Source organism: Sciurus vulgaris (genome assembly GCF_902686455.1).
Source record: "Sciurus vulgaris genome assembly, chromosome: 2".
Taxonomy (NCBI): Eukaryota; Metazoa; Chordata; class Mammalia; order Rodentia; family Sciuridae; genus Sciurus; species Sciurus vulgaris.
Genome location: NC_136462.1, coordinates 183853035 through 183923705, shown reverse-complemented (window position 1 = coordinate 183923705; position 70671 = coordinate 183853035). Strand labels below are relative to the sequence as shown.

The 70671-nt window shown below is 50.7% G+C and overlaps 1 protein-coding gene across 6 annotated transcripts; it reads left to right on the top strand.

Moving 5' to 3' along the window:
• Nucleotides 1–15966: 15966 nt before the first annotated feature.
• Nucleotides 15967–57284, top strand: KIAA1755. Of its 6 annotated transcripts, XR_013762207.1 has the most exons (15): nucleotides 15967–16060; nucleotides 17433–17583; nucleotides 30521–30718; nucleotides 34191–35487; nucleotides 35942–36139; nucleotides 40398–40521; nucleotides 43378–43471; nucleotides 44268–44354; nucleotides 45126–45242; nucleotides 47020–47118; nucleotides 47990–48138; nucleotides 50578–50716; nucleotides 51829–51951; nucleotides 52589–54450; nucleotides 55619–55758. XR_013762207.1 is itself a non-coding variant. In XM_079129420.1 (14 exons), exons 2-14 carry the CDS (start codon nucleotides 17563–17565, stop codon nucleotides 53108–53110), a joined length of 3168 nt encoding a protein of 1055 aa, XP_078985546.1. In that variant the 5' UTR covers nucleotides 15967–16060; nucleotides 17433–17562; the 3' UTR covers nucleotides 53111–55762. The 6 variants fall into 6 exon arrangements, 5 of the variants coding, with proteins under 5 accessions (XP_078985546.1, XP_078985542.1, XP_078985544.1 ...); XM_079129420.1 differs by having other exon boundaries at nucleotides 52589–55762; XM_079129416.1 differs by lacking the exon at nucleotides 15967–16060 and having other exon boundaries at nucleotides 17360–17583; nucleotides 52589–52828; nucleotides 55619–57282.
• The last annotated feature ends 13387 nt before the right edge of the window (nucleotides 57285–70671 follow it).

Sequence of the window (70671 nt, the reverse complement as noted above, 5' to 3'; positions counted from 1 at the left end):
ATAATTATTTAAAATATATTTATTAGAGTAGGGGAAAAATGTAAAAGATGCATTAGTCAGCTTTTTGTTGCTGTGACCAGCATACCTGACAAGAACAATTAAGAGGAGGAAAAGTTTATTTTGGCTCACAGTTTCACAGGTTCTGTTCATGGTTGGCAAACTCCATTGCTCTGGTCCTGAGATGAGGCAAAACATCATGGTGGAAGGGTGTGGTGGAAGAAAGATGTCAGATTCCTGGCTCATGGCAGCCAGGAAGCAGAGAGAGAGTGTGTAGGAGCCAGGAACAAAATATAATCCCTAAGGGCACACCCCCAATTACCTACTTCATCCAGTCATGCCTGACCTGTCCATAATTCCCTCCCAGTAATCCATTCAAGTTATGCATCCATCAAATGGATCAATCTGCCCATCAGGTTATAACTGCCATAATCTAATCATTTCACATCTGAACATTTCTTCATCAACACATGAACTTTTAGGGGGACTCCTCATATCCAAACTGTAAGAGACACAAAAATGTAAACAGTGAAAAGCATTACCTTTCAGATTTGTCCTAGGAAAATCCAAGCAAATAGCTATCAGATGTTACATAGATGGGTGGTCTTTTAAAAATGTCCACAAATCGTTCCTTGTCGAGCATACTTTTATACTTTCTTTGTGGAAACTAGCATGCAAGATGATCTCCCACCATCTCTGCCTCCCACAGTGAATAGGGCTGATCATAATAGGATATTGAAGAAGTAGCGTGTGGCTTCCAAGGTCAGGGCTTAAGACATTACCGTGGATCCCTTGCTGTCTCTGGGATCACTCTCTCTGGAGGGAAGTCAGCTGCCATGTAGTGTAGACATTCAGGCAGCTCCTTGCAGAGGTCTAGACCATGAGGAACCAATGGCCTCTGCCAACAGCCAGCACCAGTTCATCAGCCATGTAAGCGAGCCATCTTGGAAGCAGATCTGTTATCCCACCAAGCTTTCAGATGACTGTAGCCCCGGCCAACATCTTAATTGTAACCTCATGAGAGACTCTGAGCCAGAACCACCCAGCCAAGCCATTCCTGAGTTTCTGACCCACAGAAACTGTGAGAAGCCATGAAAGTTCATTGCTGTTTTAAGCTTCTGAGTTGTGGGGTCATTGGGCGTCCAGGAATAGGTAACTAATACAACCTCGAAGATTGTTCCACATCAGTCCTGTTTATTGTAGGACAAAATTTCATGTGTCTGTTTTAGTCCTCAACTTACGAGGTCTCTGAGCAGCCTTACCACGGCCTGTCTCTCTCCCATCAAAGTATCCTTGGCTCCACTTGAAAGACTCTTCCTCACTTTCCTTGGGGCAAGACGACTCTTTCTCTGGCTTCCTTGTGGGCTTCAAGTCCCTCCTTAATTCCTGGGGCTTCCTGGATTCTGGGGTTCTGTCCTGTGCCCTTTTCTCTCTCAACTCAGCAGTCATGAGCCATCTCCCATGCCTAGGGGGCCAAGCCCTCTCCTCAGGCCCCCCATGCTGCCAACACCTCACTGCTCGCTCCAGCTCAGATTTCTCTCAAGTCCAGATCAGCATCTCCCTGGTCAGGGAGATCTCACAAGCTTGGGAATCCCAAACTAAATCTATCTTGTCCCCAGTTCTGCTCATCCTTGGGCACCTCCACCTAAGAAGTGGCCCTACCACCTAACAGTTGCCTGGCCTCTCCCTGACGCCTCCTTCCCTCCCTGGCGACAGCAGCTTGTCTAGCTCTGTGAGTTTTGCCCCTTGGATAGTGAGTATAGCATTTCTGTTCTCCTCCTCGTCTCCAGATGTCCCCTGCCCACAGGGTACCCCCTGTCTCCTCCTGCATGGCCACCATAGCAACCTCCTCACTGGACATTCTACTGCTGCTCCGTCCATTTCCACATGGAGGTCAGAGTAACTTCAAAATCTAAACCTGACCATGCTCTGCCCTTGCTTAAACCTTTTACTGGTTTCTTACACCTTTTGAGAAGAAGATAAAAGAAAATTCTCAGCAAGTCATATAAGATCCTCCTGAATCAGACCATCAACCTCCCTCCAACCTCCTGTCACTTCTGCTGCAGGACCTCTGCATGTCCTGCTCAGTCTTCCTAGAACACCCTCTACTTGATTTTTTAAAAAAATATTTTTAGTTGTCAATGGACCTTCATTTTACTTTATTTATATGTGGTGCTGAGAATTGAGCCCAGTGCCTCACACGTGCTAGGCAAGCGCTCTACCACTGAGCTATGACTCCAGCCCCCTTTACTTGATTTTATTTCACACTCTGCTTTGCTTCCTTCAGGTCTTTACAAATGACCATTTCTTAAAGAGGCCTCCCTGGCTGCCTTCCAAGGAATGGGAAACCTCAGGCCTTCACTCTGCTCTAATTCCATCCCTGGCACCCATTTCATTATAGTCTTATGCAGTCGTTGGCTTATCAGTGTGATTTTTTTCTCTTTCCCACTAAAAAGTAAGAATCTGGAGGGCAGAGATTTGGTCTACTTTGTTCATGGTGCCCAGCACCTGAATAGGCTTCATTATGTCAATAGACATAATGAATGAGTGGACTTTTCTCCTCTTCCTGCCTCCCATGTTGGACTCCAGAGACAAGGAACTGCTTTTGGCTGCCCTCGCAGCATGCTCTTCCTGCCTTCGAGCCTTAGCTCTTGCTGATTCATCTGCCTGGGCCCTTCCTCCTTTGCAGATGCCTATGGCTCCCTTCAGTTCTGCTGGAGTCACCACCTCCTCTGGGCAGCTTTTCTGACCATGCCTCTTTTTTTTTTTTTTTTTTTTTTTTTTTTTTAATCTATTTTTATTGTAAACAAATGGGATACATGTTCTTTCTGTTTGTACATGGAGTAACGGCATACCATTTGTGTAATCATACATTTACATAGGGTAATGATGTTTGATTCATTCTGTTATTTGTTCCTTCCCCCCCACCCCTTGCACCCCTCTTTTTCCTCTATACAGTCCCTCCTTCCTCCATTCTTGCCCCCCTACTACCCCCCATTATGTGTCATCATCTGCTTATCAGTGAGATCATTCGTCTTTTGGATTTTTGAGATTGGCTTATCTCACTTAGCATGATATTCTCCAATTTCATCCATTTGCCTGCAAATGCCATAATTTTATTACTCTTTATGGCTGAGTAATATTCCATTGTATATATATACCACAGTTTCTTTATCCATTCATCCATTGAAGGACATCAAGGTTAGTTCCACAGTCTGGCTATTGTGAATTGAGCAGCTATGAACATTGATGTGGCTGTATCTCTGTAGTATGCTGATTTTAAGTCCTTTGGGTATAGGCCAAGGAGTGGGATAGCTGGGTCAAATGGTGGGTCCATTCCAAGTTTTCTAAGGAATCTCCATACTGCTTTCCAGAGTGGCTGTACTAATTTGCAACCCCACCAGCAATGTATGAGTGTACCTTTTTCCCCACATCCTCTCCAACACCTATTGTTGCTTATATTCTTGATAATTGCATTCTAATTGGGGTGAGATGGAATCCTAGTGTAGTTTTGATTTGCATTTCTCTTATTACTAGAGATGGTGAACATTTTTTCATATGTTTGTTGATTGCTTGTAGCTCTTCTTCTGTGAAGTGTCTGTTCATCTCCTTACCCCATTTGTTGATTGGGTTATTTGTATTCTTCCTGTAGAGTTTTTAGAGTTCTTTATATATTCTGGAAATTAGTGCTCTATATGAAGTATGAGTGGCAAAGATATTCTCCCACTCTATAGGCTCTCTCTTCACATTGCTGATAGTTTCCTTTGCTGAGAGAAAGCTATTTAGTTTGAATATATCCCAGTTATTGATTCTTGCTTTTATATCTTGTGCTATGGGAGTCCTGATAAGGAAGTCTGATCCTAAGCCAACAAGTTGAAGATTTGGACCTACTTTTTCTTCTATAAGATGCAGGGTCTCAGGTCTGATTTCAAGGTCCTTGATCCATTATGAGTTGATTTTTGTGCAGGCTGAGAGATAGGGGTTTAGTTTCATTCATTTAGTTGCATATGGATTTCCAGTTTTCCCAGCACCATTTGTTGAACAGGCTGTCTTTTCTCCATTGCATATTTTTGGCACCTTTGTCTAGTATGAGAAAATTGTATTTATTTGGGTTTGTGTCCGTGTCCTCTATTCTGTATTATTGATCTACCTGTCTATTTTGGTGCCAATACCATGCCGTTTTTGTTACTATTGCTTTGTAGTATAGTTGAAGTTCTGGTATTGCGATACCCCCTGTTTCATTCTTCCTGCTAAGGATTGCTTTAGCTATTCTGGGTTTCGGATTCTTCCAGATGAATTTCACAATTGCTTGCTCTATTTCTGTAAGGTACATCATTGGGATTTTAATTGGAATTGCATTGAATCTGTATAGCACTTTTGGTAGTATGGCCATTTTGACAATATTAATTCTGCCTATCCAAGAACGTGAGAGATCTTTCCATCTTCTAAGGTCTTCCTCAATTTCTTTCTTCAATGTTTCGTAGTTTTCATTGTAGAGATCTTTTACCTCTTTGGTTAGATTGATTCCCAAGTATTTTATTTTTTTTGTGGCTGTTGCAAATGGAGTTGTTTTTCTCATTTCCCTTTCAGCTGTTTCGTCGCTTGCGTATAAAAATGCTTTAGATTTATGCGTGTTGATTTTATAGCCTGCTATTTTGCTGAATTCATTGATGAGGTCTAGAAGTTTTCTGGAGGAGTTTTTTTGGATCCTCTAAATATAGAATCATGCCATCACTATTTGCTAATAGTGACAGCTTACGTTCCTCTTTTCCTATTCGTATCCCTTTAATTTCTTTGGTTTGCCTAATTGCTCTGGCTAGAGTTTCGAGGACAATGTTGAATAGAAGTGGTGAAAGAAGACATCCCTGTCTTGTTCCTCTTTTTAAAGGGAATGGTTTCAGTTTTTCTCCATTAAGAATGATGTTGGCCATGGGCTTAGCATAAATAGCCTTTACAATGTTCAGGTATGTTCCTACTATCCCTATTTTTTCTAGTGTTTTCAGCATGAAGGGGTATTGTATTTTGTCGAACGCTTTTTCTGCGTCAATTGAAATAACCATATGATTCTTATCCTTAAGTCTACTGACATGATGGATTACGTTTATTGATTTACAGATGTTAAAACATCCTTGCATTCCAGGGATGAACCCCACTTGATCGTGGTGCACAATTTTCTTAATATGTTTTTGGATACAGTTTGCCAATATTTTGTTAAAGATCTTTGCATCTATATTCATCAAGGATATTGGTCTAAAATTTTCTTTCCTTGATGTGTCTTTGCCTGGTTTGGGTATGAGGGTGATATTAGCTTCATAGAATGAGTTCGGTAGGGTACCCTCCTTTTCTATTTCCTGGAATACTTTGAGAAGTATTGGAATGAGTTCTTCTTTGAAGATCTTGTAGAACTCGGCTGAGAATCCGTCTGGTCCTGGGTTTTTCTTGGATGGTAGATTTTTAATGGCTTCTTGTATTTCATTGCTTGATATTGATCTGTTTAAATCGTGTATGTCCTCCTGGTTCAGTCTGGGAGGAGCATATGTGTCTAGAAATTTGTCAATGTCTTCGGTAGTTTCTATTTTGTTGGAATACAGATTTTCAAAGTAGCTTCTCATTATGTTCTGTATCTCAGTGGTGTCTGTCATGATATTTCCTTTTTCATCATGAATTTTAGTAATTTGAGTCTTCTCTGTCCTCTTTGTTAGTGTGGCTAAGGGTTTGTCTATTTTGTTTACTTTCTCAAAGAACTAACTTTTTGTTTTGTCAATTTTTTGAATTGTTTCTTTTGTTTCAATTTCATTGATTTCAGCTCTGATTTTAATTATTTCCTGTCTTCTACTACTTTTGCTGTTATTCTGTTCTTCTTTTTCTAGGGCTTTGAGCTGTAATGTTAGGTCATTTAGTTGTTGACTTTTCATTCTTTTCTGGAATGCACTCCATGCAATGAATTTTCTTCTTAGTACCGCTTTCATAGTGTCCCGGAGATTTTGATATGTTGTATCGTCATTCTCATTGACCTCTAAGGATTTTTTTTATCTCCTCCCTGATGTATTTTGTTATCCATGTTTCATTCAATAGCATATTATTTAGTCTCCAGGTATTGGAGTAATTTCTGTTTTTTATTTTGTCATTGATTTCTACTCTCAGTCCATTATGATCTGATAGAACACAAGGCAGTATCTCTATTTTTTTGCATTTCCTAAGTGCTGCTTTGTGGCATAACATATGGTCTATTTTTGAGAAGGTTCCATGTGCTGCTGAGAAGAAAGTGTATCCACTCTTGATGGATGGAATATTCTATATATGTCTATTAAGTCTAGGTTATTGATTGTGTTATTGAGTTCTGTGGTTTCTTTGGTTGGTTTTTGTTTGGAAGATCTATCTAGTGGTGACAGCGGTGTGTTAAAGTCACCCAGAATTATTGTGTTGTGGTCTGTGTGATTCCTGAAATTGAGAAGGATTCGTTTGATGTACAGGAATGCACCATTGTTTGGGGCATAAATATTTACTATCATTATGTCTTCCTGATTTATGGTTCCCTTAAGCAGTATGAAATGTCCTTCTTTATCCCTTCTGACTAACTTTGGCTTGAAGTCCACTTTATCTGATATAAGGATGGAAACCCCTGCTTTTTTACTGAGTCCGTGTGCATGGTAGGTTTTTTCCCCATCCTTTCACCTTTAGTCTATGGATGTCTTTTTCTATGAGAATGAGTCTCTTGCAGGCAGCATATTGTTGGGTCTTTCTTTTTAATCCATTCTGCCAGTCTATGTCTTTTGATTGATGAGTTTAGGCCATTAATGTTCATGGTTATTAATGAGATATGATTTGTAGCCCCAGTCATTTGGCTTGTTTTTGGTTTTTAGGTTGGCTTGGTTTCTCCTTTGAGTGGTTTTTCTCTAAGGTAGTTCCTCCCTTTGCTGACCTCCATTGTTGTTTTTCATTTCCTCCTCATGGAATATTTTGTTGAGAACATTCTGTAGTGCAGGGTTTCTATTTGTAAATTCTTTTAACTGTTGTTTATCATGGAAGGGTTTTATTTCATCTTCAAATCTGAAGGTTAGTTCTGCTGGGTATAGGATTCTTGGTTGGCAACCATGTTCTTTCAGAGCTTGAAATATGTTGTTCCAGGCCCTTCTAGCTTTTAGAGTCTGTGTTGAGAAGTCGGCTGCTATCCATATTGTTCTCCCTCTATATGTAATCTGATGCTTTTCTCTCGTGGCCTTCAAAATCCTATCTTTATTTTGAATGTTAGGCATTTTTATGATAATGTGCCTTGGTGTGGATCTGTTGTGATTTTGTGCATTTGGTGTTCTGTAAGCCTCTTGTATTTGATTTTCCATTTCAATCTTCAGGTTTGGGAAATTTTCTGATATTATTTCATTGAATAGGTTGTTCATTCCTTTGGTTTGTATCTCTGTGCCTTCCTCAGTCCCAATAATTCTTAAATTTGGTCTTTTCATGATGTCCCACAGTTCTTGGAGATTCTGTTCATGATTTCTTACCATCTTTCTGGGCAACTTTATTTTCAAGATTCAATATTTTGTCTTCATTGTCTGAGGTTTTGTCTTCCAAGTGGTCTAATCTTTTGGTGATGCTTTCCATTGAGTTTTTTATTTGGTTTATTGTCTCCTTCATTTCAAGGATTTCCATTTGGTTTTTTTTTTTGAGAATCTCTATCTCTTTGTTGAAATGATCTTTTGCTTCCTGCAGGTGCTCTTTCAGCTTATTGGTATTATTCATTGCCTGCATTTGCTGTCTTATCTCATTCTTTGCTTCACGAATCATCTTAATCATGTATAATCTGAAGTCCTTTTCTGACATTTCTTCTAACATACTGTCATTGGATTCTATTAATATAGAATCTAGATTTGTTTGGATCATTTTCTTCCCTTGTTTTCTCATGTTGTTCATGTATCTTCCCCTCTAGCAGTGCAGATCTGGGGTATTACAGATTTCCCCCTATAGGCTTATAGTGGCCCTATAGGTTCCCAAAACCCTTTCTTTAAGGGAAGATCAATATTAGCAGTGCCCAATTCAGACACTATACAATCCTAGACCAAATAGCCCCTATGAGGACAATAACAAAATTGTCATAATAAACAGAATGAGTTAAAATATTATCTTCAGTAAAACAAACAAATTTGCAATAAAGTCTTCAGTTTCAAATGGAGGACAAAGAGGATGCAGAGGGATGTAGAATGCGGCAGTTAATGGGATAAGAAAATAATATATAGAAGTTCTAGATAATAGGAAGGGTGAGAGTGTAATCAAAAGAAATTGGATGTTAGCAGGCAAGAAAGGGAGAAAGAGACTCTGAGGGAACAAGTGAACGAAAGGAAAAGAGAGCAAGAAAAGTAAAGAAATAAAAAACTTTTTCAATAAGGAGAAAAAAGAAAATCTACAGTATAACAGTCATATACTAATGAAACCTCCCAGAGTTCAGTAGCCTGATGCATGAGAGGTACCTGACAATGAGCTTCAAGCCTCCAGCAGGCGTCTCAGGATGGGATTTGCCCCACCTAAAGATCGGAGCTACGGCTTCCAAGATTATCCAAGATGGCTGCTCTGGCTTCCAAATGTGTTGGCAAATGGGGAGCTGCAGCTCAGGGTGTGGCTGTGGTCAGCAGGAGGTCCTGGAGGCGGGTTGCAGTTGGTCAGGCCAGGGTCCTAGAGGTCAGGTGTGTTTGATGTGGTTGTGGGATCCTGGAGGCCGGGTGCAATCAGTTGGTCTGGGGTCCCGGTGATAGGGCGCAGTCAATTCATCTGGGGGTCCTGGTGGCAGGGAGCAGTCAGTCGATGTGAGGGCCCCAGAGGCAGGGAGTGATTGGTTGGGCTGAGGGATCCTGGAGACGGGGCTCAGTCAGTCTGGCCAGGGGTCCTATGGGGCCTGGCTGTTGTCTGAAAATGGCGGCAGCCACGTGTAATCAAACCTGCAGGTACTGTGACAATGAACTTCCAGGGAACAGCAGGCAGCAGGTGCTCCACTGGCGATCAGCAATCAGATTGCTGACTGTTGTCGGTCGATCGGGAGGTGAACCTCATGCATTGGGTGATGGACAGGCGAGAGACAGGCAAATGGTGGATGATAGGCACCTGACAGTGAGCAATATGCACTCAAAAAACACGTGGATATGCTGGCAGACTGTCCCGGCCCCCTCCCGCGCCACCACCACTGTCCCACAGGCTCCGCAGAATCCTCCTGCTCCTGCCAAAACTTTTCCCATTAATCTGACCATGCCTCTTTGCCTGCTGGGTTCTCACTTCCTCCATATGCCCATTCCTGGGCCCCAGAAATGTCTCAGACATTTCAAATGCATTTCTTATCACTGTGCTTTGGAAGAATGGGCTTGTTTGTTTGCTTTCTCGTGAGCTTATTGTGAGCATATTGTGAGCAAACCCCCTCTCTGGGAAATCCTTAGTAAAGGGCCTGGTACGCTAGTAGTGGCTGTCTTGATGAATGAATGAATGAATCCATTGGTTAGACTGGATCCAGCCATACATCTTGCTCTAAGATCCTAAGCAGGTCCCTGTCCCTCTCTATGTCCTATTGTTTTTCAATCTTTATAAACAAGGGTCTAGAACCAGCTATATTTATTAAAACTGCAATTTCCAGTCCTAGCCCTTTGGGTTCTGAGCTTTCCGGGGAAGAGGTTATGTCTGTGTGTAATAAACCCCTACAAGTCATTCTTCTGTGACAACAGATGGAACTATGCCTTTGGAGGCCCCTTCCCACTCTGCAGACCTGAGAGTCTGCTTTGTAAGAAACCAGAAAGCAGAAGCAGCACTTGAGGGCCTTAGAGGAGAGTCCTGGAGGACTCCCAGGGTGGGGACAGGAAGAAAAGTGACCGCCTCCCCTCCCCCCTCTCCCCAGGGCCACAGACTGAGTCTGGGAAGGAAAACAAGCACAGCTGCCCAGGACAATTCAGCTCTTTCATCAGCAGCTGCGTTCTGGGCTGGCTGGAGGGTGAGACCAGCATGACCCCGGCCCCCTCCTTGTCGCTGGAGTACCCGCCCAGTGTTTTCACACTGAGGGAAGAGGCCTGGAGTGTCATGGGTGTCCCTGGATCCCCAGAATGGGGGAAAGGAGGGAGAGGAAGCCAAGGATTGGGGGAGGGAGACGTCAGTGCCCAGGGCCCCAGGGGAATGGGAAAGCCTGGCTACATGGAGGCCATTGTGGGGATGCGGCTGGGGGACAGTTTTTTTCAGTTCCGCCCTGCAAGGTCATGTGGGCAGATTCTACATTCCCCCCCAGCCCCCAATATACCCCAGCTTCCCTGTGAAATGAGTGCCCCGCAGATCTGGTGATGCTGGAAAGAGGCCTTCCGGGTGCCTGCCATTCCCAGCATTCCATGTTGGGGGTTAGATCGATCCCTGGGCTAGGGGTCAGGATGGTGGATTCAAATCCTGACTCTACCATGGACATCTTGCAAGGCAGGAGGGGGTAAAATGGAGGGTCTCTGTACCCCGTCGTTGCTGGGCATGTCTGAGTACATATTATCCACACGACATCCCTGTGGACACTGACCTCGATCACCTGGCTGAGGTAGTATTTGTCAGTAAAGTCACTCTCCCCGCTCCCCACACTATACTCTTTGGAAGGAAGTCACTAAGTGCGGTTCACACTTTGGAGGGGGAAGGATGCTCCCTCTCCTTAGGGCGCGGTACCCACATGAATCATTTGGTATTCTTCCGCATGGGAGATCTGTCCGTTCGCTCCCATTTATTTATTCATTCACTTACTTCTGTCAGCAGAACGCTTTATTTCCTCACTCAGATCTTTCCAGCATGGGTCACTGGAAGGTCTTTCAAGAGTCCTGTGTCCCTTTGTCGTGCCTCCCCCACTGTGGGGCTTTTCCGTTTGCTTAAGCATCTGCTTACCTTTTGATGTGCCATGATGCTCCAGGGTCATCGCGGGTATTTCCTATTCCAGACCTAGAACCAGCTGTTTCTCCAGCTGTTTTCCCTGGTTGCTCTCACTGGAGAAAGGGATTAGACACCCACCTCTGCATACTTGGTGTGCTCGTTGCTACTGGGATGTCAGGGGCTTCTGAGCTCTCGGTCAGCTGATGGAGCAAGAGAATACAGATGTCTATAACTTCTGTAAAATATTTTGTATCTATCTATCTATCTACCTGTATCTTTATTACACTACCATCTCCAACTGTATTCTCTAGCTCATGAATTATCCTACTTCCTGACTTGTTTGTACTCTCTCACTCAAACGGGGAGACCCAAGCCCTTCTTCTGATGATCACGTGGTGAGAACTTGGGCTAGTGGCGCCCCCTGGACTTGGCTCCTCTTGACTGGGCCTCCTCGTCTTTGAGCTCACTTGCTGTCTGTCTGACACAGAGGCTGGACTCTGCCATTCCTCTTAGGACCCCCCTGGCTTTGCTTAGTGGGGAATGGCACTTATGAACCCAGATCTGGCACCAAGTGTGCTCATTGCTGTGGGGATGTTGCTGTTCCCTGGTCACTGGTGCCAAATTCTTCAAGTAAAATTAGAAGGCACAGAGCCCACCCCCATTTGAAGCTTCCTTTCCCCATAGTAAGAACCCTAATTCCTAAAACATGGATGTGTTCACACCGTTCTTCCATCACATGACACAGAGATAGTAATTTCAGAATTACAACATCAATCTCTTAGACTCCTAAGGCCAAAAGTACTTGATAACTTTCTTTGTGTTATTAATTTGATATACAGTTAAGTTCATCTTTCTTTTTTAAGTTTAGAGTTTACATTATTATCTTTTTATTTAATTTTATTTTTTTAACATGTATTTACATGATTAAAAAGTTGGGACCACATAAAATTATTTTCAGGGAAATGTTATTCCCCTCTCTTTTTTCCTCCATTATATTCCCACCAAGTCCTTAAGAGTAACCATTTTCAATTAGTTTCCGTTTTTTCCTTCTTTTTTTTTTTGCATAATGAATTTCGTAAATGAAATATTTTTATTAAGTGAAAGGTGGCATACTATATCCAATCCTTTGTACCCTAATTTTATTTTTTTGCTTAACTACATATGTTGGAAATCCCTCCATATAGGCCATGTGTATAACATTCACTTGTATACCTTAGTTTTCTCATCCAGTTTTATATGAATAAATATTTTGCTATTAATATGATCCTTTGATGAACTTAATAATAAATAGCATTGTGCATAAAGTTGTTCTTCTTTTTGCTTTTGTATTTGTGGGATTGCATTGCCACTGTATATCCTAGACATGAAAGCACGAGTCAGAAGATAAGTGCATGCATTGTTTCACTGGATATTACCAATTCCCTTTATAAGGCTTGCTACCACCGGACATCTTCAGGTGTTGGTCAGTTTTCCATTACTGTAACAAAATACCTGAGAAAATCAACTTATAGAGAGAAGGTTTATTTTGGGTCATGGTTTCAGTCCACAGTCAACAGGCTCACTTGCTTTGGGGCTTGTGGCAAGACAGTGCTTTATGGCAGGAAGTATGTGGTAGAGGAAAGCTGTTCATTTCATGGTGGGGAAGAGAAATCTGCAGGGACTGGATACCCAGCACCCACTTCAAGGGTACATTCCTTAAGACCTAAGACCTCTGCCTCGGCTCATCTCCAAAGGTTCCATCATGTCTTAATAGCACCAAGTTGAGACCCAAGACCTTAACACAAGAGCTTTGGAGTGACATTCCAGATCCAAACCATGGCACCCACAACAATGTGGGTGATTGTGCCTATGTGCCCAGAGCCTCCCCCACACGTGTTGTCTGACTTTGAACATTTGCCAACGTAATAGATGAGAAGCAGCATTTTAACACAGTTTTGATTGGTACTAAACCTTCTCCTATGGGTCAGTCCATCTGTGTCTCCGTTTCTCCAGGACATGAGCTGTGTCATTCCAAACAATGCTGACACAGTGGATCTCAGGGTGGGCCTAGCCCCACGGGTGGTTGGTGACTGTAATACCCACCATGCCTTTGAGGCCAGTGACCTCCCCAGAGGGTCACAGCTCCTCACTTCCCCTTTCTGATTCTTGAAGGCCACCAGCCCTGCTCTGAGTCCCCAGCTGGCTGAGGGAGGAATGCTTCCCTTGCACAAAGAAGGCTCTGAGCGAGGAGGATGACGAGGCTTCTGAGAAATGCTGGAGTCTTGACCTTCTCCACTGTTCAGAGGGTCTGCCGGGCCAAGGACCCTGGGTGGGAAGGACAGTGGGGACTGCTGCCGGAGGAAGCTGGGCTGGAGACACAGGGCACCCTGTCTTCCAGGGTGGTTGTTGCAGCTTTTGGTTGAACCCTTGGCTCGAGACTCCTCTACTCCATCCTCCCGCTCCTGGCTATCTCAGTGACCAGCCTAAAATTTAGAGATGACCATGGCACTCCTGGATTAGAAATTCTTCCAGCTTTCCAGGGCGTCAAACCCATTTGAGATTTCCCTTACTTTTCCATGGAACCTCCACTCCTACCTAGTACACCTTTCACCCATCCATCCATCCATCCATCTATCCATCTTCTATCCATCCATCCTTCCACCCATCCGTCCATCTATTTGTTATAGTTGTCTATTAATGCTTAACAAATTATTTCACAACTCAGAGCCAGAAACAACAATAAACTCATTGTTTCCCATAGTTTCTGTGGATCTGGTGTTTGGAAGCACCTTCACTGGGTGGCTCTAGCTCAGGGTCTCTTGTGAGGTTGTATTCAAGTTGTCATCTGGGGCTGCAGTCATCTGAGGCTGCGCTGGGCTGAGGAGCCACTTCTAAGTGAGCTGGGCTCACTCAAATGACTGGCAATCATGCAGGCTGATGGCAGGAGGCCCCAGTCCTCACCACTTGGGTGTTTCCACACGGCTGGTTGAGTGTCCTCACAACATGGTGGATGGCTTCCTCCATAGCAAGTGATCCAAGAAACAGCAATGCAGCTACCATAATGACCTAGTCTCTGAAGTCAGACACCATTGCTTCCTCCACATTTGATTCTTTACAGGTCTCAGAGTCCAGACCACACTGAAGGGGATTTCACCTTTAAAAAGGAGGAGCATTAAGAAAACTGTGGGCACATCTTAAAACCCTCACACTACCCATCCACCTAGCTGACAAGCACTTCTTTAGCTCTTACTGTATGCCTTGACCAGTGAACAACACATAGTCCAGAACCTCAAGGAGCAGCAGGTCTAGATCAAGGTGCACACTCAGATGTCCACAGCCTTCAGGAAGTGGTGTGGATGAGCCAGTGAGCCAGGCAGGGGCTTCGGTGAGCTGGATTGTGGTGCCTGGACAGAGGAAGAGGAGTTTAGGTGAAGCCTCCCAATTTTTACATGTTGACAACTAATTCCATGGTAGGCTTTTTAAACTTCTGTTTGCCTGATTTTGTGAGTCCTCTGCCAGCTGGCAAACTTTGACACAGCCACACCAGATTTCTCCATCTTCCCCGCAAACGTTAATTCATTCAACAAACATTTGTATGCTCCTTTCCACGCATTGAGGAAGCAACTTGCAGTGACCAGCTGTGTGCTGTGTCTTTGGCTTGAAATACTTTTTCACCTTTCTCCCCACAGTGAAGTAGTTCCTTCTAATGGAATAGTTCCTTCTATTTCAGAGCAAATGCCCCTTCCCTTGGGAAACCTCCTTTAGCTTGACCTGGAGTGTGTCACTGGTTCCTCCTTGAGCTGCTACCACGTTTGTCTCTACGACTCCATCAACGACCCCTGCCCCACTAAGCAGAGGGAGGCAGAGCTTCCCAGAGGAAGTCAGCCTGGAAGGATGCACAGGACTTGCAAAGAAGGAATTCCCTGGTGGGTTGGGGGGAGGAGAGGATGAGCCACACCATAAGCAGAAAGTGGGAGGTGCTCAAAGCTGGCAGGGTCTCTGCTCCTTCCCTCAAGACTGCCCCAGCAGCTGCAGGGCTTAGGAAGGCCTCCCCAGATGATGAGGGAGGAGCCCGATAGGCCCCAGGAGCCCAAAGCCACCAAGGGAGAAGGGAACAAGAAGCCCAGGTCCCGGATGAGTCACTGGTGGGAGTTTGTCCCACAAAAACAAAAAAGGGCTGGAGTGGGAGGAAAAGAGAAACTTCAGGGCGCAGGATAGAGGCTAAAGGACTTGCTGGTTGGGGCACTAATTGGCCCTCAGTGGCCCCAGGCCCCTGAGAACCCTGACTCTTGGCTTTCCCTCTACTGGGAGCCTGCCCCTTCTCTAGTCCTCATGGCAGCCCCCTTGCTGGCGGATGTCCCTGTCATTCCTGCCCCCTCCTTCTATCTCGTCTACCCAGCAACTAGAAGAATCTTTTAGGGGGAAAAACCCTTGTCTGACAATCTGATCACATTACTGTCCTCTTTAATTCCCTCTCACCGGTGGTTTTTGTGGCTCTAAGGAGAAAATTCAAATTCCCTGGTCTGCAGAGTCTTGCCCACTCTCCTGTCGCCCTGTGTTGGTCACTCTTGGCCTCTTCTGTGCTTCTAAAATGCTCTCATGTGGCAGGGGTTTTGCATGTGCTGTTCCTCTAACTGTTCCCCATGACTGTCACTAGTGAATGCTCCTGCTCTTTGTCTCAGCTGAAGCCCCCAGGGAGGGCCTCCCAGACCCCACTGGGTTCCTCTGATTCATGCTTTTCCTCTTTCCTTTAAGACTTCACTACTAAAGTCTCAAGGACTTGATCACTAGCCAGCGTGGTGGTATCTGCCTGTCCATAATCCTAGCTATTCAGGAGGCTGAAGGAGGCCGAGGCAGGAGGATGGGGCCCATGTTCCTGTTATGGTTTGGATGTGAGGTGTCCCCCAATAGTTCACATGTGAGACAGTGCAAGAAGGTTCAGAGGAGAAATGACCAAGTTGTGAGAGTCTTGACCCAATCAGTGAATGAATCCCCTGATGGGGATTAACGCAATGGTAACTGAAGTGGTGGGTGTGGCTGGAGGAGGTAGGAATTAGGGCGTGGCTTTGGGTATATAGTTCTATCTGGCGCGTGGAGTCTCTGCTTCCTGATCATCATGTGAGCTGCTTCCCTCTGCCACACTCTTCCGCCATGATGTTCAGCCTCCCCTCAAGCCCTAAGGAATGGAGCCAGCTGCCTATGGACTAAGACCTCTGAAACTGTGAGCCCTCAAATAAACTTTTCCTCCCCTAAAATTGTTCTGGTCACTTCTATAGTCACAGCAGAGAAAAAGCTGGCTACAACAGTTCCCACCACCCTCCTGGTTTCCGGGAGAACCTATCCCTTCTCCAGGCAGCCCTGGGGAGAGACACCATCCCGTGCCCCCACCCAGGGGCGGGCATATGAGCTCTTCCAGCCAATTAGAATGCCCTCATTACCCTAGGCACAGAGATTGGTTCGTAAATAGGCACGTGGCCCAAGCAAGGCCAATCAGGGAATTATTATGATACCAGGAAAAAGTCTTGTCCTTGTGGTAGGATTGCTGAACTGAGACCCTGTAGGCACAGAACCATTGTCTGGTGGTAGGGACGATGATCTGGCACCCCCTTCTCATTTATAAGACTCTTACAGTCCCTTTTCACTTAAGCGAGGTCGAGTTGAGCTTCTGTCACTTGCAATCAGTGCCATCAAGTCCTTGATGGAAAGGGCCAGTTTTTCCAGGGCGGGGTGGAAGGTTACGCTACTGTACCCTGCAGTCTCCCTGCCTATCATTCGTTGCCCCACCCTCACAAAAACCACTGCACCCCCTCTTCATCCATCAAAGAGAGCACCACTCTTTCCAACCCAGCCCGCTGCAGCTCGGGGCTCACGCCACCTGTGCCCTCTGGGAATCAGATGTCAGAGACAGAGCCGTGCAAGAGCTTAATGGGGCCAACAGCCATGAAGGTGAAGGGGAGACAGACCAGGAGGAGCAAGGGAGAGCCACTGGACCCTGATGCAGATCCAAGTTCTGTTAAAGGAGCAGGCGAGGGAGGAGGACTGGTTGGAAAGGGCTGCAGACTGCAGCACAGCGCGGAGAAAGCCTTATCCAGAAGCCCACCAGGAAGCACTGGTAGAGGAGAAGAGTTCCACATTAAGCGGAAGTGTGGAACGCTTGAACTATGGTTTCATTATGTTTGGTCCCCACCAAAACTCAAACATCAAGGTGGTGGCCTTTGCCAGGTGTAGCATCTGACCTTGAACTCTCCAGCTACCAGAATCATGAGTTGAATAAACCTCTTTTCTTTATAAATTACTTGGTCTCAGGGATTCTGTTACAGCAACAGAAAATGGACTAAGGCACCTTGCTCACAGTGCTTGTTAGGGGCTGCCCAGGAAGCGTGCAGTCTTGGCTCAGATGCTGAAGCAGATCCTCATGACATCATGTATCATGGGCTCTTTCTTGAAGGGGGCTCTCCACGGCTGTTACACTGCCGTAGGACCTACTTATTATAAGAAGGGCTTGTAAGGGGTTCTAAGACAAGATTCAGACCCAAGCATTCTGCTCTGGAGCCTGTGTCTTCTTTAATGCCAGTCTGCCTTATCCATCTTAGACCTCAGATGACAAATAAACGTGGAACCATGAGAAACCACATCAGTTGGTAGCAGCTGCCTGCATTCTGTGTTGAGGAAGATTCTGAAGTTGCTTCTGGGTTCAACAGGAAGTTCCATGATTGATTCTTGATGTCTATTGTGCATAGGAAGGTGAGTATATACAGGCGTGCCAAGTATTTGGCATCCTTCAAGTAGAAATGTGTATTTATTGAACGAGTGAATGTATCCCGAATCCCATAACATTCTGCTTAAATTAGGCTGTTCCCTTCTCCCAAATAAGCCTGAGCTCTGGTGAGGTGTCCTTGAACCTGGCTCTGAGAATCTCAAAATCATAGGTAGAAGTGCCATTTGCTGAGGACCTATTATACACCTGGTACTATTTTAAACTTTTTCAATGCATTATCTCACTGGATTCTCACAATCCAGTGAGAAGAAGAGATTATAACCTCTTAGGCTGAGGAAACTCTAGCTCTGAGAAGGGAGGGATCTACCCAGGACCACCCAGAAAATCAGCAGCAGAGACCATTTCCACATCCCTTCTCCATTTTCTTCACCCCACCATCTCCACCGTCTGTCAGATAAATGATGAATTTTGTTGTTTCTCAAAATCTAGTAGCAATCGGAGCATGATTCAGTTATTCATTTGCCAAAGAGAGAGGAAGTGAATGCTTGAATGGTCCTTGGAAAATTCTTTGGAAAGTCCCTGAGAGACGAATGAAGTCCAGGCCCAGATTGAACCTACATATTAGAGGCTGATTTCCCAACCATCGATCCCTAAACATAAACAGACACTATTTTATGTCCTGCCAAATAGGACATAAATGCTGAGAAATTTATATTCACTAACTGATTGAATCCCCTACCACAGTCCCCATGAGGAAGTCTGAGGCTGTTTGTTCCTGTTCTTTCCAAAGGATGAATCTGAGATTGAGACAGTTCAGCTTCCTTGAGTTCACACATGATATGGGTCCAAACCACACAGGTACGTGCGCGCGTGTGCGTGTGTGTCAGCGGTGTTGGTTGCGTGTGGAATTGTATCACATGCAGAGTGTAGTTTTGGAAGAACATGGAAGAACATGCAGAGTGTAGTTTTGGAAGAACATAAAGGTGTGAAGGGTGTCCAGGCCCCCGGAGTGGACTGTACTGGTGCTTATTGTTAGAGGCTCAATCATGTCCATTCCTCCTTCTTATTCAATCTCATTTTCTCTTGGGTGACCTACCATTTATTCCTGATATGTGCAGTCTCAGTGGGACCCTGGGCACATGACCCTGTTAGAATCTCTTAAGGGTCTGAACTGAGCAAGGAGCGACCCCAGGCAGAAAGAATGTTTGGGATTCATTCAGCAACGTAGAGGATAACACAGTTTCTAGAATTCCCTAGTTTCGCCCTCTTCTGAAATCCACAGTTTACTGTGTATCTGACAATAGGCCATCTCTTTCTCAGCTTGTCATCTCTAAAAATGGAGACAATAATTCAATCCGTCTCATGACTCGCCCACGTAGGAAAGCATCTGCAAGTTCTTTTGGAAGGTTCTGGTTTGGTGTTTGTCTGTCTTGATGCAGTTCCCTCGGTCTGCAATGTTTCCAGTTCATTCCTGGAGACTCGTGGCCCCTGGAGCATCCTGCATGCTCTGTGCTTTCCAGAGGATGGGCCCCCAATCTTCTCGCTGATTCTGTGAGCCCCCATACCTTCCCAGTCCACACTTTCTCTGCTTAACTAATTCAAAATCTGTTTCTGTTGCCTGCAACCCCAGAATACTAGCTGTTATGTTAATTGTCTCATTGCAACCTGGGACTCTAAACCCTCCAAGCTACGACTGCCTGTCCCCACTCCTGCAGAATTCTGCAGCAGGCACCAAGTCTGTTCTCTCTTAAACATGTGCACTAATGACACCAAAACCACCCTGACTGTCCTGCGGGTGGTAAAGTGTTTTTCATTGCTTGATAAACACCATCAAGGGCTCCTCAGGGCTGTGTGGTGTAGCTGAACTATCGGGGATTGTTAGTCTCCAAGGAACGATGAGCAAATGGAGATCCATGGGTTGTGAAGGTACTTGTCAAAGGCTACAAGGTGAGATGGGGTGGCTCTTAGCTCAGGTTCCCTCTGCCAAAACACTGGGTCACCTATGGGGTTGGGAATTGGGCCATGGACAAGTCTTGGGTTTTGAACTTAACCCTTACCACCAGCTTATCCTTTTTTTCAGTTCTTTGCTCAGTTCTGATTTCTTTCAACTTAATGCTACCTCAGGACCTTTACACATACTGTTCTCACTGACTGGAACTCTGTTTCTCTACCCAACCTGCCACCCCACATGCTGTTCCTGGAATCCCTCCCTCTCAGAACAAGCCATTACTTTCCCCTTGTAGGTGATCCGTCCTAAGCAATCCCTCTGCAGTTCCTGATGTCAACATTTGTGTCTTTCCATCTTAGCAATTACCTCACTCAGTTATTTTTCTGCTTATCTGTTTCTTACCTGACTTCCCCATTAGATTCTGTTATCTGAGAACAGAGACTGTCTTGTTCTGGCTCAGTGCTTGGCACAGCATTTGATAAATAAATGGACGAATCCCTGAGTCCTCCACCCAGAAATAACTTTGGCTGTTTGGACTCCTCTAACAAAACACCTTAGGCTGGTGATTTCTAAGCAACAGAAACTTATTCCCAGTTTTGGAGTCTGGGAAGCCCAAGATGAAGGCACAGCAAGGTTGGGTGTCTGGTGGGGGACCTATGTTCTGCTTCACAGATGGCGCCTTCTAATTGTGTCCTCACATGGTGGAAGGAGTGAGGCGGCTCTCTGGGTTCCACAACCCCTCCCACACCAGGTACTGGGATTGAACCCAGTGTGCTCAACCACTGAACAACATTCCCAGGCTTCTTATTTTGAGACAGGGTCTCATTAAGTTGTCCAGGCTGGTCTTAAACTTGTGATCCTACTGGACTTGCTGAGGACACGTACCATTGATGAGGGTCGGGCCCTGGTGATCTAATTGCCTCCTACTACCATCGCAGGGGGGGTTAGGGTTCAAGGCATGAATGTGATTACCTTTCAGCCCACAGACACCATCTCCTAGTTTCTCAGTCCCTCTGCTATAGGAACAGTGACAAAGCCACAGAACCGCCATCTCATCTCCAAGCCCTGAACTGGGCAGAAAGGATGAGCCGAGGCGCTCACGGGCAGACCACGTTAGGGCAGATGCCGACCCTTCTGCTCGGATGAAGGGGTGGGCCCTGAGTGGCGGCGGGGGCCAAGGCAGGAGGACCACAGGCTCCAGGCCAACCTGGGCAACTTATCAAGGCCCTATCTCAGAATTAAAATTCTAAACAAGGGCTGGGGGTGCAGTTCGGTGACATATGCGAGGCCCTGGGTTCGACCCCTGATCTGGGGGTCGGGGAGGCAAGCCAGCAATCACATCGTCGTCGCCGCCACTCCCTGACCCCTTTTTACAGATGGAGACTGAGGCTTCAAAGCCCCGTGACTTGTTGGAGGCGGAGGAGAGGAAGCTGGCGGCCAGCTCTGACTTCGCAGCCGGGCTCTGACCCGGGACTGCTGGGGCGGCGGGCTGGGGACCCAGGCGGGGCGCCGTGGGAAGCAGCGGAGCGGGCGGGACACGCGGCGGGAGCGGCTCCAGTGCTCTTGGCAGCCGGCGCGGCGGGGAGCGGGCGGGGGCGCCTGGTTCTCATCACCGCGGCGGCGGGCGGGGGGCGAGGCGCCGGCACAAAGGGGCCGCTGTCCCGCCCGCCCGCCCACCGGGCCCAGGCGGGGAGCAGCGCTCGGACCTCGGGCGCCGCCCCTCGCTCTCTGGCTGTCCCCAGTCCCGGGCTCCGCGCGTCTCTCCCCGCACCCTGGCCCTGGGTCTCCGTCCCAGGCCCGGATCGACCCTGCGATGGGGCTGGGGTCAGCGTCGCGGGCTGTCCAGTCCCGCTCGCTCCGGGGCTAGGCTGGCCGGGGCTGCACAGGACAGACGCTCCCCTCGGACGCACAGACCGGCGCAGCGCAGGAGAGGAGCGGCCGCGGGACCCGTCACCATGGTAACGCTTGCCCAGGCCTGGACCACCTCGCTCTGCTCCTTTCTCCCCCAGCCCCTACCAGACCGCCCTGGGGGCCCGGGGCGGGGCCGCAACTTTACAGCTGAGACAACCCCCAGTGCCTGGCCCGCAGTCTCTGCAGAACCGCCCCCCACCCCAGCATGGGTCGGGTGCGAGGCCAAGTTCTCCCTGGGCCTCTCCAGGCGTGAAATGGATGGTTGGATGATTTGTAAACTTTCGTGTTGTCCCAACCCAGAGCAATGATCTGAGCTTGAATCCTAGCTCGTGCGCCTTGGACAACACTTGGGGTGGTCTGCATTTTAGATGGGGAGCTGATGGTCAGATACGCACGTGATTCCAGTGCGGGGTTTGGGTGGAGAGGGGAATTAAAATCCCCTCCCAGAGGAGCCCAGCAAAGCGGGGCAGGGCGGATTAATGGTGCAGAGTGGAAAAAGGAACAGCTTTCCAAAATTGGGACTGGTTCTGCTGTTTCAGACCCAGGGCTGGAAAATCAAATGTCCGACATGGGGTAGTCCCGTAGGCATGGGGGGCTACCTGGGGAGGGGCAGAAGGAGGGCAACACCTGCATGCTTGAGCCTCCCAGACTGGCACCTGGAGAAGGTCGGGACCATCTGGGAGAGTTGCGTATGTGTGTTTGTGCCAGAATCTAGAAACGGAATGAAAGAAAAGACTGTTTTCAGAGAATCCCAGCCCAGCTCCAGACAGGCCCAGGAGCCCCAGGCAGATTCACAGGAGCAATTTTCCTAATCACAGGGGATTTGGAGAAGGGCTGTGAAGACAGGCCAGGGCTTTAACCCCTTGACTGCGACCCACCATGTTGGACTGGTGTGGGTCTTCCCTCGTGCACGCCACACAGAAGAACTCCACACAGAAGTGGATTCACACACCACATACACACATGGAGCACACCAGGCATACTCCCCTTGACTCACATGGCTGGACGCATGTACCTCTTCATACAAGCAACCTGCTCTCCTGTGCTGCCAAAATATGGGTACATACTTCACACATGTCACAGACAAACTGCAAAACCAGGTACCTAAATCACACCAGCAGGACACATTAACACACATTGCTCAGCTCTTCGAAAATAACCATTTCAAACTAGTGGTTATTTACCTCTCCCTACAAGCAAGACCTTGTGCCCACTTTATGGGGGAGCTCATGTCTCTCACACCAGTGTGTGTGTGTGTGTGTGTGTGTGTGTGTTTGTGTGTGTGTGCAACTGGAGATTGATCCCAGGGGTGCTCTATCACCGAGATACATCCCCAGCCCTTTTTATTCTTTGTTCTGAGACAGGGTCTCACTGAGTTGCCCACATTGACCTTGAACTTGCCATCCTCCTGCCTTACCTCCTGAGTCACTGGGATTACAGGAATGTGCCACTATGCTGGGCTTCACGCCAATTCTTAAGAGTAGATTGCTGGTATCTCTACCCCACAGGTGGGGGCCTTTGCTTTGGGAGCTTAGGTGACTAGCCACAGTCCTTCCACCAGGAAGTACAAGTCAGGACAAGCTGGATTCTAATCCTGCCTTCAGTTGTACTGCCACCCTGAGCCACAGTCTGCACGAGGGCGTTTGCCCACCTCTCCTGGCCGGACCTAATTTAGTTATTAGTTTTAGAATCCAGAAACCCCTCACCAAACCCCAGATACTCAGATCAAGGGTCAGCCACTGGGCTGCCCCTCTCAGAGACGGAACAGCTCTTTCTTCATTGGGTACGATGGGCAGACTTTCCTAACCTTTCTGTCTTTGTATATTAAAGATTATCATGGGCCCATCTCTCTGGCCTCACCTCCACACTCTAGCCACTCTGGCTTTGGTTTAGAAACTCTTATGGTTTATGCTCCCTTGTGCCCCAGGGCCTTTATACATGCTGTACCTGTGGGGAGGGGCACCTTTACCTAAGGGACACTTATTCTTCCTGGAAATCTCCACCCACATATCATCTTAGCACAGCCTTCCCCATTCCCCGGGCTCTCGCTCTAGCTCACCATAGACTCTTCCTCCTTCATGGCCCCATTGCAGTAGAATTTTTGTGGAATGCTTTGATTAATGATCGTCTAGTGTTTGGGGGCAGCTCAGTGTGGGAGATTCTCATGGTGAAACAGTTTAGGGCTTATCCATTCCCACATTTCCCACATTTCAGTGTCTACTGAACAACTTTTATGAATCCACTTATCTGAGCAAATATTATAAGAAGGCACGTGTGGTGATGTGCGCCCGTAATCCCAGCAGCCTGGGAAGCTGAGACAGGAGGATCATGAGTTCAAAGCCAGCCTCGGCAACTTAATGAAGCCCTAAACAACTCAGTGAGACCCTATCTCTAAATAAAATTGTAAAAAGGGCTGGAGATGTGGCTCATTGGTTAAGTGACCCCAAGTTCAATCTCAGGTACCAAAAAAAAATTATATATATATATTAAATATTATATATATGAAAATTACATATACATATGAAAATAATAAAAATGTCTTTGCTCAACATTTTTCTTTAAATCAACTTCCTTGAGAAATATGAAATATATTTGAATAGGAAGTTTTATATCATAACTATAAAAAAATCAGCATCTGCTACCATAAATAGACATTAACTGTAAAAATCTACACAATGAAGGCAGATGTGTGTCACTTGTGGCTGGGGAGGCTCGCCCAAGGACGGGTTTCATCTGCTAAGAACAGTCATGATGAAGTGTCTGAGAGGTGTTCAAGATACGCTGACCCCCTCACTTTCTGGGGTGTTAGCAGAAGGACTGGAGAGAACTGGAGTAGATTTCTTGCTGTAATTTCACACCAAGTGCCAGTCCTCCCAAGATGGTCCCCTGGGCCACCTGCAATCTCATCCTCTACTTTGAAGAAACTGCTCAAATCCAGTTCAATCCATTCACCATTGTCAAGGAGCCTGCTACTTGGTGTTGCCTGGTACTTGCTGCTACTGGTGGTCCTCCCCACAGGCCCTGTGTGGGCCAGGGCCTCGGGGTCTCCAGGTCCGCGGGGAGTTAGGCCTGTTCTCCAGAGTCCTGAGCTGGAAGCACGTGTATCCTGGAAAGCTAAAGAGAAGGAATGCAGATCAGTCGGGCTCTGAAGTATAGCTGGGAGCTCTCCCAGCCCAGGGAGGGCTGCAGGGTGTGCTGAGGCAGAGCTGTGTCCAGGTGGCCCTTCCTTAGGTGTCCCCGCCTTGGATTCTAGCAGGGAGATTTTAGGTGGCACTCAGAGGATCATTTTTTATTTTACAGGTTTTCATCTTAATGAGTGTTACGAGGTTTTTAAATGGCAGAAACACATGACAATAAATAAAACTAAATTCAAGTTGCAAATGAATAGACAGAAAAACATTAAGTGAATCACTATTAATAGATATAAAGCAAATGACAAATCAGGATAAGTAAACATGGCAAGAAAACCACTTGCAGGTGGCATATGGATGACTGACAACCCTGGCTAGAGTGTGCAGGATATTCAGAAGAAATAAGGAAAGTAACTGGGAGCTGACCGGTAGCCCTAAGCACCAGGCCAAAATTGGATAGCTGTTTAACAAAGGCCACTGTGGTGGTCAGAGGGGAGCCTGGGCTGCTTCTCAGTTTTATACTCCAGCTCTGCCATTTACTAGCAGAAAAGCTCTAGCCACAGTTTCCCAATCTGTAAAATGGGAACAAAATACCCAGCTCATAGAATTACTGGGATGAGAATTAGTGGGAAAGGCTTGGGACAGGCCTGAGGCCAGAGATGCTTCCAGAAGAGGCAGCGCTCATTGTGATTATCACTGAGAGGCGTGGGTGGGAGTGGTGGGCCCCAGGGCAGAGGCAAAGGTGGGGAGAGGGAGAGAAAGGAACAGATGCAAGACTAAGGCTCAGAGAGGTACAGTGACCCGCTGGAGGTCATGCAGACGATACACGGCGGAGCTGGACTTGAACGTGGGTCGCCTGATGCCCACTTGTTCTTGGTTCACTGCATCTGGGCTGTTTATCCAGTTTTGAAAGCTTTTTTTTTTTTTTTTTTTTTTTTTTAATAAAGAGCCAATTCTCTCTCATCCCTCCACCCACACACACAAATAAAAAAGGGCTTAGTGCAGGAAAAGTTTCAGTTGGAAGTGAGCAAGAACTTGAGAACTGAGCAGAATGCTGGTTTTAGAACCTCAGCCTAGGCAGGTTTAAGAGGAGTGTCTTAGGTAGTCAAGTCCAGAGGTCACTATCTGACACCTGCTGGGCTGCATCTGGCTCACAGATGGGTTTGGCTTGGCCAACCGTTAAAATACTGGGAGGTTTAGTGAAAAAATCAGTAAAGCAGGCAAGTGGGCCATAGCAACACTTGGGGGTGCTGACGAAATGGGTGCTTGCCCCAGGCCCCACTGCTCCCTATTAATTCCCTGATGCTGAGGGTGACTGTCAGGGGCCCCTTGCCCGGGGGCTGGCAGGATTGCTTTCTCTACTTAGACCATTTCTGTTTTCCGTGTCACCTGGTAGGTCCCTGAAGGCCTATGAATCTGGGTACTGGTTTAGGCGTCCCTGGACCTGAGGCAGGGAGACACATCTTCCGAAGTTTTCTGACCAACTAAGGATTAACTGATCCCATTTAGGAACTCCATCCTGACTCCAACCTTCCTGAACATGATTATACTTTGAATTCTATCATGTTCCTACCAGAAGGGTCCTTAGAGAACAGTATGCTCAGTGCTTCTCTTTTACAGGTGGGGAAACTGAGGCCAAGTTCACCTGGTGCATCAGGGGCAGAACCTCACTTCCCTGGCCATTTCTGCAGAGGTTGAAGGAAGCCCTAGGGCCCTTCCCACCCCCCTCAGCTTGTCGTCTTCTGTTTTCCCCGCAAGGAGGCTGCTGATGTGAGGTGTACTACATCCTTCCCCTGTTAGAGCAAACGGATAAATCTGGACCTTTAAGAAAAGTTCAGTCCTCATCTCAGAAGGCCCAGCTAACAACATCTGGAGAGACTATTTAAAAAGGGAGCCAGCCTTCCAAACACACACAATCACACCACCTCCCCATTATAAAAGCTATAGGAGCTGATGACAGAACATTTGGAAAACCCAGCACACTGTGAAGAAAATTAAAATACTGCCCCTGCGTCTCCCAACCCTGGGGGTAACTGCAGTGAACGCTTTATTTAATGTCTCTTGGACTTTGCCTAAGCTTACACACATTCTGCAGATCACACTGTCTGGAAATTTTTCTTTAAAAAACTACACCCATCGGCAGTTTAGGGGAAGGGGGCTTGGCGGTGATGGGGCTTCTGTGGGGTGGTGGAAATCTTTTGCATATTGATCTGGATAATGGTTACAGAAGTCTGTATAGACGTCAAAATGTTTCATCCTGTATGTTTTATATTTATTCATTTCATTTGATGAAAAATGATACAATAATAATCCAGGCTCATTACAAAGACCAGAAAGCAGACGCCTATGAACACTGCTGCTCTCTGTGTAGACGAAGCCTCTGAAGTAGATAGTTTCCCAGGTCCCCCAGCGCAGACAAGGTCCCCATGTCAGTCCAGAAAGTTGTGAGTGTTGTCAACTGGCCCACGAAGTGGGCTCCTTGTCTGACCAGGAGTGCAGGGGAGGGGGCAGGAGCATGGGGACAATGCTGACTTAGCTCATGCTCCTTTTCAGCTTCTCTCCTGCCCAGGCACAGTTAAAGGTCCTGCCAGGCTGCCTCCCTGGGAACAAATGGAAACATGAAGTTTCACGGAAATCATTTTGAGGGGTCCACGTCTGGCCGAAGCATTTGGGTGATCCCAGGCTGGGTTCATTTGGGATGGCAAGTGGCCAGTGTTTCCCTTTCCCTGTGCGCTTCCCTGACAGTCGATGAGCCCCTGGGGTTCAGGTCTGGAGCAGGTGATGTGCTGGCCAAGAGCACGGAGTCCTGTGAACTTGGAACACGCTCTGTTTTGCTGGCGGCCCCTTAAATGGTTACAGCGTGTGGTGAACCGAGCCAATTTGTCAAAGCCAAGGGCGTCTCAGTCTGCCAGCCTTGCTCTTCCAGAAGTAAACAGTTTCCTTAGGCACACTGGAAACAGGGAAGGACAGGCTGCTGGGCAGGCCACCCTTGGGGCTGGTGGCCTCCAGGCAGAACAGACAGCTGGAGACCCAGACACTGCCTGGGTCTGGGATGTCCCTGCTGGGCCCCAGCACCCTGGGTGGGTGAGCAAGAGAAGGTGAGTTGAGGCCTGGCCCAGTGGGTACCTGGAGCCTGCCATTGTCCCTGGGGTGACCATAGTGGACTCAGGAAGCACAGGAGAGGGAGATGGCTTCGCACAGGGACTGGGACCTTGGCTTTGTCAGGCAGGCTGAGTCAAAATCAATCACAATGAAAACAAGATCAGCAGCAGCACTCGCTCTTCCCCCACGGGCTACCCCCCGACAGAGTAGGAAGTAGGATCCCCGTTACAGATGGGGAGACTGAGGCTCATGGAGGGAGAGAGGGTTTGGCCCTCTCCTAGTTTCCCGGTGGCTGAAGCACTGCAGGTGCCTGCAGTTAGGACCTCAGGTATGCCTCTGGCCAGAACTAAAGGACCAGGAACCACATGGTCAGTCAGTCCCTTCCAGTTCTTGGGTCTTCTGCAGCCCGAGGAGGCTTCCCCTGGCCATCAGATGTGTTTACCGCCTCCTTAATGCACTGCAGTCTGGCTTTGGGCGGAAGGAAGGGACTGGCTGAGAGCCTTTGGGAGGTGTCCCCAAGAAAACAAAACAAACAGCCCAGCTCAATCTGCACTTGAGGAAAGAGGCCCAGAGAGGGCAGGGACTTACTCAAGGCTGCACAGCGAGGTGGAAGAAGCCAGGTGTGCCAAGGTCCCAGCAAAGGCAGGCTGGAGTAGGGGAAGACGCGTGGCAGAGGAAGGCCACTGTCTAGGTTTAGTGTGTTTGTGTGTTCGCTGACGGTAGATACGGGGCTTGACTTCCCTGTCCTTCCTCCTGCTGTCCCCAGGGTTGTGTGGGGTGACAAATGTCGGGGTTTAACCTTGCTTGGTGAGGGTTGGGAGAGTGGGAAGAAGACACCGGACCAGATGAGCCTTTCTCTGCTCTGCCAGCCCGAAGGTGCCTCCCTGCACCTCACTGTGCAAATAGCCCCTGCTGGGCCCGGCGTGCTCTTTGGCACCAAGCCCCTGACAGCTGCTCCGTGAGAGCCCCTGCCATGGCAGTGCTAGGCCCACCTTCCTTCAGAGTGGCTGTGGCATCCATCCACCCCCCTTCTTCAAAGACCCTTTTTATTTCCTTGTATCCGGGTCGGTTTCCCCTTCTGAGCAAGCGCTACGCTGGGTCTGCATTTCCATCTCCCTTCGCGCCTCAGCAACGGAAGGACCCAGAGCTGTGATCAGTCAGGGGCACCCAGAATGGCTTCCACTGGGCGACTTAAGAGTTGAAAATCAAAGCCCACGAATCCTCTTACCAGAGCTGGTTGCAGGTCTCTGGCCTTGTCCAACTTGCCTGTCTTACAGGTGGAAAAATGTGGTTCTGGGAGGAACGTTCTGTTCATCCTGCCACAAAATTTGCTGAGCACCTATTTTGTGCCAGACCCTGGGTCAGGTGTGGAGGGCCCAGGGTGAATGGGAGCCCGTGTGTGCTGCGTTGGTTTTCCAGTGCTGCTCTGACAGGTTATCACACAGGCAGGAGTTTAGAACAGCACGGCTTCATCAGCTCGCAGTCCTGCCGACCAGATGTCTGACGTGGGTCTTGCTGGGCTAAACCCACGGTGTGGGCAGAGCGGCATTCTTTCTTGAAGGCTCTCGGGGAGAATTCCTTTGCTTGCCCTTTCGGCTTCTTGGAGCTGCCCACATTCCCAGCAGCATGGCATCTCTCTGACCCTGCTTCCATGGTTGCAGTCCCTCTGACTGTCTTCTGGAGCATCTTCTCCCCCTCCATTTATTTATTTATTTATTTATTTATTTATTTATTTATTTATTTATTTATTTATTTATTTATCTTTGGTACTGGATATTGAACCCAGGGGTGCTTTACCACTGAGCTACTCAGCCTTTTTTTTTTTTTTTTTTGAGACATTCCCCTTAAGTTGCTGAGGCTAGCCTCAAACTTGCAATCCTCCTGCCTCAGACTCCAGAGTCACTGGTATTACAGGCAGTCCTTACCCCACCTGACTACTCTTTCTCTTTTGCAAGCCCTTCTGAGTATTGCGGGCCCACCTGTAGACTCCAGGAGCATCTCTCTGTCTTATGGCCGCTGATTAGCAACCTTCATTCCATCTGCAACCTCAATCCCCTTTGGCCTGTACAGTGACACAGTCACAGGTTCCAGGGGCTGGGAGGTGGGCATCTTTGGGGCCCCTCTGCATACTCTGCCTGTTCTTAGATAGCCATAGATCATAGTGGGAACTGCCATGATAGGAGCACAGAGGAGGGGACACCTGACCCTGCTGGGGTGGAGGCAGGTACCAGCTCAGAGAAGACCTTCTAGAAGAGGTGAGGGCTGAGCTGAGTCTTGGAGAGTAAGGAGCTGGCCAGGTGAGGAGGCCACGGAAGAGGAAGGACCAGCGACGGCAGAGCCCTGTGCTATCATGGTGAGGTAGGGAGAGATGCAGGGAGACAGGAGGCAGGGCTGCACAGTGCCAGGGCCCGGGAGCAGGACCCGGGGCCTGTGTGTGTCCTGAACAGGGGCCTGATGTCTGCAAAAGGTCACCTGGGGCCCTGGTGGAGGATGGCTGAAGTGAGGAGGGCCAGAGACTGGCATCCAAAGTGAGGTGATTCCCGGGAAGAGGTCGCAGAGACCCAGCTCGGTCGGGGCAGGGGACAGGGCAGCGTGTGGATGGCGAACTGTCGAAGAGGAGATGAGTGGAATGGTGGAGGGCTGCTGGTGGCAGGAGGGGGCGCCCAAAACGCCGGGTTCTGGCCACGGAGTCTGGTCTGGGAGCGGGTGGAGGAGGAGCCACACCCTGGGTGTGAGCTAGGGGAGGGGATAGGAGTGGCAGTCAGTTAGCAGGGGCCTTAGTCATAGGGACCTGGAGGGTCACAGGAAGTGCCCACTGCCCTCGTCGTTGTTGCTACCATTACTTTTCATCCTCTCCTTCTGTCCCCACAGGACCCGCCGTCCCTAGATGCTGCCATCCAGCACGCCTTGGCAGGCCTCTATCCCCCTTTTGAGGCCACGGCACCTACCATCCTGGGTCAGGTGTTCCGGCTCCTGGACTCTGACTTCCGGGGAGATGGGTTGAGCTTCCTCTTGAATTTCCTGATCCCTGCCAAGCGCCTGTGTGAGCAAGTGCGTGAAGAAGCCTGTGTAAGTCGGGAGGGAGGTGGTTCAGGGTCAGTTTCTCCCAGCAGGCCAGGGGCTGGAGGTGAGCAGAAAAGAAGGTGGGCCAGAGGATGTCTCGTCTCCTAGAAGTGGTGAGGACATGGGATGATGTTCCAAGTGTCACTGCTTGCCAGTCTCCCAGATGGAGCAGGAGGGTCACTTGGCCCCTCACCCCCTGACATCTGGAGTCAACTACATCTGCACTTCCACCAGTGGAAGAGGCAGCTGTGGGCGTTCCCTGGACCTGAGGAGCCTGCCTGGGGCTGGCATCATGGCCATCACCAGGCTGCCAGGCCTGAAGTCGGGCAGCTTCCATGGAGATTACAGAGAATGCCCCAGAGCTTTCCTGGAGCCTCTGAGGCATTAGGACGTGCACTTTCAACATGGAGACCCCTTCAAACATAGATCTCAGGGAGGTCTCTTCCCAGGAAAAACAGAAAAAAAAAATTTTAGGCAAGACTTATTGGCTGTAAATGACAGAGTCCTCACTCAGACCAGACTTGAGCTATCCACAGATCAAACCCTTGAAGACCCCTCTCTCTGCTTTCCAGCATTATTCTTACACACTGGGTCTACCCAAAGGTTGCAGCCCAGGAAAACTCTAGGCTTATCTCCTGCCTTGGAAAGGAAAATGAACTAACTCTTCCCTAGCAGCTGCAGATAGAAAAATCTCAAGGAAGGATCCTGATTGGCCAGATTTAGTCACATGCCCATTCCTGAACCAATCACTGTGGCTGAAGGAATGGAGGCATCCGGATTGGCGAAGCTTGAGTCATATGCCCACCGCCTTGGTCAGGGGATGCGATCCCTAAGGAGATCAAGCCCTCTGATGCCTACAGTGGGAATTACCCACACACTGGTTTGCCAACCGTTTCCTGCCTTGTTATTTAAGGCACTACTGTTATTTAACATCTGCTGCCTGAGACTGCCCCCCACCCCTGACCAGTCTTTCCCAAATTGCTCATTGCCTGTCAGGACATTAGGAGCAAAGCATAGGGCGGGAACTGTGTGTGTCATTTAGGAACCAGGGTGGAGATGGTTGGAACCAGAGGAGAGAGACCATTCATCCAAGCTGTGCCGCACAGCGCCTGGCACACAGGACTCCTCAGTGCAGGGAACTGGCATTGTGGGAGGGAGGGGCTTCTCTGGAGACGTCCCCAGCGCCTTCCATGTGCCCACGCTGACACTCTCTCATGCCCACCTCCCTCATCCTTACTCCTTCTCCCTGACAAGCTTCACAGTGGCCACTTCCTGGATTTGGCCTTGAAAACCACATTTGCATTGTGCTCTTCCTCGGTTCAGCGTCAAGGTCACGACCTTTCCACATCTTTATTTTTTAATTATAGGCAAATTCAATTTGACCACAATTGCAGGCAAATTCATGTCACCCCAGAGCAGGTGGGATCCACATGGGATTCACAGGAGGACCTCTGGGTCAGGTGCCCAGGTTCAAACCCCAGCTCTATCACTGTGGCCCTCAACTCCTTGTGTGTAAATGAGAACAGGAAATCCTGAACCACCTGCACGGTGCAGGGCTGTGAGGGTTCAACGGGATGAGCAGGGCCCTCACCTCTGTGGTGCTTTGCCGTTTGCCAAACTTGGCCGGACTGTTCTGTCCTGTTTAATGAGAAGGTGAGAGGCAGCATGCTGTGAGGCACAGAGGGCTGAAGGCAAGGGGTGGCAGGGTCACAGCAGCCAGTGCTGCTGCTAGGATCTGGGTCATCACCTCGGGGTGCAAACACGGTCAGCTCTCCTCATTTCCCCAATTAATAATTCCAGTAAACTCTAGGTCTCTTGCAGCCATGACCAAAGTACGCAAAATTGTCCGGGACTTACTTCAGTCATGGGACTCAGAATCTTTTCCTAAAGTCAGGTAGAGAAAGACCTGTTGTCAGTCCAGGGAGGCATTGTTTCTACTGCCCCCTCCAGCATCACTGTTGAATGCTAGTTCGGCACAGCTGGATGGAGAGGGAGGCTGGGCTGAGGGGCCCAGGTCAGGCCTTCTCCAGGGTGACTCACTTTATCTGCCTATTCAGAGAATTTCTGGCACCTTCTCCTGTTTTAAAAAAAACCAATTATAAATGCTTTGCCTCACCTAGCCACGTCCTTACCTGCGAATGGGAAATTAGGTAAATAATAAACAACTAAATAATAAACATTGGACCCCAGAAGGACTTTTGGGTCAGAATGAGAATGTGGAACGTCTTTTTCGAGGTCATTTGGTGAATGAGAGGCGGGTGGAATCGCCTGACTACCCATCCAGTGCTGTTCCTAGTTCTCTCTGCGGCTGCTCTACTTAGAAGCTAGGCAATGACATAAAACAGCCAATGACTTTTTATTCTGATTGAAAATCGCCACACTTTTTAAAAGGATAAGCATCATCCAAAGGACAGGGAATTAATATTTATGGAACATTTACATGTTACATGCTAAGCACTTTACTGGCTTTCTTTTTTAATGTTTTTATTTGTGCATCGTAGTGACACACAATGCTGTGTTCCTTTTCACATGATCATACATGCATGGAATATAAGCTGTTCCATTTTGGTCCCCAGGACCTCCCCTGTCCCTCCCCTCCTCCCTCGCCTGTCCCCCCTATTCCACGGTCTTCCTTCCCTCTTTGTTTTATAAATTGATGCCTTACGGAAATATGCAAATGGGGAATTCACTGTGGTGTATTTATGTGGCATAATTTGATCGATTTCTTTGCACAGTTCCTCCCTTTTCCTCGTCCCTCCTCCCTCCCCCTCATCCCTTTCCTCCCTCTCAACCCCCTTCCTTGACCCCATGGATCTCCCTTCTATTTTCATGGAATCCCCACTCCCTCTTTTTCTTTTCCTTTTTTTACTCTAGTTTCTACATATGAGGGAAATATATTTTCCCTTGATTTTCTGAGCCTGACTTATTTCACTTAGCATGATGTTCTCCGGTTCCACCCATTGGCCAGCAAATGTGTATTGATTTGCACAAATATGTGTATATATATATATATATATATAATAATAATAATTTTTAAAAATTATTCCTATTTGCAGATAGGGAAATTAAGGTTCAGATAAATTAAGGAGTTTGCCCAAATTAGTGATTTGGGCCTTCAACTCATGTCTCCCTGGCTTCACAGCAGAGGGCTAAGGCTCGAGGTGGACCGGGAGGAACTTTCGAAGGGAGGAAAGGGTATGGGAGTCAAGTAAGAAGACTTCATGGAAAAGACACTTTGCAGACAGCACCTGGCACTCAGAACTCGTCCCTTGGTCCTGTGGTCAGAAAGTATTTTCAAGGTCAGGGCCAAGCACAGAGTGAGGCTGAGGCGACTCTTGCACAGCCCCAAGAGCCAGGGCCTATTCAGGGCTGCACCCGGGTACCTCCCTTCTCACGCGGCCTGTTCCAGATTCGCTGGGAGAGGGAGGAAGCGGGTCCAGGAGGAGGTCTCGGGCCTGACCCTGAGTCTCTCCCGCAGGCCCCCTTCTCCCACCGCCTCTTCCTGCACGAGGGCTGGCCGCTCTGCCTGCGGGACGAGGTGGTGGTCCACCTGGCACCGCTCAGTCCCCTCTTGCTGCGCCAGGGTGACTTCTACCTCCAAGTGGAGCCCCAGGAGGAGCAGTCCGCCTGCGTGATGATCAAATGCCTCTCCTTGGACCTCCGCACGGTGGACAAGAGGCCGGTTCCCGAGTCTTCCTACCCTATGATTTTCACCCCGGCGTGGCTGGAGGCCATCAACAGCGACTTTGAGGGATGTCCCCTACACAACTGCCTGGTGGCTTCAGAGAATGGGATTGCTCCTGTGCCTTGGGCTAAGATCACCAGTCCGGAGTTTGTGGACGGCAGACCCCCAGCTGCCAACGTCCCCGCCCCCGCCTGGGGCTCCCTCCAGGCAGAGGCACTCATTCCAAGTGCTCCCCAGGAGCTGCGCCAGGCCAGCTCCCCAGGCAGCAGGACGTCTGGGGACAAGTATCCAGGCCTCATCAAGGTGGAGCAAGCCAGGCCTGGGGAGGTGGCCCTCAGGATGGACGACGCGGACAGCCAGGGCTCGGCAGGAGACTATGTGGCTCTTCTGGACCCTTCCCAAGAGAGCAGAGGAGGGTCTCCCATGAAGGAGCTGGGGACGTCTAGCAGCTGTACTTTTGAGGCATCGGAGGAACTAAGAACTAAGGGAATTCCTCTGTCTGAAGGAATACTGCCTCTCTCTGAATCCAGTGGGGGGCCTTCCTTGGGAAAATGGGCTTGTGAGAAGCCAGCAAGCTCAGAGGAGGAGCCCTGCGTTCGAGGCTTACGGAGGAAGATCAAGAACAAAGCGCCTGCCCATGACTCAGACCAACAGCCCCAGGGACCCTACCTTCATGCCCTGGAGGAGCCACTGGACTGTGACTCTGGCCTCAGGGCAGGTGTCTCAGAAGAGCTGACTGCCTCTAAGATGCAAGTACTTCTAGGAAACCCAGAGACCATGGTCCAGCCCACACCTGGACCAAGACAAACCTCCTCCCCCCATTTGTCCCCAGCTTCCCTGGCCGCCCCAGCCTCTGACACCGAAAAAGAGAAGACCAAGCGAGAAAATGGGAGACATCCCCAGCCCATGACCCGCTCCAGTCGAAACACCTCCTCCTCCAGGTCCCCCACTCCTGGACTCAAATTCTCCTTTTTGAAAGGGCAGAGGCAATCCCCAGTGACCCCAGAGAAAGCCTCACTCCAGCAGGACAGGAAAGTCCTATGCTCGCTCTGCTCTCCTAAACTCAACCGAGCCAAACCCCCAGGGAAAGGTAAGGTGCCTGGTACTCAGCTGGACAGGCAGCTGTCATCTGGATGAAAGCAGGGTATGGGGTGGTTCTGGTTGTGAGGGTCAGGGACCACCTGGGCTGGCTTTGCTTCAGAGGTTTAGTGCCCAGTGTAGCTTATTGAGGCTGCAAGACTCATGGGTCCAGAATTCACTCACCCAAGTTCTCATCCTAACTTTGCCACGCACTGGCTATGTGACCTGGCTAGGTATTTAACCTCTCTGAGTTCAGGTCCCCCTCTCTGTGGGATGGGGATCTCACCTGCTTCATAGAGATGCTTTGATGGTTCAAAGAGATACCAGAAGTAAGGCGCTTACCAGAGTAATAGATCAAAACTTGTAAGCTCTATCATCCATCAGAGGGTGGAAGACAAAACATTTTTCCCCTCAGAAAATCCATCTTCTACTTCACATCCGTTACTTGTTATTGCTTTTCCCAGATGGAACAACTCAGACCAAAACATCTGGCCCTGCCGCTGACTCAGGCCCACAGACTGGGGAAGAGGCTGGCTTCTCGGAACCTTCTGCGGGCCACCCAGGAAGAGGCCCTAGCCCTCAGCAAGAGTCCCCAGTGCCTGCGCCCAGGGCCGGAACCCTGGATGTCGAGGTTTTCCACTCCAGGATAGCATGCCTGCCAGGTCTCAGGGGACTAGTGGGGGCGTGGAGGGAGATGGGAGGAAGATGGAAGTCCCAAACTTCCTTAGACACTGGTGGGCAGAGAGGAGGTGGGAAAAGCCCAGGAGGCCTGTGTTCTAGAGCCAGCCTCCCTGGGTTTGCTTCCTCACCTTCCGGTGAAGGATTTGGATTAGATGAAAGCAATTTCTAGGTATCCACCCTCCATCCATCTCTCCATCTGCCCGTCCATTCAGATCTCAGTGAGGCAGCTGAGGTAGATGTTGGGTTCCCTGGAAGTGCAGCCCAAGACAAGGATTCCCGAGAAAGTAGTTTCTCAGAGGAGGGGTCCCAGGAAAAGGGGAGGGAGGAAAGCAGGACAGGGCCAGGAAAAGAGTGAGCAAGCTGTGGCCTGACCCCAAAGGGAGCTCTGGAGCATGAATGACAGTCATTAACTTCAGGCTGATCCTGGATCTCTCAGTCATTACCTTCAGACTGATCCTAGGTAGGGATGCAGGGTAAGCCAGTGATCTAGTTCAACCAAGAGCACTTCCTGAGAAGGGGGCACCTGTAAGCCATTAATTGCCAATGCTTCTGGCCTCTGGGGGATGAGTGCTCTGCCTACTGAGTGTTTTGGGTGAGCCACTAACAATATCCAATACCGAAGGTATTATCATTTCTGTTTAATATTTGTGCAGTAAATATTTACTGAGCACTGGGGATTTATTAGGGAACAAGTCTGATGTGCTCTCTGCCCTCAGGAAACCTATATTCTCGTGGTAGAGAAAGTTCAACAGCTAATGACAACCTGATGTAAAGAGAATTGTAACAAGGAGGAACTCCTGCCCCGGTGGAGCACAGGGGCCCTGGCACAGGCTTCTGCTGGGACAGGTTAAGTGATATAAAATGCAGTTGTACAGTGTGAGTGGGCGTTGACCAGGTGGAGTGTTGGGAACAGCAGGTGCCAAGGTCTAGGGACACCAGGGACCACGGTGCTTTCTGGGAACTGACTTTCCTGCAATTCTATTTTACTTCCTGGACTTCTACAGCTCTGCAGGACCCTGGGCCCTACCTGTCGTTTACAGCTCCTGGAGGCATGGTCTGTCCTTTTCCTGGTCACTGTGGCTGGAATGTTTGCTGCTTGTTCCCGGGTTACTTGCGCACAGGGGTCTCACTACTCTTTGGGACTGCCATGTTCCATGGGCTCCGCTTTTGGCCGCGGAAGGGCCCTGCCCAGGAGGATGGGGAACTGGGTTTCAGTTTCGACTCTATCGTCAGCTCCTTGGGTAAACTTGGAGAAGTAGCTTGCCTTCCCTGGGCCTCAGGTTCCCCTTGTGTGAGAAAGAACCGGCCGGCAGACAGGCCCTGGCTCATTGTCACTTCCTCCAGAATGACTCGTGCTGTCATTCTTGGGGATTGCAATACATGCGGAGGGACCCCAGGTGCCTGGTGCAGTACCTGCTCAGAAAGGACTTGTTGACCGAATGAGCAGCACCACGTGACGCTCCTGCTGCTCCCAGCTTTGACTGCCTCTGACCTCCTCTTCTCCAGGCAGCCTGTCCTTGCCCCCGAGGGACTCCTTCCCTGGTCATTCCCCATAACTAATTGCTCCCTCCCCAGTTTCAATTCTGAGATTCCTACTCTGCTGCTACCGCCTCCCCCACTGTCCCAGTCTTAATTGTTTTGGGTCGTCCTGCTCCCCAAACTTCAGCCTGTCGACCCAGCCGCCTTCTCACTGTCTTCCCAAGCCCATCATGTCCTCACGTCGCTCCTTCCCTGCTCGTCCTTACAATCACTTCCTCTCGATGGCCCTCAACTCCCTTGCCTTTCTCTGTTCCCTTCACCTTTACCTGGAGAAACCCCAGAAACTCTCCACCTGCTGCCCCTGCCCCCTCCCCACTGGACAAAGCTGGGAAATTCACACCACCTGGCAGGTCACCTGGAAGACTGAGTGGTGCCTTGGACCCTCCCCGGGTCCGCAGTGACCTCTCACGGTCCTGAGCTGATGACTTCTCTCCTCTGACTATCCATGCCCCACCCCCACCCAGGACACCCTCAGCGGGTGGCCTTCCTTCGGGTCTCACTGAGCAAGTGAGAATGGAATCGCTCCTGCTACCATATTCCCCTGCCCACCACATCCATCCCACGGGGGACTGTCCTGTGCTCCTCCTCTGCGGCCAACCCTCCCTGGAGGTCTGCTCCTCTTTGCCTACTCAGAGACATCCTTCCACTGCCCCACCAGATCCCCTCCTCCACTGCCCCCTTCCCACCATCATGGGAATGTGCTGGGCCTGCCCAGCTTACCAGGGGACATTCTGGGCCCCAACATCGTCATTCTCCCCTCTTCCTTTCACATCAACTCCACACAGGAGTGGCTCCGTGCTCCCTGTCTCTGCATCCTCTCTCCTCTCCTCAACCCACTCTGAGCAGAATTCCTTCCCCACCCTGACACTGAGACGGGTCTTGTCAAGGTCACCAGTGACTTCTCATTCCTAATGCCAAAGAGAGTGGAAGGGTCCTGGAGCTTGGCCTGGCTCTGGACATATCTTGGAAATCTTTTTTGTCTCTACTGCTTCAATCAGGTTGTGTTCTGTTTAAGAATACATTCACACTCGTTTCAAGTGCAATGCTTTAAGTTTCTTGCCCATTCAATGATTTGCCATCTCTCAGGACAGAATGTTGCTAAAAGGTACAACAGGTTTTCCAGTGGTTGTGGGTAGCCCCTTGCCCACCCCCATCCCAACCTGCCATTCCCACCTCCATCTGAGATTCAGAACCCAAGGTGGACATGACAGCTTCAAGCTAGGGTTCTGAGGTGCCAGTGATGGTATTTCTGGTACCAACTGTCAGGCCAAGGTAACATTTGGGGCAAAGGGGTCTCCTTGGCCCAGCTAAAAGCAAATCACAGGGACAGCTGCCTGTCATTCTATTCAAGTCAGTCAGTACTGGCTGTGTGCAGAGCCCTGTTCAGGCCAGAGTTTGGTGGGAAGCAAGTTATGTGAACAAGTCTCACAATCACTGTGTCCTATGACAGAATGTCCTGGGTACTTGAACCCTTCTCTACACGAAGTGTGGTCCAGGGACCAACAACTTGGGCATCACTGTGGAGCCTGGAAGAGATGCACAGTCTGGTCTGCTGAATGAGGGTCTGAGTTCTAGCAAGACCCCCAGGCATGTGGAATTTGGAAAGCACTGTGCTAACCCTCCATTCACTAGTCAAGCAACCTCAGGCATGGAGGATCTGACCCAGTCTTTGCTGAGCCCAGGGAAGCAGCAGAGAGCTTGAGCCCAAGGACTCCCTGCAGGGGCTGTCTTGCAGGATTTGACAAAGCCTACATTTGCTGTGAGAACCAGGGTGGGGGACAAACTCAGGGACAGGGTCACCTTCCCTGGGGAGATGGCATCTTGGCTGGGCAGTGAGAAGTGAGGGGAATTTCAGCAGGTGGAAACAGGAAGGAAGGGCACCCCTGGCAGGTGGAACAGGTGAACAGAGGCGGGAGGAGGGAAAGGCCAGGTGCGTTTAGGTAACAACAGGTGAGCCACTCTGGCTGGGCCACGGGCCGCAAGGGGAGACGTCGTGCATCAGCTTTGGCTTAAACGAGAGACATTCTTTCCTTACAGTCCTGGAGGCTGGGCTAACTCTCCTGGGCCTCAGGACCCCTCAGGGAGAGTGAGACACACAGCCAGATCCCTGGGCAGGCCATAGCGGCCAAGGTCCCAAGGCTGATGGCCTGCAAGAATACAGAGTGAACTGGTGGCCCTGGGCTGCACGCCCAGTGGGACCTGGCTGGAGAAGAGAACAGAGACACTGCTCATTAGAACAGGTGCCCCTCAGTGAGCCCGGATGTGATGGTCTCTCGGGTGCTGTCTCACTTGATCCACCAAATAACCTCATCAGCTCACTATATTTTTTGTCTCATCTAACAGATGAAACTGAGGCAGAGATACATGAACTTGCCCCAGGCCACACAGAGAGTCAGTGCCAAGCCAGAACATGAACCCAGAGCTCATTTCAGAAACTTTGCCTCAGGGTGCTCTGTATGCAGGATGGTCCAAGGGGCGTGAGCTACGTCTGTGGAGGAGGGATTCAGAGAAGACTTCTCTCAGGAAGTGACTTCTAAGCTAGGGCTTTGATGGGTGAATAGGAGTTCACAGCTCACAGAAGAAGAGAAAGGGCATTCTGAGGGACCAGTATGGGTGAAGGCCTGGTGGCCACAGAGGAAGTCCCACGGGTAAGAGCCCTGCCAAATTTCTCCCTGCTCAAGTGTGCCCTCTCTCCTCCAGGCAGTCGAGACAGGAAGGGGCGGCCCCTGCTTCTGGTGTCGACCGCAGAGGGAGCCTGGGAGACACCAGGGTGCACGGCCTCGGAGGTCACCAAGCTGCTCTCCTACCTGTGTGGCATCCCCAGGTAAGGACCTGGGCCTCCCTGACCACTCCATATCCACCTCGACCCTCTCGACCCAGAGCCTGGAACCAGGCACTGAGTGGAGAGGCCCTGGATCCTTCCCTTCCACAGAGCCAGTCCCGAGTCAGATGCTGGGGGAGGAAGGACAGACCCGGACCCCGCCATGGGGAGACTCCTGAGCTGGAGGGAGAGAGGGATGGCCCGGTGACTTTCCAGAACATGGTGCAGAAAGCAGAGGGATGTTGACGATCACTAGTGTTTGGACTTGAGAACCACTTGCCTCCGACTCCCCTGGTGAGCTGTTAAAACAGATTGCTGGTCCCCACCTCCAGCTTCCAATTCAGTGGGTCTGGGGTGGGAGGACCTGGGAATCTGCATTCCGGATCAGTTACCTGGTCGCACTGCTGCTGCTGGGCCGGGGCCATACTTCGAGAATCACTGTTGTAGCCTGAGAAGGGGAGGAGCTAATTTCAATTGGGAAATCGAGGAGGTTTTCCCTGAGGAGGTGATAATTGAACTGGCATCTGAATTATAAATATGTGATGAAAAAGTGAAAGGGTGAATGAGTGAGTGAGTGAGTGAGTGAGTGAATGAGTGAGTGAATGAGTGAGTGAGTGAGTGAATGAATGAGTGAGTGAATTAGTGAATGAGTGAGTGAATGAGTGAGTGAGTGAGTGAATGAGTGAGTGAATGAGTGAGTGAGTGAATGAGTGAGTGAGTGAGTGAATGAGTGAATTAGTGAGTGAATGAGTGAGTGAATGAGTGAGTTAATTAGTGAGTGAATGAGTGAGTGAGTGAATTAGTGAGTGAGTGAATGAGTGAGTGAGTGAATTAGTGAGTGAGTGAATGAGTGAGTTAATTAGTGAGTGAATGAGTGAGTGAGTGAGTGAGTGAGTGGGTGAGTGAGTGAGTGAGGGCGAGAATTTCAGAACCAAAGTGAGGGAATGAAGGCCCAGGCTGATCTCCAGCCTTCCTCCCACTGCCGCCCCACCCACCCCACTGGCCTTCAGACTTCCCGTGGGCCTGGGTGGGGAAGAGGCTCAGTCCTTTCCCTTGAGACCCAGCCTCCCAGGGCAGCCTCAGAGGTTAGTTGCGGGGGACGTGCTGCAGCCCCCACCGGTCCGGGAGGCTTGCTGCTGGGGTTGGGTGGAGGACTGAGGCACCCTTAGGACCTTCCTATGCGGGGAGTCACCACTGCCACCTGCTGGTCGCTGCAGTTTCTCTTCCTCTTGCCTAAGGCAGGTGGCTTTTCTAGAGGAGGAGCTAGGACCCCCTTTTCTGTGCCGAGCAGTGGCCAGCGTGGTGGCCCGACATCCCACTGACTTGCTGGGCGGCCCTGGGGCAGTGACTTCTCTCGGAGGCTCACCTGAGGAAAGGAGATGGCCAGTGGGTTCTGAGGACCAAGTGGGGTCCCAGTGGCAGGGACGAGGGAAGCGTGCCATGGGGACGCCTGGGTCCCTTGCACACCTGGTCTTTCCATTTGTGCTCTGAATAAACACTGGCGGACACCTGCTCAGGGCCGGCTTTATGCTGGGTGGTGCCAGGGACCTGAGGAGTCTCACCGCAGGCCCTGTCCTCTGTGGGCCTCCAGCTGAGGGCGGGGACAGGTCTGGAAATGACTCACTGTTCTTCAGGGGCCTAGCCAGGGACCAGCGAGGCGTGGTTCCTGAGGTCAGAGACCTGGTGTCGCCTCCCTGAGACTCCTCCCGCTGTCTGCTGCCCTGCCTCCTGTGCCTCAGTTTCCTCCTTTAGGACAGTAACAATGGTAACTTTTTGTAAAAACATATTCCATCTCCCCTGTGGTGCGCGGTGGCCGGGTGCTTTACATCCATGACTCCATCAGTCCTCACACGGCCGTCAAGCCGGCTCCATCGACATTCAGTTGACTCGGAGATATAAGAACCTGCCCAGGTCACCACATACTGATGGCCGTCCCACCACTCAGCGCCCACACGGTGCCACACTGGTTTTGTCTGTGAGCTGGATGACCGCAAGGGGGTTTGAGGCAGTTGGGGTTATTTTCCAAACCTTCCTGATCACTGGCGTGACCAAGGGCACTTGCAATCCCCAGACCCCACCCTGGGCCTGCTGGCCAACAGTCTGGGGGGGCAGGGGAGGAGTGGCATGAGCAATCTGTATTTTAACAAGTGCGGACATTTGGGCCAGTCTGGGAAGTCCTGGCGTAAGGACGAAGAGCAGCCCCTGTCAGCTCGGTTCCCTGTGTCTGAACCAGCCAGGGCTGTTCTGGCCACAGGTAACAAATTCCAATTTAAACCGTCTTGTCCAATAAGGAAAGGTATCATTCTAGGCCTCTGCCTCCCAGCTCTTTGTAAGAACTGTTTAAAGGAGAGAATGTCGTTCTCCAAAGCCCCACCAGGGAATTGGCCCTCTCATCTCATGGGGCAGACATGTGTCACATGATCTCCATCTAGCCCAGTTATTGGCCAGAGAAATCAGGTCACTGCGAGGCCTCCACCAATCAGAAGCCAACCCCGGGGGGGACAGGGTGTTTGGAGGGAGTTGGATTCTTGAATGAAATGGGGATTCTGCCCCCACAAAAGTTGACTCATACAGGTGACCCACTCTAACTGCGAGGGTGACTCTCTTCAGGGTTCTTGGGCAGGAAGAGGGTGCGAGGGGCAGCGCAGGGGCCCGCCGAGGAGGCAGAGGGCTCTCCTGGAGAAGAATCGGGAGGGCTTCCAGCAGGGGGACATGGCCCTTGGTCCCGCAGGGTAGGGCATTCACCAATGAACCAAGGCTTCTAGCAGCCAGTTTCCAGTGACCTTCCACTTGGCCTTGCCACCTGGAGAGCCCCAAGGGCCACCCAGTGAGATCACCAATTCTGTTTTCCACCCACAGGCCCGAAGATAAAGCCAAGGGGCTGGTGGTCGTGGTCGATGCCAGGAACCAGCCCCCACAGCCTGATCTGGTCAGCGCCCTGCAGGCCACCCAGGTGAGCACAGCACGGAGAGCCTCAGCCCTGCCAGCCTTGGGGTCACTGGGGGACTCTGTCGTGCTTGGAGCATGGGGCAGGCTCAGGGTTGGAACCAGGGACTTTTAGTGCAAGAAAAAAAAACTCAGTGCACGTGGGTTCTAAGTCAAAAGAACTTCATTGGTTTGTGTAACTGCACAATCCAGGAGTCCAGTCCAGCTTGCCGTAGGGCTCCAACCCTGTCGCCAGACCATCCCCTCTCCTCCTCTGGCCCCGTCCTCCTGGGAGGGTGCCGTTCTCTGACAAGCCCCCACTGGTGGCAGTCTGGCTCCCAGCAGCTCACATGATCTCTCACATTCAGCAGGAAATTTTCCCAGAGGTCCCAGAAAAAGTTTCTTGGTGTCTCTGATGGTTCACCGGCCATTAAAGGATCCCAGGGGCCAGGGAAATGCACTCTCTGCTATTGCCTTAGCCTCGGGTAAAACACCTCATCACAGAGCAGGGATGAGGGAGAGAGTCCCAGCTGACCGTGGGCAGCAGGGAAGGCGGAGGTTTGACACCTCATGGTCTGACCCCCTCACTTTACAGATGGGGAAACTGAGGCAGGGGGAGGGCTAGTAAGGCGTGCGGTGCCGCTTGGACCTGCTGCTCTCTTGACCACAGTGGTTCTCCCTCCAGACAGCGCACATTTCTCCCCTACACCGTCCAGCTACACGACCCGTTTGCCTTTGTCTTTCCGGGGGGAGGAGCGGTCACAGAGGGACGGGGGCTCAGGGAAGGCTCCTCCGGAGCAGCCTGAAGTGGTTCTCGTTTTCAGGCTTGGGCCCCAGCCTCCATCCGCACGCTGCTCTTCCTGGGAAAGAAGGAGGAGGCCCTTCAGCTGCAGGCCTTACCTGACGTCCAGGTGAGCAGGAAGCAGCACCGGCAGTTGAGGAGAGGGTCCCTTGGGCTAGAGCTGAGCGGGGGTAGAAGAGATGAAGAATTGCAGAATGGACAAGCTAGAAGAGGCCTCGAAATAATCCGTACAGGCCAAGAAGGATGAGGCCCGGGAGCTGCCCCTCTCCAATGCTGCTTCTGGAATGCTGCGTTTCTAGTGTGCTCCAGGGTGCTGTTGATCATCAGGGATGACAGATGGGCCCCAAACCCCACAGACTCCACCTGACCCCAGCCTAGTATCTGGAGCTGTTCCCAGGATAAACCTGGAAAAAAACCTGCTTTTCAGTGGGAAAAGCAGTCACTAGTCCCTTCTCCAGATCTGAAGGGACACCGTTAGGTTTTGGTGGCTTTTCTTATCAGCCTTGGTGGGTCACCAGAGACCCGTGTAAGGACTAGAGAGAAGGCTCATGACAGGGCCAGCCGCAATCCGTTTGTGTGATTGTCTGGAACACTGTGCCTGGGAAAGAGCCAGGTGGAACAAAGGCTGCGATTGATTAGTGATGTCTGCCTTGGGCACAGGCCAGGAGACTGGAAGTCCAAGAGCTGTTTAGTTGCTATTTCTTAACCAGGGTCTGGTTCTGCACTGTGATTCATCAGAGCTTCCAGAGAAGATCAAATGCACAGAAACAACTCTGAACTTCCCCCATGGAAGATGGACTGGTGTGGGGCAGAGATCTTCTCAAAGTCTGTTCCCATGCTCAGTCCTCTGGTCCTCCTGACTCACTTCTTTTGTCTGCAGGTGGAGGTGCTGACCTCATTGAAGGCCCTCAGCCACCACGTGGACCCCAGTCAACTGCCAGCAGCCCTGGAAGGCCCCTTCCCCTACCGTCACAGCGAGTGGGTGCAATTCTTCCAGGTGTCTACCATCACAGCCTTTAGCCCTTGTCCCTCCCTCCTTCTCTTCCTTCCTCCCCAATCCTGCCCCCTGGAACCATCAACCCTGTCAAGTTCAAATCAGATGTTTACCATTAAGATACAGAGTAGAATGAGTAAGAGCTCAGTAGGGCCAGATTGCCTGAGTTCCAATTCAGCTCTGCTCTGTGACCTTAGGTAAGTTACGTACCTTCTCTGAGCTTGAGTTTCCCTCAGCAAAATGGAAGGGAAATAATAGTATCTCTTCATGGTTTTTTTTTGTGTGTGTGTGTGAGAAAGAATCGAATGAATGTGAGTAAAGGGCTTAGGAGAGGGTGTGGCACATGCTGAGAGTTATGTGAGTGTTAGCTGAAGACAAATTGACAGGTGTCTCTTCTGCGGACCTACACAACTCGGGGAACACCATGTCTGTCGGGGAGGCAGATGAGCTCGCTCCTTGACGAGGGAGGAAATAGGGAAACTGTCACTGCGAGGCTCCTTTGCACGGATCCCTCCGCACAACCCTGTGTGGGGACAGCCCAGATCCTCAGCTCACAGCGAGGAAGACTCTGCCCGTAGACCCGGGGCCCCACATCCGAGGCGGGCGTCCCTCCTGCCGGGAGCCGTCCTGTGCCCTGTGGTGTGTTTAGCGGCACTGCGGGGTGTGTGGCCTCTCCCACCATTAATGACCGTCTCTGCGTCGCCCTCCCTCCCATGGGGGACCACGGGGTTCATGAGTCGGCAGGGGAGAGGGCCCTGCAGACCCGGGTTCTGCCGCCCCCATTCAACCAGCTGCAGAAGGAACGCACTTGAAAAGAGAAAAACCGTACCGAACGTGCGAGACTCTTTCTTGTCGTTATTCCCTAAACAATGCGGCGCGACAGCTGTTTAGAGCGGTTCCAGTGTGTTAGCGACCGTAAGTGGCGTCGAGATGGTTCAAAGCACGTGGGGAAACGTGCGCAGACTGCGTGCGAGCGCCTGCCGTCCCACAGGAGGACCCCTGTCCTGCAGCTCGCTGTCCACGCGGTCCTGGACTCCGCCCCGCGAAGCGCAGGGCGCCGTGTGCTCACATTTCCAGGGCGTCTGCCGAGAGATCCTTCCCACTCATCCCGGGCTCCCAGTTCCCTTCTCAGGGGCTTTTGAACTTCCACTTTAGCAGTCGGACCTTTCCTTTAAGTGAACTCTGACCTGGAGACCCACAATGCAGCACGATGGCCATGACATGTCCAGCAGTTGCTGGGCGCTGTTCTAAGTGCCTTCCCCAAATGAGTTCATCCAGTCCTCCTCCGACCTGTAAGGCAGGGCCTCCTGCGCCCCCCATTTTAACAGAGGAAGAAGTGAAGGCCCAGAGAGGTTAAGTCACTTGCCCAGGGTCTCACAGCTAGGAAGTGGCAGAGTTGGGCTCAAGTGGGACAAAGCCAAGGGTGTCCCCCGATCCTGTCCTCGCACTCCCCTCCCCACGAGGTATCCCCCGCTCTGGGAGTGGCTGGCTCTTTCTCTCCTTTCTCCTCCCTCTCTCATTCCCAACACCAGTGGTTCCTGAAGTGTGGCCCCAGCTCCCGGCCTGGGAACTGTCTAGAAGTGCCATTCTCCCGCTCCACCCCAGAGGAGCTCAGCAGCAGCTCGGAGCGGGTCCTGGAGGTCACCAGCCTTCCAGACGACTCTGAGACATCTGAAGTCCGCGAACCACTGCCTAACGCCCCCGGGGTCCTCCTGGGGAAGGGAGGTGTCCTCCCGCCTGGCCCCGGCTGACAGCCCCGCTCTGGCCTTCTGTCCTGCAGAAGCTGGACCCTTTCCTTGCTGACCTGCACCAGGCCTCTGCTCTGCTACGGGCTTCCATCGAGGTGTTCGAGAAGGGAGATCCCCCGGGGAGCGTGCAGGTGAGCCTGGTGCGGGGTCCGGGGAAGCCGCGGCACACCCAGACTCCATGGACCCAGAGCTCAGTGAAGGGGACAGCGGGGAGTCTGTCATCGTCCCTGTCTTGTACTCATTCACTTGAGGCATATTTACTGGGCTCCCAGCCTGGGACCCACAGACTTCCCTCCGTCCTGGTGGGGCTCATAATGCCGTGGCAGAGGTGGTCCTTCCAAATGTAAAGAAATAGACCCCGAGCTGCAAACTGAGCCAAACTACCATGAAGACTGAGAACTGAGCGAAGAGGGAGGGCCTCCTTGAAGAGATATATTTGAGTTGAGGCCTGAAGTTCAAGGAGTCTGCCTTGGTGGGAGACTGCGCTCCAGGCAGAGGATGAACATGTGCAAAGTCCCTGGGGCAGGGGATGTTTGGGCTGTGCAGGAAGCTGGAGTCACTGTGGAGTCCAGTGAGTCGGCAGGCAGGAGAAGAGACACTCTGAGGGATTTTCTAGGTCCAGTGGAGGGCTGAGTCGGCAAGCTGGGCTGGGACTCGATCGGAGGCAGGCAGGGAATCCACCCAGGAGTTTGAAGCAGGGGGTGGTCACATCTACACTTTTCCATCCTGTAACTGCCACCGGGCACAGACTGTAGGGGGACCCAGAAGGCATCAGGGGAATCAGCAAAGAGGCTGGAATGGGTGTCCCAGAGAGATGACTGAGCTTGGAGAAGGATGGGAGTTGCCATGGTGATGAGAGGGGGCGTGGCTTGAGGAGCCCTGTTAGAAAAGGACATTCCAGAGGAACCTGAACCCACCCTAGGGAAGTCGGGCTTGATCTGGGATGGGGGCTGTGGAGGGAGCGGGGAATGAGCCTCGGGGTACCTCTCCCTATGCTGGCAGGAGGCTGCCAGGCGCCTGAGCAAGTCCAAGGAGCTGATGGAGGCCGTGCTGAAGGACCCGGGCCTGCTGGACCTCCAGCGGGAAGGTGGAGCCACCCTGGCCAGGCTGCAGCAGGAGGCCAGCAGTCTGGACTTCAACCCTGACGTCAGGTACTGTCGCCCAGGCCTTTCCCCTCCCCTCTGAGCCTGGGACTCAGAGGCGGGCCACGCAGCCAAGGGTCGCACAGGGAGGGCCCCATGGAAGCCCGGGACCAGGCCTTTCCAGGGCTCACCTTGTGGCCCTACAGGCCTTGGCAAGTTCCTTATCCCTTCTCTGCAGCCCCTTCTCACTCCCCGGCTGTCGGGAGGACCTCGCCTCCCCGATTCTGCTCACCCTCCTGGACCAAGCCCTTTTCTGACCCAGACATTGGGCTGAGCCCCTCCAAAGGTCCATCTCACTTATTCCTGGCAAGAACCCTGTGAGGCCCACAGCAGCCTCATGCCATGGATGGTAAGCGAGGCTCAGCCAAGTGAGTTCAGAGCTGGGCAGCGGCCCCCTGGGATCTGAAGCCCAGACGGGGCCCCGCCTTCCCCGCCAGTTGCTCAGCATGGTCGGAGAACCTCATGGTGTGTCAGGGGTCTCGGAGTCTCAGGATAAATGACAGACACCCTAGGAAAGTACCAACTTCCTTCAGTTTAGGGAGTGGGGAAAAGTCAGTCCGGTTTGAATGGGGCCTCCCTAATCTGAAAATCAGAAATAAATCCAAAACGCTCTAATATCTGGAACATTTTGAGCTCAAGTGGAAAACTCTACATTATGAAATTTTGTTTCATCTGCATAATTATTTTTAACTGTTTTATAAAATTGCCTTCAGGCTATATGGAAGGTGTGTAGGAAACATAAATGAATTTCATGTTTAGACTTGGGTCCCATCCTCCAGGATAGATCCTAATGCATATGCAAATATTTCAGAAAGTTTTAGAAATCGGAAATACTTGTGGTCCCAAGAGAAGGGATGTTCGAACTGTAATTAAATTGCTCAGTCATTGGAAGTGTTTTCTCTATTAGGACACAGCTACTTATTTTATTCTGGAGTCAAGTGAAAAGTTTGCATGAGCTTTTAAGAACAATTTGTTTACTGAATCAGCACCTGTGTAGCGCTTAGTACGTGTACCTCGCTGGTTCTAAGTCTTTCCACTGCTGAGTTAGATCCCAATATTTTCCTTGCTACAGCAGAGGAGCCTGAGGCACAGAGAGAGGTTAAGTAACTAATCTCAGGTCACACAGCTGGGAGGTGGTGGGGCCAGGACTCGAACACAGCCTGGTCCAGAACCTCATAGCACTGAGCAGCCGCCTTGGACTCTGGGCATGTTCAGGCAGATGGGAGCACTGGCAGCAGTGGGTCCTGACACCAGGTAGAGGGCCATCTCCCTGCCCCTGCCATGCCCAGTGGGGCTGGTGCTGCCTTTCCCAGCATGCCCCTGCCTTACCTACCAGGCCAGGCCCTCCTGTCCACCTTAGGTCTCTCCAGACCCCTGACTGCTGGAAGGCCCGCCAGGGGGCGCTGTGGCCCCACGCCAGCCGCTGCAGCCCCGCCTCTCTCCCTCCTGGGGCTCAGGCTGGCATTTACCATCCCCTTGAGCACCCTCGCCCCTGCCTGGAAGGGTGGTGGCCTGGGGGAGCTGCAGTCAGGCGCACAGACCCAGGCAGAGCGGAGCTCCCGCCCAGAAGGCAGGTTTTCCTGTCTCCTCTTCCTTTTACCTTCTGAAGACAGAACCTCCAGGGCTGGGGAGAGCCAGGTGGGATTCGCCATGCCTCCCTGCACCCAAGATCGCCATGCTGGGAGCCCCCTCCACGCCTTGGCTTTGGCCATCTTTAAAAGTTCCTTGCAGAAACAGCCAGGCCTGTTTTCCGTTCAGCTGCCGTGAGAGTCACTGCCCTCTTCAAACCTCTGCTTTCCCGTCTGTGACGGTGCTGGGGCTGCCTGGCAGCCTCACGGCCGTGCAAGTCACAGGTGCCAACACATGTCATGTGCCTTGCATGCACGAGGGTGGTTCTCACCGTGGCTGCCCTGGAGGCTCCTGAGGATCTTTAGAAAGCACCCCATGTCCGGCAGCCCTCACCCGAGACCAGCTTCATTGTTCTGGGGTGGAACGTGTGAGATGGCCAAAGCTCCTGGGGCAGACTCTGGTGTGCAGCCAGTGTGGGGAACCCAGGCCTTCGACTGTGGAATCCTCACAGCCCAACTGTGAGGTGGGTGCTGTTGTCCTCCCCACTTGACAGAGGAGAAAACAGAGCTCTGTGGTCACATAGAAGGAGGCTGGGATTTGAACCTGGGTCTGTTCAACTGGCTTCCTGCCCGCCTCGGGAAGAGGGAGGGCCCTTTCACTTCATGCTGCATCCTCTGGTCCTCCCAACCCCATGGAAGCTCTTGGGGTTCCAAGGCTGAGGCCCAAAGAGATGCAGGCACCTGCCCGTGGTCACACAGCAGGTCAGCAGCTGGGAAACCAGGCTGGGCCACAGAGCTGGGGAGAGGCCTGGGCTGGGCAAGAGCTCAGGATGGGGTGCGGAGGGCACATGGCCTTCTCTTACCACTCTCTGCCTCCCAGAAGCCACTTGGCGGAGGCCACTGCCCTGTATGGCCTGGTGGACGAGCAGCTTCATGTCCTGGTCACCGCCTCTAACCATCTCCTAGGGAGGCTGGAGCTCCGTGTCCGCCTGGGCCACCTGGAAGCCTCCATCCTCCAGGTAAAAGGGGAGGCCAGGCTGCCCTCTGCCTGCAGGCCGGCCCCAGCCAGATGCTTAGTGCTGGAGTAAGGACACCAGACTGGTGTCCCTGGGGCAGGGTACATGACATGGAACTCAACAAGTGCTTAATGGGCAAAGACATAACTCCAAGGGCTGCACTTATTGAGCACCAAATGTGTGCCACTCCCTGGGTCAGAGCCTTTGTGTATTTTCCAACTTCATCTCTCACCAGTGATGCAGGAAAGCTGCTAGAATATCCCCACTGCACAGGTGAGGAAACCGAGGCTGGGGGGTGGTATGCCACCCAGTATGCACCCGGCCATGGTCACACACCAGGGTCTGACCTGGAACCCGCATGGCACCACCTGGTCTGGCTGCTGGTGTCTAGGACTAGAGCACCCTTCCTGCCCGGGGCTGCACACACTGCCCTGGAGACAGCCTGGCCCCGGTGCCCGAGGATGACCTCACTACCCGGGGCCTCCATGTCCTCGCCTCTTAATTGGGGGTGATATTAGTGCCTGGCATACTGGGCTTTGCAGGGGCAGGGTGAGTTGATAAGACACCCCAGAGTAAGAAAGGAACCTCCACCCACGGGTCTAGAGTCACTCCATACCTCGGTCCCTCGGGGATCTCCACGTCAACCCCTTTCTCACTGATCAGCTGAGGCCAGGAAGGTGAGTGGCTAGCTCAGTTTGCAGTGAGTTCAGGGCTGGCCGGGCACCCTCCTCTGACTCTGGCAGCTGCTTCTCCAGCATTTTCATGTCCCCAGGACGAGGAGCTCACCACCATGAGGCTGCCCCTTTTATGACGAAGTAGCAGAGAGCGGGTGGACTAAGCTGAGACTCGCCACCTGTGACGTCATCCCCACCCCGTGTGCACTCAGGGCCCACTATGTGCAGGGCGCGGACCAGGCCTGCTCCCCACTGGGGCCCTGCTTGGGGCCGTGTCCCCTTCAGATGCCCCCCTCCCCAGGCTCCTGCTGGAATCAGGAGGGTTGAGGCCAGGCTAATGACAGGGGGCGGGAGACATTGATCTCCCAGGAAACCGGGCAGCCGGCAGAGGGACATCTCCCTAGCAGCCCCCCAAGTCCAAACCTGTGTCCCCTGCCCCAGGTCAGCCACTGGATGGAGCACGAAGGCAGCCAGTGCCTGCGAGCGCTTGTCCCCAAGGACGGGGGCGTGGAGGCGGTGGAGCGGGCCCACGCAGAGTTTGAGGACTTCTTCCTTCAGGCCGCAGTGCGTCTGGGACCCTGAGCAGGACAGGGGTGGACGGAGAGGCCTCTGAGGGGGTGGGCCTGACCCGTCAAGAGTGGAGGCAGGATGGGGGGAATTCACAGAGGCGACAGCCAAGCCCCCAAAGGGCCAGCTTGGATGCCGCCTCCTCCGGGAGGCCCTCCCAGGCCACCGCACCCAAAGGACACTTAGACTCCCAGGGGGCCTTAAGATACAGATCCCAGGGTGGGACGCTGGACCTCCATCAACTCAGAGAGCAGGGCCCACAGGCTGTTGGCCTGGGGCCTGGGGCAGCCCGCAGGGAGCGGTCAAGCCAGTGGAGGATGGGTGGGTACGGGAGACAGAGCAGAAACCAACACAGAGGACTGGGGGCACGGAGGGGGTGCTTCTGAGCGGGACTTGGGGTCAGAGAGCTTTCCAGAAGGAAGTGCACTGCCAAAGCCCAGACCTGGTGCTGTCCGGGGTCCTCCCTGTCCTCTGGTTTGGCCCTCAGCATGAGCTGAGCCCTGCTGGGTGGGGGCTGCAGGGTCCCCACCTGCAGATGGGAAACCGAGGCTCAGGAAGCCTCAGACTTGAGCAGCAGGCAGTGGGAGGCCCTCACGGCAGGAACCAAGGGGACGTCCCTCCTCCCCCTGCTCAGGCGCAGTACCGCCGAGGCCTGGAGCTGTCCAAGCAGGCGGCCCAGCTGGGAGCTGCAGCCGGAGGGGCTGGAGGGGCTGCAGATGCTGGAGATGCTGGTGGGACGGGGTTCCCAGAGCTGGCGGCCTTCGCCTCCACCCAGCGGGCCTTCCAGGCAAAGCTGACCCACTTCTACATGGCGGCCGAGCGGCAGCGCACGGACCTTGAGACGCTGCTCCATCTGCACCGCTTCTGCAAGAAGGTCAGCCCCGTGGCCCACCTGCTCAGATCCCCGTCCCCGGGTTTGGGTGTGCAGTGGGCCAGGGGTGGCGTGGTTAAGGCTCGGCAATGGGCTCTCGGCATGATTCATTCCCACAGTCCCGTGCAGGGACAGAGCGCTGGGGAGAGGAGTGGGGTTGGGACAGCTGACATGCGCCCATGTCCTCCTCCAAGAAGAGAGCAGGAGGTGCACATCCCTTATGCCGGCAGATGTGGCATTGGTGGTGGGGGGGGGGTGGAGAGGTCCCCCCAGACCCTCCCATGAGCTCCTCCCACACCTCACTTAATACCTACCACATCCGGGGCACCAATGCTGCCTCCATCTCACAGATGAGAACTCTGAGGCCCAGGGAGGGGCGTGACTGGCCCAAGGCCACCTGAGTCCTGGTGCTCAAGCAGGATGTGACTCAAGGACCCCACTCCTCCTAAATCCACATAGCCCAACCCCTCGTACAGGGGGACGGAGGCTGACGGGCAACAGGCAGCAGCCTGGGAGAGCTGGGACAGGAACCCACGAGGCTGGCCCCTGCCCAGCAAGTGTGTCACTAGGGACAGAGTGTGGGAAGCATCTGACCCCTCCGCCCAGCAGTCAGGCTGACCCAGCATGCAGGGACAGAACGCAGGATGCTTCAGAGGGCAGCGCGGGGGACCCAGGTGGGCTCAGGCAGGCCCCTCTGCCCCCCTGGGGCAGCAGACATGGGACAGTGAGGGATCCCCTCCCCTAGCTGTCCAGGGACTGCGGGGTGAGGGAGAGGCAGAGCCTGGGACTCAGAGCCAGGGGCACGTGTGCCCGGGGTCACCTCAGTGGCAGTCTTGGCTGCCCTGTCTCTGTGCCGGGATGATGACGATGGTGGTGGTTGATGCTCTGCAGTCATATGTGTTGGGCTCCGCACTGGTCACGTCTTGTTTTAGTCACATGCCCCTGTCCTAGTATTACACCCATTTTACCACAATGAACCAGAGAGACCCATAACCCACCCGGGCCACACAGCTAGGGGAGTGGCAAAGCTGAGAGCCAAACCCAGACCATCTGGCCCCAGTGCCCGCCTTGCCAGGTCGGGAGAGAATTAGATCGAACCGCAGCAATCCCCGCACAGGACTGCTCCAGGCTGCAGCCATCATTAGCATCAGGATTGCTATTATCGTTAGAAGGAGTCGTGCCTGAGAGCCCTGGCATCTGGAAGCTCTTTTCCTTGCTCACTGACTTCAGCCCAGGGACCTTCCCTGGATCAGCCAACCCGATCCAGCTCCTGGCCTTTGCACATGCCGTCTTGGCTGCTGGAAACCTCTTCCCAGGACTTGGCTTCCTTGCTCTCTCAGCTCCTTGTTGAGGCCTGTTCTGACCACCCTGCTACCCAGCCCTTTCTCTCCTACCACCTGCTTTATGGCTTCAAGGACTCATTGTGATGGAAACGATCCTGCTGCTCACCCCTTGGTAGTCTCCTGTGTGACAGCTCCTGGGGCGTGAGCTCTCTGCAGGGACCAGGCCCAGGCAGGCCGCTGGCATGCTGAGCGTGGGCACCGCACACTCTGGAAGGCTGGCAGAGGGAGGAGGATTCAGGAGGCCGCAGAGGAGGGCGAGCCAGGGACGACTGTGAGAAACTGGCATGTCGACGGCTAGAAATTGTGCCCTGGGGGGTGGTAGGCCTCACCTGAGTCCTGCCTTGGCCTATCAGGCAGGATGGTCTCTGAATCACTGTCTGCGTCCGTCCAGGTTGACTGAGAATGTTGTCCCAGACAGACAGGACAGCCCAGGGCCAGGAGGACCCGGGGTGGGGCACGTGTGTGTGCACGGCAGCTTTGGCACTAAATGATAACACGATGGTGCAGCTGGGGGAGATTTATGGAGCCCCGTCCTGACCATGAGCTCCATGTGCTACCACGAATATGGAGCCATTTATCTGAAGACAAGTTCCCTTCATCTGGGGAGAGATGGTCTCAGTGGAGCGTCGCCCGCAGCCTGGAGGCTTGCTGATGGGCTCCAGGTTAATGGAGAGAGAGATTAGGTTCCTCGTGAGCTGCTGGGGACGCGCGGGCTCCTTTGCTGCCTGCAGACATTTTGTGGAGGAATCCAGGACAGGCAGGAAAACAACTGGGACAGGCACCCAGCTGGAGGGAAGCCCTGGGGCCTGACCGTCCACCCCCGCTGGGGCCGTCTCTTTCTGCTGCTTGAAGAACTCTCCTAAGAGGCAGAAGGACAGGAGTAGAATCCCAGGTCCTCCCCAACTTGCTGTCTGACAGGGCAAGTCATTTCACTGCTCTAGAGCCTCAGTTTCCTTCTCCATAAAATGGACTGCTGGTTCAGTTCAGTATGATCATAAAAGAGAGCCAGAGAGCCTGGCAAACAGTTGGCACTCAAACACAGTAGCCAGATTCCTCCCGGATGTGCACTTCAGTAATCCCAGAAACTCAGGAGGCTGAGGCAGGAGGATTGCAAGTTTGAGGCCAGCCTCAGCAACTCTGACCCTGCATAACTTAGGCCCTATCTCAAAATAAAAAATAAAAAAGGCTGGGGATGTAGCTCAGTGGTTAAACACTGATGCCAATCACCAGTACCAAAAAAAAAAAAAAAAAGGTGCCTGAAGAGCCCACAGGTGCTAGAGGCTGTTTCCAGGTGGCAGTGGGTGTAGCTCTGGGGAAAAGGGGACAGGGAGGACACTGTAATTATCAGTGGAGCAAATCGCCGCCAAGGTGGCCAAGTCCTAACATTCGCTGGGCGCTAAGAGGAACATCCCGTCCTCATGTGGCCTCATCTCCCTCTCCTTGCCCGCAGATGACCTGGTTCCACATGGACTGTCAGGACCTGATAACCCAGCTCAGGCTGGGCAAGGCCCAAAGGGCCAGCCCTGGGGACCAGCGCCGCCTCCACCGCTACCTGCAGCGACTGGCATCCGAGTTCTCAGCTGAGAGGCTCACAGCCATGGGGCTGCAGGTGGCCTCCCTCAGCCAGGCAGGCCTGGGCCAGGGCCTGTGGGAAGAGGCCCAGGCGAGACACAAGGAGATCCAGAGCCTCCTGAAGAAGGCGCTGGTCCCCTGCCTGTGCCCTGGGGCTCCCGCTGCCCACCCAGCACACCCAGATCTAAGAGGGGCAGCTCCCAAGGACCAGGGTCTGACTGGCGAAGTCACTTCCAAGGGGAGGTGGGACCGGCCCCTACAAGACTCTCTGGGTGGACGGCACTTGCCCAAATCCTGCTGGCCTCCTTGGGCAACCAGAGGCGGGCAGACTAGAAGTTCCCAGGCAGGGTCTCCCCCCCAGGAAGCAGGCCACGCTGGAGAGGCTGAGGAGGTCCGAGGCCCCTGTGAGCTCCCTGAGCCAGCCCCGGAGGGTTTCCTCGCCACCCTCTTCTCCTGGCAGCGCTTCCCCAGGCAAAGCCAGGTCCCCTGCCCCACTGGAGGCAGCTTTTCCTCCGAGGGGACAGACTCACAGACATCCCTGGAGGACTCACCCCAGACAAGTCCACTTGCATCCCTCTAGCTGGGAGCCCCTGTCAATCATCAGGCTCCGGGGGTGGCTGGGGTAGGGCCCAGGTGGAGGGGGAACAGGGAGCCCTGGTCAGCCCGGAGCACTGATTTCACGCCTCACCTGCTTTGGGAAGATGAGCACGTGGACCTGCTCCCAACTCTAAACTCCAGGAAGTCGCACTGCAAACACATGCAGAATGGCAAGCCTGGAAGTCAGGGACCAGACTCAATAAAGTATCGACGGGCCCCAAACTCTCGAGTGTCACTGTCAACAGGAAAGGCCTGTTGGGCTAGACCCTTCCAAAGTTTTAGGGTTAGGTAGCTCAAATGGCTACCTGGAGTTCATGAGCATCACATGCTTTCCCTGTGGGGAGAAGCGGAGTGACCTCTTGTCTGGGTCTCATAGAAATGGCCCTGAGACAAGGACCGGAGTGAATGTATATTGGGTGTTGATCCCAGGAGCCGCTGGTGGGGACAGGGAGGGACATAAAGACATATTGTCAAACAAATTCCCAGGCGGGCCACGGGAGCCCAGTGCTGCTGGGGACCTCTGGAAGACAGCAGGGAACACTAAAACCCGCCTCAGAGCCACCCACCCTAGAGGAGAGGGCGAAGGTACGCATTCCTCAACTCCCAGGCCTCGACATGGGCGGACTGCAGGCACTGCTGGCCCCGTTTTCCTGGACAGAGGACTCAGCGCTGGAGCCAGAGGCCGACTGTGCCCCCAAGGGAAGAGCTACTTCCCACTCCGTCTCTGGGCTCCTCCAAGGGCCTGGGTACCCTGCCCAAATTCAAGGAACCCCACAGAACCTGGTCCTTGCGTTCCAGAGAGAACCCTCGCCCCAGTTCCTCCAGATAGGTCTTCACCTCGCCATCAAGCCCCAGACTCAGCGCCTCCTGCTCCACACGCAGGCCACGCCTCCCTTTCTGCACAGCCTCTCCTGCCCAATGGCATTAGGCGCTGGGGGCGGGGCCAGGGTCCATGGCGTTGTGATTGGGGGTGGGAGGGAGCACCATCCTCGCCCAGTGGCTGAGTGGGGATGCTAGGGGAAGAGGTCTTATCTGATTGGAGGGAGAGCATCCAGCAGGTGACACAGCCTTCCCAGGGCTAGAGTGGCGCCCCCTAGAGCCGCCTCTGAGCATCACTAAGCAGGGTGTTCGCCTACTCTGAATCAGACTGCATTATCAAAATGGCCTTCTGGCAGCCTAGCTGAATTGTCCTGGCCCCAGGAAGAGGGTGGAAGCACACATCCTCCCTCCAGTAAGGCTGTGGATGTGGGGAGAGGTAGCCTGGAACAGGGGGCTTCTCAGGAGTCCTCTCAGCAAGGAGAGTCACACAGGCTGAAGGCCCCAAATGGCTTCAGGAATCTTCTATTAGACTCGATATTTCTCCAGGTGTGGTCTGGAGCCTGCCTGCTTCAGAACTGTGAGTGGAGATGATCAAAAGGCAGTTTCCTAGGAGATACCACCTCCAGACAACTTAAATCAGACTCTTGGGGCCAGTCGTGGCTGGAGTGGTGGCTGAAGATTGCTCCCAAGTCACTCAGTGAAGCGTGGAGGGTCTTAGACAGCTCTGTGCTGCTATCCAAGAGTACCACGGAATGGAAATTCATAATCAATAGAAGTTTATTTGGCTATGGTTCTGGACACTGCAAGGTCCAAGATGGAGGAGGGGCCGCCTCTGGTGAGGGTCTTCTTGCTGCTCTATGACTTGGCAGAGGACATAGCGGGGTGAGAACATAGAAACCTGAGAGAAGGGGCTGAACTCACCCCTCTGCTGTAAGGAGGCCACGTGGACATTGATCCTTCCACAAGGACAGAGCCCTGGTGACCTAGTCACTTCTTAAAGGCCCCTCCTCTCAACACAGTTGCAGTGTGTGGGCTGAAACACACAAACGCTGGGGGACACGGTTACACCATAGCAGTGCTGTGGGGGACACTCAGGCCCGGCTCCACCTCCCAAGCCGGCTCTGATTCTTGCATCCACTTAATTAAACCACTGCCTCCCGTTGCATTCAAAACGGCCTGAGGATGCATGAGACATTCGATTAGCCCATCCGCGCCTGCTGCCTCAGAGGGGGAGTCCAAGGCTCTTAAAACACTGTTGCCATAGCAACAGCATCCAGCCAGCGGGGACCATAGGCAAGGAGCAAGGGAACCTGGGGTGCAAGGATGGAAACTGACTTCTGAGAGACCGCAGCTGCTGCTAGAGATGTGGCGGGCCAAAGGGTCCTCAAGGTCACCTTGTACATCCCCCTGCCTCCAGAAAGAACTATACCCCAAACTTTTCCACTCCCAGTCGCCCCTGGGGGCAGAAGGAGATGCAGAAATGAAACATGAGTGAATAACAACATATTAAAATAGTGAATAATAATAATGATGATGATGGCCCTAGCTTTGTGCTAAGTTCTTTGAAAGATTTCCAGGGCTCCTCGGATGTTTTGCAACAGCTCAGTGAAGCTGTGAAGCTGGTACTCATTTCATCTCCTTTTCCTGAGGAGGAAACTGAGATTCAGAGTGACTTAGAGGTTCTTGCCCTGTGTCACAGTGAGTGACAGAGCTGGAGGCACCCTGGACCACCCACAGGCAAGCTGCACTGATGGCTGGGTCTCAGTGGTCATGGACTGGTCCCTTTAGCCATCCTACCATGCCTGGCCACTGCCCCATGTCCAGGGACCCTGAGTGGGCTGGGCTTAGTCCTTTGGGTAGCATTTGCATCTGGGCCTTTGGTTGCACATGAGATAGTATTGCACAGTGGTTAGTAACGGAGGCTCTGGAGTTGGACTGGCGAAGTTCTCACCCAGGCTCCACCACTCACGTGCTGTGTGTTTTTGGTCAAGTAACATTACCTCTCTGTGCTTTGGCTTCCTCACCTGTAAAATGCAAACAGTAAGACCTCAGAGGTTTAATTAAGTTAACCTATAGAAATCCCTTAGAAAGATGCCCAGATACAATACCTGCTCATTAGGTGGTATTTAGTATTCCCCTTTGGCACCAGCCCTGCAGCCCCTGCTTTCATTACCTGGAAAATAAAAAGAAAGAAACATCTCCCGAGGCCCACTAAGTGCTTCTACTGATTCCCAGGGAGTTTTTCCCTCCTCCAATCACATGAATTCATTTTCTGAGTCCCCAGTGTCTCTCCAAGGTTAAAGGGGCCTAATTCATCAGCCTTGGCTCAGACTCGCTCACTGGGGGACACGGCAGGAAGTCTCCCCACCCGTGGGAAATTCCCCCAGGATTAAGCACGTTGCTCTGAGTCGGCAAAACCCCAGCTCCCAAGAGGCTGCTCTGGGGAGGCAGAGGCCACAGTGCCCTTTCAGGGGACTTCATAGCAAAGTGTGCAGCCTGCTCTGGTGGGAAGAAGAGGGACCCCAAGTCTGCCAGACACGTGGCTGAAGACCACACTGAGATGGAAGCCCTGTGTCAAGTCCAGGGGCGGCAGGCAGGGGGCAGGCGGAGGCACACAGCCTGGGAGTCAGGGGTCTCAGGGCCACTGCTGCCCTGCTGCTTGTGGCCTGGTGACCCCAGGAGATTGCTCCCCACCCCTGGTGGTCAGTCCCGCCCCCATGATCTAAGTCTCAGATGGTTGAGGGTCACTCTCATCTTGGGAACGGAGAGCCCTGCCTGGAACCCAGGCTTAACAAGCTAGTGCCCCCGAGGAGATGCTGTCCTCGGTTTTCCCCTTCTGTCGAATGGGTTTGTTGAGCCTGCAGGGTTAGGGTAATAAGATCTGGATCCCCAGGCCATTTTCTTTTCCAGGGGAGTGGGTAGCCTTGTGAAGGAACTTGAAAGTGGGCTGGGTCCTGACATGCTACAGAGGTGGGATGAACAGAAACAGAAGTCCAGGTGCTTTACAGTTTATGAAGTGCCTTTCCATCCATCTGTCCCTCCTTTGATAGTCCCCTCAACTCTGGGGAGCCGGGAGTCCTACCCTGGATCCTTCCCATTTCACAGTTGAGAAGACTGGAGCCGTGTGCCTGGCTGAAGGTCACCCGGGCGGGAAAGGGGCTGACGGGGAGGCCCACACCTGGCTCCAGTCAATGCCGAGCCCAGGACAGTGGGCGGCCTCCTCTGAGGTAGGCGCCCACATCCTGGTGCCTGCGAGTCACCCGCTGCAGACCCAGACGGGACTGTTGACCAGGGTCAAGGCACAGTCTGCCCTCATTAAACAGAGCTGCTGTGTTCTCCAGGGGCTGCGAACTGACTTCCAGCCCAGGACAAACACGTCTGGCCCGAAACCCTACCCTCTCCTAGCTGGAGCCCATGAGCCCCTGTAGGGTAAGCATGTGACTGGGCAGCAGGAGGCCTGGGGTCCCATCCCCACCACCTGAGCCTTGGTAGGGGACTCACAGTAGGTGAACCACGGCACTCCGCAGGCTCACTTTCCCCATCTGTGAAACGGGGTACATTATCGTAATAGAATAACTAGTTTATATTTGGTCTCTGTCCCTGGTTCCTGCCTGGCTCAGGGCTCCCAAAACCCTTGACATCTCGAGAGTGATATGAATATCTTTATGCTAACAAATGGTTGGTAGCTGGGGACCCCTAGATAGCTTCAGGACAGGGGCAGATAGACTGAGGCGTGATGAGAGGGTGGGAACTTTCAGTCCCATTCCCCCAGTCCCAAGGGAAGGGGCTGGAGGCTAAGCTGACCATCGAAGGTCAAGCAGGACTGCGTAATGAGGTCTCTATAGAAAGCCCAGTAGAACTCGGCTCCTTGGAGAGCTTCCGATGGCTGCACCCAAGGAGACGCCGGCAGGCGGTGCACCCAGAGAGGGGAACTCCACGCACTCTGCCACGCCTTGCCCTATGCAGCTCTGCCCGCTGGCTGTTGGTCTGTATCCTTTGCAGTGTCCCTTAAAACCACCCAGTACCTATTAGTGTTTACGGGAACAGTCCTAGCAAATAATTGAACCCAAGGAGGGGGAGATGGGAACGCTGAGTTACAGCTGGGTGGTCAGAAACACAAGTCACCAACCAAGGCTCGTCACGGTCATCTGAGCAGGAGCAGTCTTGCGGGACGGAGCCCTTGACCAGTGGGCCTCACTCAACTCCAGGAGGACAGGGTCCAGCTGAAGGGGATTATAAGGCACCCTGCTGGCACCCACTGCAGAGGTGCGTGGCATGCGGGAACGACCCGCGTTTCAGACACAGGAGTGTCATGTGCTGAGCGACTGTGGAAGAGGGTAGGTCGGTCCTACTTCCTCAGGGGGTGGGTTGGACCAGCCCAGGGTGGCGAGCTGGCGATGCTTTGCACAGGGCGCTCCTCATCCACCCTCCCAACCCTGCCTGCCTCTGCGTACCGAGCATCCATCCAGGTGCCTGGATAGAAAACCCACAGCTTGTCCATCACCCAAGTTCACTATGAAAATAAAAGGAAGAATTATCATGAAAACAGCATTGAAAGGGTCTTTCAAAATGGAGTTGGGAAGGCCATGGAGAAAGAAGGACTTAGACGTTGGAGCCACTGCCGGGAGTGAGGGCTCTGGTCCTTGGGACTGCAGACCGCTGGACAGCTCGTTACATTGTGCCCAGATACTCACGGTGCTGCTGGGAGGCTTTTGGGCTCGTGTTTTATGGACAATTTTCTCTGTATATACGTTCCTTTCTTTAGCTTTTATCAGTCACGTGGCCCCTGCACCTGTTCTCCACCACAGCAGATGCTTCTCCACAAAGAATGGTTATTACTTTGTAATAAATCACATATAAGCTCCCAACTTCCCTGCCTTCTTTAGAATACCGATGGGGAGATACCTAAGCTTGTCTCTCCCAAGACCCTACGTAAGTCCTTTGGCTTTTCCTTTTTCCGACTGAAGTGGATGGACGCCTTCCACGTCTCTCTGATCTTCTGCTGCGCCCCATCTTCCCTGTCCCCGTTCCAGCCTCCATCCCGTCTCCTCCAACAACTCTAGAAGGACCCTGGATGGTCTTCCATCCCCTTCCCTCAAAGCCCCATATGTGGGGGCTCGGCCCACGGCCTGGGCCTCACACCGGTCTCCGGGCTTCCTGAGTTCCGGCAGCTCTGGCTTCCTTTCAGTTCCTCAGCCATCTCAAGGTCATTCTGAGGACAAGATCCTCAGAAGCAAAACTGAAGATGAGGATGGAAGTGTATGTGATTCTTGAAGAGGTACATGCAAGAGGAACCAGGAAGGGAAGCCTGGGAAATCTGAAGGGTGATTCCCAGCTCCAAGGCACACCTCAGGTTCTCTGCAACATCGTGCAGCACAAAGCAGGAGTCCAGTGGCCTGAGAGCAGTCTTCCAAAAATAGTTGCTGGTATGAGCCTATTGGAGATATTATTCTGTATAAAAAATATAATAAACGGTATCACAGTTGAACAAAAATAATTTTTAAATCCCAAAGAATGTGAATAAATATTTCTCCAAATAGCTGATAGGCACAGGAAAAGTTGCTTATCATCATTAGTCATCAAGGAAATGCAAAGCAAAACCAAGAGGGACTGGGCATGGTAGCAAATGCCTGTAATCCCAGATACTAAGGAGGCTGAGGAAGGAGGATCACAAGTTCAAGGCCAATCTGGACGACTTAGTGTATCTTCAAAATAAAGAATAAAAAGGTCCAGGGATGTAACTCCCAGGGGTAGAATGCTTGCCTTACATGGATAAAGCCCCAGTACCACCAAATAAAAAACAAATAAATAAAATAGACAAGCAGAAGAAAACAAAACAAATTAAAACCTACAATGAGATAGCACTTTGCAGCCACTGGGATAGCTACAACTGAAAATGTAAGTAATTACAAGCTCCTGGTGAGGATGTTGAGAACCTGGAACCCTCACACACTGCTGGTGAGACTGAAAGATGGCGCTGCTACCTGGGGAAATGGTTTGGCAGTTTTTCAAATGGTGAGACAGCAAGTTACCACGTGACCCAGCAATTCTACTCATGGGGCTAAACCCAAGAGAAATGGAAATAGATGGCCACATAAACATTTGTACATGCTTGTTCATGGAAGACTTATTCATAATTGTCAAAAGTTGGATGCCTGTGTGAGGTGGTATCTCATTGTGATTTTGATTTGCATTTCCTTAACAACTAGTAATGTTGAACATTTTGCCATGTGTTTGTTGGCCAGTTGTCCACCTTCTCTGGAACATTGTCTGTTTGAGTTCTTTGGCTATTTAATACTTGATTTTATGTTGTTGAGTTGTAGGAGTGCTATATGTCCTGGATATGAATACCTTACCAGATATATAATTTGCAAATATTTTCTTCCATTCTTTATACTACCATTTTGTTTGGTTACAGTACCTTTTGATAGGCAAAAGTTTTAAATTTTTATGAAATCTAGTTAATCCAATTTTTTTCTGTATCCTGTGCTTTGTTGTTGTGTCCAAGCATTGTTTTGTTTTGTTGTTTTTTTACCAAATCCAATGTCATGAAGATTTTTGCCTGTTTTCTAAGAGTTTTATAACTTTAGCTCTTATGTTTCGATCTTCCATACATTTTGAGTTAATTTTTGTGCATGATGTAAGGTAAAGGTAAAAATATTACTTTTAAAGTATACAAATAAACATTTGTGAAAATAATATGAAAAAATGTTGGAAGCAACCCAAATGCCAATCAACTAATGTCTGATACACGAAATGTGATACAGCCATACAGTAGAGTATTGTCAGCCATAGAAAGAAATGAATCACTTCCTGAATTGTTCTAGGAAGCCAGCATTATCCTGATATCAAAACCAGGTGAAGACATCACAATCTCCTGCCAATCTCCCAGCTGTTCACAGAGCAGGGTGGGCATGTGAGTCATAGAGGACCTAGATCCAAACCAAACAGGTGAAAAAACATAGACACCTATACATATCCCACTGTGGAAAAGATGACAAACTTTTAGACAAAAATAATGAATTGCTCGTGAAGGAGTGATCATCAGTCTGACATCAGACTTCTCGCCCACAATGGATATTAGAAGATGGTGAAAAGGTACATACAGGTTACTGAGAGGAAAGAAGTGAAAATCAAGATCCTATAAACACAGACCCAACATACCTCTTGGGTCATAGGAAGGATGTTAAGAATGTAAATACGCTACCAAAACCAAGTGAAACCTCATGGATCTCTCAAGCAGTGAGTTCATGAAGAGGACAGAAATGAGAGGGATCAGCGGGCTTCCTAGATGTGAGAGAGAGGAGGGGTATATGTGCATGTTTCAATTGAAGTCTTAATATCTAGGAATGTGTTACCTAACTTTTACATAAGACCTTTTGAATGCAGTGTAAGGAATGCTCTAGAAAGTACTATACGGGGCTGGGGTTGTGGCTCAGTGGTAGAGTGCTTGCTTGCCTTGCATGTTTGGGGCACTGGGTTCAATCCTCAGCACCACATAAATAAATAAAATAAATGTATTGTGTCCATCTACAACTGAAAAAAAAAATTTTTATAAAGTACTTTACAGTGTTTCAGTTAAGCTTAAAGGTGAGAGAGACCAGATAGAAGAGTGTTATAGGTTAAACTGCATTCCGCCCCCACCAAAGCTTTATTCAAGTCCTAACTTTCAGTATCTCAGAATGTGACCTTCTTTGGAAATAAGATCATTGCAGACTTATTAGTTAAGATGAGGTCATACTGGAACAGAGTGAGCCTTATAAGAAGAGATTTGGACAGCATCACCCACGGGAAGAATACCATTAAGAGATGAAGATGTATGTTGGGGAGATTTTCCTACAAGTCAAGGAACATCAGAGAAGGGGCATGGAATAGACTCTGCCCCAAACCCCTAAGAAGGAACCAACTCTGGGATACCTTGATCTCGGACTTCTAGTCCCTAGAACTATGAGACAATACTCTATGTTAAAGAAATATATATGTGTGTGTGTGTGTGTGTGTGTGTGTGTGTGTGTGTGTGTGTGTGTGTGTGTATACATATATATATATAAAAAACGAAAAGAAAATTACACATGAATATAGATGCAAAAACTGCAACATAATACTAGCAAACTCAAAACTGCATATTAAAAGGATTATACAGCACAACCAACTGGGATTCTCAGGTTTACATAAACATAAACAAATTAATGTGACACACCACATTACTAAAATGAAAGAAAAAACACAAAAAATGATTATCTCAATTGACATAGAAAAACTTTTTGAAAAAAAAATCCAAAACCCTTTCATGACAAAACCACCCAGGATTCTAGGATTAGAAAGGAATTTATTCAACATGAAAAGGGGGTATTTATGAAAAACCCACAATTAACATCAAATTCAGTGGCAAAAGAAAGACTGAAAACGTTGCCCCTAATATCAGGAACAAGACACGGATGCCCACTTTCACCACTGTTGTTTAATATTGTATTGGAAATTCTAACCAGAACAATCAGATAAGAAAAAGAAACAATAGATACCCAGATTGGAAAGGAAGAAGTGAAATTATCTCTATTCACAGATGACACGATCTGTACACAGAAAATCCCAAAAATCCACCAAAAAAAGCTACTAGAGCTAATAAACAAATATAGTAAAGTTGCAGGGTACAAGATCAACTTGCAAAAATTAGTTCTGTTTTTGTATATCAGCCAGAGAAATCCCAAAAGAAATTAAGAAAGCAATTCCACTTACAATAACATCTACAAGAATAAAATACCCAGGGAAGTAAAGATTTATGTACTAAAACTACAAAACATTACTAAAAGAAGAAATTAAAGAAGAATTTAAAAAATGGAAAGACATCTCACGCGGATGGATTGAAGGATTTAACATTATTAAAATATCAGTACAACCCAAAGCACTCTACAGATTCAAAGTAAGCCCTATCAAAAGTCCTACAGTCTTTTTTGCAGACATATAAAAGCTAATCCTCAAATTTATATCAAGCTGCAAAAAAAGCTCTAAATAGCCAAACAACTTGGTGAAGAAGAACAAAATTGAAAGACTCCAAGTTACCAATTTCAAGACTACAAATCTATAGCAGTCCAAAGCTGGGGATGTAGCACACAGGTAGAGAACTTGCCTGGCATGCATGAGGCGCTGGGTTTGATCCCCAGAAGCCCCCTTCCCCAAATCTACAGTAACCAAAACAATATGGTCCTGCCATGAAGCTAATGGACATAGACAAATGGAATAGAATCGAGAGTCTAAAAATAAATCTCAATGTCTATGACCAGTCGACTGTTGACAAAGACACCAAAGGCCACTCAGTGACTGAAGAATTGTCTCTTCAACAAATGGTGCTGAGACAATTGGATTCCCACACGTAAAAGGATGGGGTTGGATCCCGACTTCATACCATACACAAAATTAACTCAGAATGGAGCACAGACCTAAACAAAGAGCTAAAACTAAAAGACTCTTAGAAGAAAACGCAAGAGTAAATCCTCACGAGCTTGAATTTGGCAATGAACAACATCAAAAGCACCAGCGACAAAAAGTAAAAAAATTATATATTAGATTTAATCAAAATTAAAACCTTTTGTGCATTGAAGAACATTATCAAGAAAGTGAAAAGATGATCTATACAATGGGAAAAATCTGCAAATCATACATGTGGTAGGGTTTACTATCCAGGATACACAAAATATTCCTGCAACTCAACGCAAAGGAGACAAATGACCCAACTAACACTTGGGTAAAGAACTCAAGAAGCACATGGAAAGATGTATCATTAGCCATTAAGGAAAGACAAATGAAAACCATGCTAAGATGCCATCTCACATCTGCCAGGACGAAATAATAAAAAGTGCAGAAAATAACAAACGTTGGTGAGGATAAGGGGAAATTAGGTCCCTTGTACTCTGCTGTTTGGTAGCTCCTCAGAAAGTTAAACACAGAATTGTCAGGCAATTCCACTCCTACATACATCTCCAAAAGATTTGAAATCAGGGGCTCAAAGAGATATTTGTACACCAATTCTCAGTGCACGTGAAAATAACTCAAATGTCCATAAATGGATGAATAGATTAAAAAAAAAAAAAACAGATACAGAGGGTCTGGGGGTGTAGCTCAGTGGTAGAGTGCTTGCCTAGTACGTGTGAGGCACTGGGTTCAATCCTCAGCACCACATAAGAATAAAGAAAGTAAAGGCATTGTGTCCATCTACAACTAAAAGTATATATATATTTAAAAAAACAGATACAGATCAATAGATAATTGATAGATAAATATAAAGTTTATATCCATATAAAAAGGAATGAAATTCTGATACATGCTGCAATGTGCATGAACCCTAAAACCATTATGCTGAATGAAGTAATTCAGGCACAAAAAGGACCACTGTTGTACGATTCCATCATCTCAAATATCTAGAACAGTTAAATTCATAGAGACGTAAATTAGAATGGAGGTCACCAGCGGCTAGGGGCAGAGGGGGAATGGGCAGTGACTGATTTATGGGTACAGAGTTTCTGTTTGGAGTGATTTTTTCCTAAAGTTTTTGAAATAGTGGCGACGGTTACACTTTGCATGTATAATTAATGCCACGGAATTGTGCACTAAAAATAGAAGGCAAATATTATGCTACACATATTTTACAACAATTTTTTAAAATTTTAAAGGAAGGAAGTATTGATACGTAGGGCAACATGGATGATCTTATAAACTTTATGATAAATGAAAAAAATCAGTCATAAGAGACTGTGTGTTACATGACTCCATTTATATGAGCTGTCCAGCGTAGATCAATGTAGAGAGACAGACAATATCCTAGGCTCACTTAGGTCTGGGAGGTGTGGGGAGGGGGCTTCTTGAATGATACAGTGTTTCTTTTTGAAATGATGAAAATCTTCCAGAATGATCTGTGGTGATAGCTGCACATACCTGTGAATATACTAAAACCAGAGTTGTATATTTTAGATTTTTTTTTTTTTTGGTCTGGGGATTGAACCCAGGGGCACTTTACCACTGAGTCACATCCCAGTCCTATTCTGTATTTTTTTTAGAGACAGAGTCTCACTGAGTTGCTTAGGGCCTTGCTAAGTTGCTGAGACTGGCTTTGAACTGGCAATCCTCCTGCCTCAGCCTCAGCTGCAGGATTAGAGGCATGTACCACTGTACCCAACTGAGTTTCATATTTTAAATGGGTGAATTTCATGGTATCTTGGTCAGTTTTTTCTCCATTTTGACCAAAAGACCTGACAAGAACAATTTCAAGGAGAAAAAGGTTATTTAGGCTCAAGGTTTCAGGGGGCCATGGCCAACTTCGTTCCTCTGGGCCTGTAGTGAGGCAGAACTTCATGGCGGAAGTGTGTGGCAGAGGAAAGCAGTTGGGGACACGGCACCAGGAAGCAGAGACAAATACAAAATGTGTACTCCAAAGGCACGCCAATGACCCACCTCCCCAGCCACACCCTACCCACCTTCAGGTACCACTGGGTTAATCCCATCAGTGATTGGGTTAAGACTCATAACCTGATCATTTCACCTCTGAACTTTCTTGCTTTGTGTCACACTTGAGCTTTTGGGGGACACCTCACATCTAAACCACTGCACATGGTATATTAGCTCTATTTCAATAAGCTACTGAAGACACATCCTCAACACCCTAACACACAGAAGCCAGTAGCGGGGCGCACAGGGAAAACATGATCACAGGGGATCTGAGTGTAGAACTGCTGGGAGCTCTTCCAGGCCTCCAGGCCTGGAATATTCTCTCACCTGTTCCACTGCTAAGCCTTCCTTATTCTTCAGATATCGGCAACAGGGTCAGCCTTTCCTTGCCTCACTGAAGAGGTCGAAACCCCCTTTTAGGGCTGGTGGTGTATCTCAGTGATAGAGCATGAGCTTAGCAGGCTCTAGGCCCTGGGTTCAATCCCAGCACCAAAACAGTAATAACAAGTCTTTTTAAAAAGTTCTCCTTCATAATACATATTTTCAATTGTCATTTTTGCAATATTTTATAAATATTTATATATCCTAGTAAACTGAGTTTTGTGAGAGCAGAAACTGAGTCTGCCTGCTCCAAGTATCATTGGCCACAGGGAAGAAACTTAAAATTTGTCAGATGAATGAATGAATAAATGAATGTGCCCCAACTCTTTTTGATTAGTAGGGGCTGCCTAGGACACCTGGTTCGCTCAGTAGGAGAGAATTCTATGATTGATTAATGATGTCTGCCATGGGTGTCGACAGGAATATATTTAGTAGATGGATACCAAATTTGCCATTCTTGAACTAGAGAGGGCCATGCCTCAGAGGTCCCTAATCAGAGAGCATGCAGGGCTGCCTAGGAACAGTCCCATCTCTCCCAGGAAAGGAGTGCAGTTGCCATCCCAGCTGGTCTTGATAATCAATCACACAGCCATGCAGTGTCTGTTAGGATTTGTCACTGAGCCACATCCAGGTGCACCAGGCAGGAGCAGGCAGGCTCATTTGCATCACATCTACATGAAATTTGCATACGCCTCCACAGCCCTTTCTCTGGCAATTTTCAAGTTAAGATGTCATTAGTGCTCCTGCGAAGCCTATGATTTCTTGATTTCCTTCTCCCTTGCTCCTCTGCCCCTCTCTCTCCCACACCTGAGACACACAACCCGGGTCGAGGAAAGGAAATAGGGGTTTGAGCTTGGATTCAATTGCGGATTCACTTGTGACTTCTCCTCTAGGCTGTGTCTGTGACACTAGGCACCAGGCTCTGGGGCGGGTAGCCACATGGGGCCTGATTCAGCTTAGCCCCTCAGTGTGCTCCACAAGACTTCCCAATTCCCCACCTTTGCCCCTGCTGTGCCCTCCTCCAGGAGAAGCTCTCTCCCCTCTTGAAGTCAAAACAGCATCTGTCTCCAGGGCATGCCCGCCAGCCCCTCCCATTAGTCCCCTGCTTAGTGCTACTGGCTGCTTTGTCACAGGCCGACTGGATGCAGAGAGAGACATGTGACTCACACTAACCAACAAGATTCTTTTCCCAGCATTCGCATTTGGGAACCAAAGATGAGAGACAGTTTCTGAGCTGAGGGCCAGGACCACCGTGTCCAGGCGTGTCCGTAGAAAACGGAAGAGCAGACCTCATGGAGTGTATTGGTCAATTCTTTGTTGCTGTGGCAAGTCCCCAAGAAAAGCAACTTAAATGGGGGAGTATTTATTTGGCTCATGGTTTCAGCCCAAGGTCAGCTGACTATTGCTTTGGGCCTCATGAGAGGCGGAACATCGTGGTAGAAGAGTGTGGGGGAGGGATACCACTTAGCTCATGGCAGTCAGAACAGAGAAGAAGCGGACAGGGACAAGCTAGAGCCCCTAAAGTCACACCTCCAAGGACTCACTCCCTTTAGCTAGGCCCGGCTTCCTAGTTTCTAACACCTCCCAGTGGTCCCTTCGAATCATTAATCCATTATATCGAGGCCAAAGCCCTCATGATTGGGCCATTTTCTAAAAGCCCCTCCTCTGTACCTCGCTGCACTGGGGACTAAGCTG

Excerpts from the sequence above, each read along its gene's own strand:
- KIAA1755 (XM_079129416.1), top strand. The coding sequence starts at position 17,563 with ATGTCTATTGTGCATAGGAAG. Across the intron at positions 40,522-43,377 it reads TACCTGTGTGGCATCCCCAG|GCCCGAAGATAAAGCCAAGG; the intron begins GTAAGGACCTGG and ends TTCCACCCACAG. Across the intron at positions 47,119-47,989 it reads ATCCCCCGGGGAGCGTGCAG|GAGGCTGCCAGGCGCCTGAG; the intron begins GTGAGCCTGGTG and ends CTATGCTGGCAG.